This window comes from Henckelia pumila, chromosome 1 (genome assembly GCF_033568475.1).
Source record: "Henckelia pumila isolate YLH828 chromosome 1, ASM3356847v2, whole genome shotgun sequence".
Lineage (NCBI taxonomy): Eukaryota > Viridiplantae > Streptophyta > Magnoliopsida > Lamiales > Gesneriaceae > Henckelia > Henckelia pumila.
In genome coordinates, this window is record NC_133120.1 from 69005851 (window position 1) to 69077939 (window position 72089).

Below are 72089 nucleotides of genomic sequence, written 5' to 3' on the forward strand. Positions count from 1 at the left end.
TTATGTGACTGCATGGTTTATATGTCATTGATTTATGCTGCATTATTTTGCATACTGAGCTATCTCCTTCGAAATGTCTGTTAGTAGGGTTTTTCCCTATCCTGTTAGTGATTGGACTTCCATCGATTTGGGTCCGGCATATCCACTGGTATTATGGTATGGGAGCCACCTCCTGAAGCAACGGCACAGCGTGCTACATACCAGGGCCCGATCTGTCTCTGTTATCTGATCCTTGACCTCGAGTTTATAGGGAGTTCACTTTGCATGCATGTATACTCATACTCTTGTACTGAGCGTTTTATGCTCACGTCTCGTACTCTGTGTTTTTGGACACCCTATTCCATGGGACAGGTTTGCGATTGGATGAGGCGGGTGGATCAAAGAGAGGCTAGTCAGTGGTTGACCAGCTGGAGCTTCGTTTAGGTTTTATTTCTGTTGTTTTGAGGTTGATACAGCTATTCGATTTGGTTGTATATTATTTGGATAAATTACAGATTCCTTTACTTGGGATTGTATATCGTTTATGATTTCCGCAGTTTTATTCTGATATCTGTTTAATTAAGTTAATTGCATGCCTAAGTTTTGTTAGTAGGTGATCCGGGTAAGGGTCACTACATTTATGGTATCAGAGCATGCAAAAGTATTCTTGGGATTTAGTCTCATCATGAGGTATTTTTGTAGATGGCAAATCGTGATGACCAGAGTTCTCATGGCAGTATTGGTGGGCATTGGGGTGATGCCGACCGAGAGCATCGTCGAAAACGGCGTCATCGTCATCATGACGACGAGCGTTTCACTGTGCATCGATTCTTAGCTATGGGTCCTAAACCCTTAGTTGGAGGTGAGTCTCCGGAGGATGCGGAGAATTGGTTAGACCGCATGGAGACGACTTTTCAGACTTTCCAATGCACCGAGGAGCAGAAGATGGAGACCCTTGGCTATCTTCTGGATGGGCGAGCCCGTAGGTGGTGGAGGTTTACTTCTGCACCCTTTATTACGGCGAGAGGAGTGGCCACCTGGGCCGAGTTCCACACAGCTTTCCAAAAGCGGTATTTTCCTCCTGCACTCCGTCAGTCGAAGGCAGGCGAGCTACTGAGTCTGCGATAGGGAGCCATGTCTATCGATGAGTATCAGCAGAGGTTCTTTGATCTGCTATCCTATTACCCCGAGATTGCTGATAGCTCAGAGATGAAGTATAATCTGTTCCTTCAGGGCCTTAACCCTGAGATCCATGACCGTGTGGCGGTTGGCGACGACATGTCCTACGAGGGTTTGGTGAGCCGTTGTCACCAGGCGGAGGACAGCATTCGGCGGAACAGGTCTTTCCCTCAGTCGAGGCCTGCTAGTTCTTTGGGTCCCCGTGCCCAAACTTTTAAGAAGTCTGGATCTACTTCTTCCTCTGGTTCTGGAGGTGTTGTCCGTTTCGGTAAGAAGGACAAGTGTGATCACTGTGGGAAGAACCATCCATCTGACAAGTGCCGCAGAGCTTCTGGAGCTTGTTTCCGTTGTGGAGAGACTGGTCATATCCGGAGGGATTGTCCACTATCTGGGAGAGGAGGTTCTGGTTCTGGTTCAGGATCTGGTTCTCAGGCCACCGTTCAGCAGAGGTCGCAGGGACAGCCTGCTGGGAGTTCTCATTTGAGGCCACGAGCTTCTGACCAGGTGTTTTCCTTGAGGCATGATCAGGCTGTGGAGGAGAATGAGAAAGTCATCGCAGGTACATTTCTGCTTTATGGTATACCTGCTCTTGTACTTATTGACACTGGTGCATCTCATTTCTTCATTTCTGCACGTTTTGTTAAGAGGCATAAGTTACCATGCATTGCACTAGACGTAGTGATGTCTGTTTCTACTCCGACGGGCCAATATGCTTTGGCTAAGCGTCTAGTGATGAGTTGCCCTTTAGAGATCGAGGGTAAAATTTTGATTGCGAATCTCATAGTCCTGGCGATGGACGACTTTGATTGCATTCTGGGAATAGATATGTTGACTACCTATCGAGCTTCAGTGGACTGCTATCAGAGATTAGTACGCTTTCATCCGGAGGGGAGTGAGAGCTGGTTTTTCTATGGTGAGGGATCGCGACCCCCGATGCCTTTAGTATCAGCTTTGAGAGTCTGTCGAGCTATAGAGTCTGTCGAGGAAGGCTACCTTATCTATGCAGTTGATTTGTCCGCTGAGAATATTGGGATAGAGATCATTCCTGTTGTTAATGAATTTCCAGATGTATTTCCTGATGAGATTCCGGGTTTTCCTCCTGCTAGGGAAGTCGAGTTTGGCATAGAGTTGATGCCGGGTACTTCGCCTATTTCTCGAGCACCGTATCATCTGGCTCCGTCAGAGATGCGTGAGTTGAAGAATCAGCTACAGGATCTTTTGAACAAGGGGTACATTCGTCCTAGTGTATCTCCTTGGGGAGCTCCTGTTCTTTTTGTAAAGAAAAAGGATGGGTCGATGCAGTTGTGCATTGACTATCGGCAGCTGAATCGAGTCACTGTAAAGAATAAGTATCTGTTGCCTCGTATTGATGACTTGTTTGATCAGCTGCAGGGCACGTCAGTTTACTCCAAGATTGACTTGAGATCTGGGTATCATCAGTTGAGAGTCCGTGATCAGGACGTAGCCAAGACTGCATTCCGTACTCGCTATGGGCATTACGAGTTCCTAGTGATGCCATTTGGTTTGACTAATGCGCCGGCTATATTCATGGATTTGATGAACCGTGTCTTCAGGGAGTATTTGGACAAGTTTGTCGTGGTCTTCATTGACGACATCTTGGTGTATTCGCGTAATATGAAAGATCATGTTTCTCACTTGCGGTTGGTACTGCAGACTCTTCGGGATAAGCAGTTCTACGCCAAGCTGAGCAAGTGTGAGTTCTGGATGGATCGAGTGGTCTTTCTTGGCCATATCATATCCAGGGAATGGATTTCTGTTGATCCAAGCAAGATTGAAGCGGTACTTAATTGGTCGCGTCCAACGACAGTTGCTGAGATCCGTAGTTTTCTAGGTCTAGCAGGGTATTATCGTCGCTTCATTCTGAACTTCTCTCAACTAGCTCGACCTTTGATGCAGCTTACCCGCAAGGGTGTGGATTTCGAGTGGTCCTCCGAGTGTGAGGAGAATTTCTGCGAGCTTCGACGGCGGTTGACTTCTGCGCCGGTGTTGGCATTACTGTCAGGATCTGGAGGGTATGTGGTATACACAGATGCTTCTCTTCAGGGGTTAGGTTGTGTTCTGACTCAGAATGGGCATGTGATCGCATACGCTTCTAGACAGCTGAAGCTTCACGAGGACAACTATCAAGTCCATGATTTGGAATTGGCAGCCATTGTGTTCGCTTTGAAGATCTGGCGTCATTATCTGTATGGCGAAAAATTTGAGATTTTCACCGACCATAAGAGTCTCAAGTATTTGTTCACTCAAGCGGAGTTGAACATGAGGCAGAGACGTTGGATGGACTTGCTTAAGGACTATGATTGCGAGATAAAGTACCATCCGGGAGCTGCTAATCTCACCGCTGATGCCTTGAGTCGCAAGGTGTGATTATCCGCACTTCAGACTTGTTCGATGTCTAGTGCGATCAGTGACTGTTGTACTTCAGGATATACCTTCAAGCATAAGAAAGGTATGCAGAGCATCCAGATGTTTGCGATATTATCTGAGCCAGCTTTGTATTCGCGGATTCGAGATGCTCAGATGTCTGATTCGAAGACCCAGCGTTTAGCTCGTCTAGCTAACGAGGGTAACTCATCTGGATTTCATTATCAGTCAGATGGCTTTCTGTGTTTGTCTGGTAGGCTTGTGATTCCGCAGGATGAAGAGTTGCGAGAGAAGATTTTGTCTCAGGCACATCGCACTAAGTTGAGTATTCATCCTGGGAGCAACAAGATGTACAAGGATATACGTACTCGTTTCTGGTGGAAAGGAATGAAACGCAGTGTTTATCAATTTGTTTCAAGATTTTTGGTGTGTCAACAGGTCAAGGCAGAGCACCGACGACCTGGAGGATTGCTTCATAGTCTGCCTATTCCTGAATGGAAATGGGAGTTTATCACAATGGACTTTGTGATCCATTTGCCGGTATCCCCGAGGAACTGTGATGCTATCTGGGTTGTGGTGGATCGACTCACCAAGTCAGCGCATTTCATTGCCTATAGCCGGGAGTACAATGTGAATCATATGACACGGTTGTACATTCAGGAGATCGTTCGACTTGATGGAGTGCCTGTGAGCATTGTCAGCGATCGGGACCCCAGGTTTACTTCTAGATTCTGGGGGAGTGTTCAGCGTGTGATGGGTACTACTCTCAGTTTGAGTACTGCCTATCATCCGGAGACAGATGGTCAGTCAGAGCGCACTATCCGTACTTTGAAGGATATGCTTCGAGCGTGCGTTATGGATTTTGGTTCAGCCTGGAAGGATCATTTGCCATTGATCGAGTTCGCGTACAACAACAGCTATCATACTAGTATTGGGATGACACCTTTTGAGGCATTGTACGGGCGGCGTTGTACGGGCGACGTTGTCGTACTCCACTCTTCTGAGAAGAAGTGGGGGAGAGACAGGCTGAGGGACCGGAGTTTATCCAGCAGGCGATAGAAATTGTTGATCAGATCAAGAAACGGATTAAGATTGCACAGGATCGTCAGACCAGCTATGCTAATATCAAGCGTAGGCCTTTGCAGTTCGATGTCGGGGAGAAAGTATTTCTTAGAGTGTCACCTTTCCGCAAGATTCTGAGATTTGGCCTTAAGGGCAAGTTATCTCCCAGGTTTATTGGTCCGTTTGAGATCTTGGAGAGCATTGGCGATTTGGCTTATCGACTAGCTTTACCACCGCATCTATCCAGTATTCACGACGTGTTCCACGTATCTCTGTTGCGACGGTATGTGGCGGATGAATCTCATATTCTGTAGTGACCCTTACCCGGATCACCTACTAAACAGAACTTATGCATGCAATTTACTTAATTAAACAGATATCAGAATAAAACTGCAAAAACCAGAAATAATATACAATCCCAAGTAAAGAAATCTGTAATTTATCCAATAATATACAACCAAATCGAATAGCTGTATAAATCCAAACAACAGTAATAAAACCTAAGCGAAGCTCCAGCTGGCCAACCACTGACTAGCCCCTCCTGGATCCACCCTCCTCGTCCAATCGCAAACCTGCCCCATGGAATAGGGTGTCCAAAAAACACAGAGTACGAGACGTGAGCATAAAACGCTCAGTGCGAGAGTATGAGTATACATGCATGCAAAGTGAACTCCCTATAGACTCGAGGTCAAGGATCAGATAACAGAGACAGACCGGGCCCTGGTATGTAGCACGATGTGCCGTCGCTTCAGGAGGTGGCTCCCATACCGAGATAACCGTGGATACGCCGGATCCAAATCGATGGAAGTCCATCCACTGACAGGATAGGGTACAACCCTACTAACAGACATCTCGAAAGAGATACAGCAAGATGCAAATGAATGCAGCATAATATCATGGCATATAAATCATGCAGTCACATAATACATGCATACTCAGTCAGGATATCTCGAACAGTACTTTCGTACCTCAACACAGAGCAAGCTCTACCAACTCTAGGTCCACGCCTATAGTCTGCTCTACACTGCCAGATGATACTACTATCATTAAAGTGCTCTAAAAGCCTTAACTAAGCTATTGCATACTCCTAAATATTTATAGGAAGCAAAAGCTATACCTTCATCCGTCGTTAGCCCTTTGATGTCGATGCCTCCAGAACTTGGGCACAACTCCGCTACGACTACCGAACGCCTCGCCGACCTCCGGACCAAGCCTAAGAAGACTAGAACAGCTCCAAAAGGACTAGAAGGAAAAGGAGAACTCGGAATTGGCAAATGAAAGTGAAGTCTCGACCTTCTATTTATAGACAACGATCGGAACTTCCGATCCTTGATCGGAACGTCCGAACCTCGATCGGAACGTCCGATCCTGCCATCGGAGCTTCCGAAGATCCTGATCTGCCATGTGTCAAAATATCACTTGTTGACTTCGGATAGGGGTGATCGGAGCTTCCGGTCCTGATCGGAGCTTCCGATCTTGCCACACGTCATGCCTGACGTAATATCGATCGGAGCTTCCGATCCTGTTCGGAGCTTCCGATCCTGATCGGAGCTTCCGAACTCTACCCAAATAATTATGATTAATTCCTTAATTACTGATTTTTGGTTACGGGCTACTACATTCTCCCCCACTTAAGATATTTCGTCCTCGAAATCAGATCTTAAGTACCGAAAGCAAATACAGAAATCAGAAATATTCTTTATTCAAATCAAACGTTTACAGAGTTTGCAACTGAATACAACTTAAAGAATGAAATCAAAACAACTCAGGATGGTCTTTACGCATCCTGTACTCAAGCTCCCAAGTAGCTTCCTCGGTGCCTCGGCGCTGCCACTGAACTAAAACCAAAGGAATAACTTTGTTCCGTAAAACCTTATCCTTATAATCCAGGATACGAAGAAGTTTCTCAACATAAGTCAAATCCTTGTCTACCTGAACCTCAGACCGCTGCAGAATATGAGATTCATCCGCCACATACCGTCGCAACAGAGATACGTGGAACACGTCGTGAATACTGGATAGGTGCGGTGGCAAAGCTAGTCGATAAGCCAAATCGCCAATGCTCTCCAAGATCTCAAACGGACCGATAAATCTGGGAGACAACTTGCCCTTAAGGCCATATCTGAGAATCTTGCGGAAAGGTGACACTCTCAGAAACACTTTCTCCCCGACCTCGAACTGCAAGGGCCTACGCTTGATATTAGCATAACTGGCCTGACGATCCTGTGCAGTCTTAATCCATTTCTTGATCTGATCAACAATTTCTATCGCCTGCTGGATAAACTCCGGTCCTTCAGCCTGTCTCTCCCCCACTTCTTCCCAGAAGAGTGGAGTACGACAATGTCGCCCATACAACGCCTCAAAAGGTGCCATCCCAATACTAGTATGATAGCTGTTGTTGTAAGCGAACTCGATCAACGGCAAATAATCCTGCCAGGCTGAACCAAAATCCATGACGCACGCTCTAAGCATATCCTCTAACGTACGGATAGTGCGCTCTGACTGACCATCAGTCTCCGGATGATAGGCTGTACTCAAACTAAGAGTAGTACCCATCGCACGCTGAACACTTCCCAGAATCTAGAAGTAAACCTGGGGTCCCGATCACTGACAATGCTCACAGGCACTCCATGAAGTCGGACGATATCCTGAATGTACATCCGTGCCATGCGATCCACAGAGTACTCTCGGCTATAGGCAATGAAATGCGCTGACTTGGTGAGTCGGTCCACCACAACCCAGATAGCATCACAGTTCCTCGGGGATACCGGCAAATGGGTCACAAAGTCCATAGTGATAAACTCCCATTTCCATTCAGGAATAGGCAGACTGTGAAGCAATCCTCCTGGTCGTCGGTGCTCTGCCTTGAACTGTTAACACACCAAACATCTCGAAACAAACTGATAAACACTGCGTTTCATTCCCTTCCACCAGAAACGAGTACGTAGATCCTTGTACATCTTGTTGCTCCCAGGATGAATACTCAACTTAGTACGATGTGCCTGAGACAAAATCTCCTCTCGCAACTCTTCATCCTGCGGAATCACAAGCCTACCAGACAACACAGAAAGCCATCTGACTGATAATGAAATTCAGACGAGCTACCCTCGTTAGCTAGACGAGCTAAACGCTGGGTCTTCGAATCAGACATCTGAGCATCTCGGATCCGCGAATACAAGGCTGGCTCAGATAATATCGCAAACATCTGGATACTCTGCATACCTTTCTTATGCTTGAAGGTAAAACCTGAAGTACAACAGTCACTGATCGCACTAGACATCGAACAAGTCTGAAATGCGGATAGTCGCACCTTGCGACTCAAAGCATCAGCGGTGAGATTAGCAGCTCCCGGATGGTACTTAATCTCGCAATCATAGTCCTTAAGCAAGTCCATCCAACGTCTCTGCCTCATGTTCAACTCTGCCTGAGTGAACAAATACTTGAGACTCTTATGGTCGGTGAAGATCTCAAATTTCTTGCCATACAGATAATGACGCCAGATTTTCAAAGCGAACACAATGGCTGCTAACTCCAAATCATGGACTGGGTAGTTGTCCTCGTGAAGCTTCAGCTGTCTAGAAGCATATGCGATCACATGCCCATTCTGAGTCAGGATACAGCCTAACCCCTGAAGAGAAGCATCCGTGTAAACTACATACCCTCCAGATCCTGATGGTAATGCCAACACCGGCGCAGAAGTCAACCGCCGTCGAAGCTCACGGAAATTTTCCTCGCACTCGGAGGACCACTCGAAATCCACACCCTTGCGGGTAAGCTGTGTCAACGGTCGAGCTAACTGAGAGAAGTTCAGAATGAAGCGACGATAATACCCTGCTAGACCAAGAAAACTACGGATCTCAGCAACTGTCGTCGGACGCGACCAATTAAGTACCGCTTCAATCTTGCTTGGATCAACAGAAATCCCTTCCCTGGATATGATATGGCCAAGAAAGACCACTCTATCCATCCAGAACTCACACTTACTCAGCTTAGCGTACAACTGCTCATCTCGAAGAGTCTGCAGTACCAACCGCAAGTGAGAAACATGCTCTTCCGTATTACGCGAATAAACCAAGATGTCGTCAATGAAGACCACGACAAACTTGTCCAAATGCTCCCTGAATATAGCCGGCGCATTAGTCAAACCAAATGGCATCACTAGGAACTCGTAATGCCCATAGCGAGTACGGAATGCAGTCTTGGCTACGTCCTGATCACGGACTCTCAACTGATGATACCCAGATCTCAAGTCAATCTTGGAATAAACTGATGTGCCATGCAGCTGGTCAAACAAGTCATCAATACGAGGCAACGGATACTTGTTCTTCACAGTGACTCGATTCAGCTGCCGATAGTCAATGCACAGCCGCATCGACCAATCCTTCTTCTTCATGAAGAGAACAGGAGCTTCCCAAGGAGATACACTAGGACGAATGTACCCCTTGTCCAAAAGATCTTGTAGCTGGTTCTTCAACTCACGCATCTCTGACGGAGCCAGACGATATGGTGCTCTAGAAATAGGTGAAGTACCTGGCATCAACTCTATGCCAAACTCGACTTCCCTAGCAGGAGGAAAACCCGGAATCTCATCAGGAAACACATCTGGAAATTCATCCACAACAGGAATGCTCTCTATCCCAATATTCTCAGCGGACAAATCAACTGCATAGATAAGGTAGCCTTCCCCGCCAGACTCTAGAGCTCGACAGGCTCTCAAAGCTGATACCAAAGGCATCGGGGGTCGCGCTCCCTCACCATAGAAAAATCAACTCTCACTCCCTTCCGAATGAAAGCGTACTAATCTCTGATAGCAGTCCACTGAACCTCGATAGGTAGTCAACATATCTATTTCCAGAATGCAATCAAAGTCGTCCATCGCCAGGACCATGAGATTCGCTAACAGAATGTTCCCTTCGAACTCTAAAGGGCAACCCATCACTAGACGCTTAGCCAAAGCAGATTGGCCCATCGGAGTAGAAACAGACATCACTACGTCTAGTGCAATGCATGGTAACTTATGCCTCTTAACAAAACGTGCAGAAATGAAGGAATGAGATGCACCAGTAAGTACAAGAGCAGGTATACCATAAAGCAGAAATGTACCTGCGATGACTTTCTCATTCTCCTCCACAGCCTGATCATGTCTCAGGGCAAACACCTGGCCAGAAGCTCGTGGCCTCAAATGAGAACTCCTAGCAGACTGTCCCTGAGACCTCTGCTGTACGGTGGTCTGAGAACCCGATCCTGAACCAGAACCAGAACCAGAACCGCCTCCCCCAGACAGTGGACAATCCCTTCGGATATGACCAATTTCTCCACAACGAAAACAAGCTCCAGAAGCTCTACGGCACTTGTCGGATGGATGGTTCTTCCCACAGTGATCACACTTGTCCTTCTTACCGTAACGGACAACACCTTCAGAACCAGAGGAAGAAGAAGATCCCGACTTCTTGAAAGTTTGGGCACGGGGACCCAAAGAACTAGCAGGCCTCGACTGAGGGAAAGACCTGTTCCGCCGAATGCTGTCCTCCGCCTGGTGACAACGGCTCACCAAACCCTCGTAGGACATGTCGTCGCCAACCTCCACACGGTCATGGATCTCAGGGTTAAGGCCCTGAAGGAACAGATTATACTTCATCTCTGAGCTGTCAGCAATCTCGGGGCAATAGGATAGCAGATCAAAGAACCTCTGCTGATACTCATCGATAGACATGGCTCCCTGTCGCAGACTCAGTAGCTCGCCTGCCTTCGACTGTCAGAGGGCAGGAGGAAATACCGGTTTTGGAAAGCTGTGCGGAACTCGGCCCAGGTGGCCACTCCTCTCGCCGCAACAAAAGGTGCAGAAGTAAACCTCCACCACCTGCGCGCACGCCCATCCAGAAGATAGCCAAGGGTCTCCACCTTCTGCTCCTCGGTACATTGGAAAGTCTGAAAAGTCGTCTCCATGCGGTCTAACCAGTTCTCCGCATCTTTCGGAGACTCACCTCCAACTAAGGGCTTAGGACCCATAGCTAAGAATCGACGCACAGTGAAACGCTCGTCGTCATGATGACGATGACGCCGTTCTCGACGAGGCTCCCGTTCGGCATCACCCCAACGCCCACCAACACTGCCATGAGAACTCCGGTCGTCACGATTTGACATCTACAAAAATACCTCAAGATGAGACTAAATCCCAAGAATTCTTTTGCATGCTCTGATACCATAAATGTAGTGACCCATACCCGGATCACCTACTAAACAGAACATATGCATGCAATTTACTTAATTAAACAGATATCAGAATAAAACTGCGGAAACCAGAAATAATATACAATCCCAAGTAAAGAAATCTGTAATTTATCTAATAATATACAACCAAATCGAATAGCTGTATAAATCCAAACAACAGTAATAAAACCTAAGCGAAGCTCCAGCTGGCCAACCACTGACTAGCCCCTCCTGGATCCACCCTCCTCGTCCAATCGCAAATCTGCCCCATGGAATATGGTGTCCAGAAAACACAGAGTACGAGACGTGAGCATAAAACGCTCAGTGCGAGAGTATGAGTATACATGCATGCAAAGTGAACTCCCTATAGACTCGAGGTCAAGGATCAGATAACAGAGACAGACCGGGCCCTGGTATGTAGCACGCTGTGCCGTCGCTTCAGGAGGTGGCTCCCATACCGAGATAACCGTGGATACGCCGGACCCAAATCGATGGAAGTCCATCCACTAACAGGATAGGGTACAACCCTACTAACAGACATCTCGAAAGAGATACAGCAAGATGCAAATGAATGCAGCATAATATCATGACATATAAATCATGAAGTCACATAATACATGCATACTCAGTCAGGATATCTCGAACAGTACTTTCGTACCTCAACACAGAGCAAGCTCTACCAACTCTAGGTCCACGCCTATAGTCTGCTCTACACTGCCAGATGATACTACTATCATTAAAGTGCTCTAAAAGCCTTAACTAAGCTATTGCATACTCCTAAATATTTATAGGAAGCAAAAGCTATACCTTCATCCGTCGTTAGCCCTTTGATGTCGATGCCTCCAGAACTTGGGCACAACTCCGCTACGACTACCGAACGCCTCGCCGACCTCCGGACCAAGCCTAAGAAGACTAGAACAGCTCCAAAAGGACTAGAAGGAAAAGGAGAACTCGGAATTGGCAAATGAAAGTGAAGTCTCGGCCTTCTATTTATAGACAACGATCGGAACTTCCGATCCTTGATCGGAACGTCTGAACCTCGATCGGAACGTCCGATCCTGCCATCGGAGCTTCCGAAGATCCTGATCTGCCACGTGTCAAAATATCACTTGTTGACTTCGGATAGGGGTGATCGGAGCTTTCGGTCCTGATCGAAGCTTCCGATCTTGCCACACGTCATGCCTGACGTAATATCGATCGGAGCTTCCGATCCTGTTCGGAGCTTCCGATCCTGATCGGAGCTTCCGATCTCACCTTCGGAGCTTTCGAACTCTACCCAAATAATTATGATTAATTCCTTAATTACTGATTTTTGGTTACGGGCTACTACATATTCTGCAGCGGTCTGAGGTTCAGGTGAACAAGGATTTGACCTATGTTGAGAAACCTATTCGTATCCTGGATTATAAGGATAAGGTTTTACGGAACAAAGTCATTCCTTTGGTTTTAGTTCAGTGGCAGCGCCGAGGCACTGAGGAAGCTACTTGGGAGCTTGAGGACAGGATGCGTGAAGATCATCCTGAGTTATTTTGATTTCATTCTTAAGTTGTATTCAGTTGCAAACTCTGTAAACGTTTGATTTGAATAAAGAATGTTTCTGATTTCTGTATTGCATTCGGTACTTAAGATCTGATTTCGAGGACGAAATATCTTAAGTGGGGGAGAATGTAGTAGCCCGTAATCCAAAATCAGTAATTAAAGAATTAATCATAATTACTTGGGTAGAGTTCGGAAGCTCCGAAGGTGAGTTCGGAATCTCCGAACAGGATCGGAAGTTCCGAACAGGATCGGAAGCTCCGATGGTATTACGTCAGGCATGACGTGTGGAAAGATCGGAAGTTCCGATCAGGATCGGAAGCTCCGATCACCCCTATCCGAAGTCAACAAGTGATATTTTGACACGTGACAGATCAGGATCTTCGGAAGCTCCGATGTCAGGATCGGACGTTTCGATCGAGGTTCGGACGTTCCGATCGAGGATCGGAAGTTCCGATCGTTGTCTATAAATAGAGGGCCGAGACTTCATTTTCAATTGCCAATTCCGAGTATTTCCCTCTCCTTTCTAGTCTATTCGAGTTGTTCTAGCCTTTCTAGGCTTGACCCGGCGGTCGGCGAGGCGTTCGGAAGTCGTAGCAGAGTTGTGCCCAAGTTCTGGAGGCATCGACATCAAAGGGCTAACGACGGACGAAGGTATAGCTTTTGCTTCCTATAAATATTTAGGAGTATGCAATAGCTTAGTTAAGGCTTTTAGAGCACTTTAATGATAGTAGTATCATTTGGAAGTGTAGAGCAGACTATAGGCGTGGACCTAGAGTTGGTAGAGCTTACACTGTTTTGAGGTACGGAAGTACTGTTCGAGATATCCTGACTGAGTATGCATGTATTATGTGACTGCATGGTTTATATGTCATTGATTTATGCTGCATTCTTTTGCATACTGAGCTATCTCCTTTGAGATGTCTGTTAGTAGGGTTTTTTCCTATCCTGTTAGTGGTTGGACTTCCATCGATTTGGGTCCGGCGTATCCACGGTTATCTCGGTATGGGAGCCACCTCCTGAAGCGACGGCACAACGTGCTACATACCAGGGCCCGGTCTGTCTCTGTTATCTGATCCTTGACCTCGAGTTTATAGGGAGTTCACTTTGCATGCATGTATACTCATACTCTCGTACTGAGCATTTTATGCTCACGTCTCGTACTCTGTGTTTTTGGACACCCTATTCCATGGAGAAGGTTTGCGATTGGACGAGGCAGGTGGATCCAAGAGAGGCTAGTCAGTGGTTGACCAGCTGTAGCTTCGTTTAGGTTTTATTTCTGTTGTTTTGAGGTTGATACAGCTATTCGATTTGATTGTATATTATTTGGATAAATTACAGATTCCTTTACTTGGGATTGTATATCGTTTATGGTTTCCGCAGTTTTATTCTGATATCTGTTTAATTAAGTTAATTGCATGCCTAAGTTCTGTTAGTAGGTGATCCGGGTAAGGGTCACTACAACTAGTTCCATCGAACTTAGGTAGGCTAGGGATTTTGACTCCTTTAGGCAATGCTTCAGATAGAATGTCTCTAGTGAACAGCTCCGACGTGCAGGCAGAATTGCTGATGAATTTTCTCCGGTTACATTTGTGTGATACCCATACCCGCGGGTTGGATTAGTGGTTTTTTCCTCACTGGAGTGGTGGCGATCTATGTGGCTACTCATTTCGTCTTCCTTTTGAGTTGTATTTTTCTAAGTACCCTCAGGATTTTTGCCATTCGTTTTTGACTTATTTTTCTTTGGGTCTTTATTACTAGGGTCTTGAGATGAGGAGACTTTACTTTTAGCTATTTTTCCGGTGCTTTTGCATTTACGGGATTCCACGAACTGAGCAACCTCTTCTGTTGCTGCACGTGCGGCTGTGTTCTCCATTAATGCGGTCAAGGCTTTGTGGGTGAAAGTAAACCCCAGCGGTACGTCTCCATTGCGATTATTTCCTTGAGATATTTTTGAAGTAATATGCGCTCTCAATGACGTAGAGAACAAGTGTCCCACAGACGGAGCCAAGCTGATGCAACCAAAAAATGTTTCTATCCGATAGGTTGCTTCCGCAAGATCCGGAGTATCAACAGTCTCTTGTATGCTCTCAGTCGAGATCTTAAATGAGTTGTTCCTACATCCCAAAACAAAGCTAGAGGAGCCGGAAGGGTTTTCGGCGAAGAATAATAAGGTGACTTGAGCTATTTATAGATATTCGAAGAGTTTCACGGCTTGAGCCTCTTATGAGCTTTTGCAGATTCCAGGGCCTGCTTAAATAAATCTAAATAATAATTAGATAATCATGGGCCCGAAAAATATTTGGACTGAACCTTTATGATTGGGCTCAGGCCCAGTGGATTTTGTAGACGTAACCTATCAATGATCAAAATTGCAATTTAATCTAGTTTAAATTATTCGAAATCCATTTTCAAAGAAAGCAGAATTTAGGGAAAGAAGATATTTTGTATATTTTAAGATACACTCTATGACATAGACTAAACTACATCAGATGAAATTCACTCGGTGTAGTATGTCTCATTCATTGGGCAAATGTGTGGGCCTCATCATGTCCAATAAAGGATGACCAAGATTCACCCATGGAATTTCACCCTACCAACACCTTCTTGTACTAGCCTGTCACGCATGGCTTGCCTACTGTGGTTTATCGGGCTAACGTAGTTTGCAGGCTATTGCATTGGTCCGATAGTTTACCCAGTGCGCACTAAAAAGTAGCAGCTGCAGGTTTTCACGTCATAAAAAAAAAAGAAAAATTAAGGATATTCAGAGAGAAACCATGTTTATTTTAAAGCTGAAAAATTGCTTATTTATTTTAGCAAATGATAAAGAATGGAATCACAAACACTAATTGTGATTTGCTAGCAATTGTCCGCGATTTATAATTTTATACAATTTCTATTTGTATGATCGAGTAATTGTTGATACCACTACAAGTTTACAACAATCGAAAAATGGATGGATTTTGGACAATTTTATAGTTTTAAAAATTAAAATTACATCATCATCATAGATTATAACTTTCCATAGAATAACAATCACTCGATCATACAAATCTAGTATTATATATTATTATTTTTATAATAAAAAATATGAAAATCATAAATTCTAAATATTATCTCTTTTTTAATCTCCAAATACTGACCGACAAAAAAGGTGAAACAAAAATCATTTCATAAAACTACTTGTAAGAAACAGACAAAGTACATACTTTTTACGAATATTTAAAAACTTCTATTAATTAGCAAACACACACTAAAAAGTAAAATCTCAATTATTATTTGTTGTATTACCTTTTTCGCGTCAGCGGGAAAAGATTTTTTTTTTTTTTAAAAATAAATATTCTCGTGATTTCCCTATCCTCTTTATTCCTCCACACCCTCTCTTTGGTGTTTTGCGCAGATTTTGTGTTGTCATTGTTTGTGGCTATATCGTACTTCATTCTCATTTCTTGATCTGTTGTCGGGCTAATTGTATTAATCTTTCTTGTAAAAAGTTTAAAAATCATAAAACCCTATAAAAAATATTAATAGGCTAATGCATCCTTCTGTTTTTTAAAATATAGCACATTTCATCCCTATGTTATACAAATTCGGACACATTTATACCCTCTCATAGAGGTTTTTATGCTAATTTTTTTAAAATATAAAGTTTAACATGCTATTAATTTTACAAAGGGTGTTTTATGCCTTTTAGACTTTTCACATAGGATGTGAATGCAATTAGCTCTATGTTGTCTGTCGAATTTTTTTATGAATTTCTTCGGCGATGCTTGAAGTTTGAGTCTTTTGCTTTTTTTTCCAATTCGGTAAAGGCTCGATGCTAATTAATGTTCATTTTTCGCCAAGAATTAAGAATAATTATTTAACGTGCGAAATTAAAATAATTTAATTGTACGTGTTGTAAAAATATGTATCAACAATATCGAATTTATAGATAATATTAAAATACATATTTGAGTTGAATAAAAGTCGTGGGGAAATTTTTCATTTTGGGAGTTGCGTAAAACCTTTCTTTGGCATTAGAGGTGAAAGAATAAGCAAGTGCTTCAACTTCCTTCTGTATACAGTGGAGGAGCCGCATATATGGCGATTTGTATCCTCTGCTTTCCAAGGAAAACAATACTTCGTGCTGTGTTTCGTTGCAATCTTTATTTTTTTTAATTGAGATAAAATGTTCATGTAAACATCTCAATTAAAAAAAATAAAAATAATAAAGATTGTAGCAAAACAATGTAGTTTTGCTGCACAATACGGTGTGCTGTTTTTCTTGAACAGCAGAGGATCCAGGTCATATATAGGGCCACCCGGTGGCTCCATTGAAAAAAAAAAAATCTATTAGTTTTGGATTAATTTAATGTTAGCAGTAGTGGCTCAACTCAAAAAATTTAATGATTTTCAAAGTTTAAAATTTTAACTTACGTAGATTAATAATCTAGTTCTACCACTGTTTATACTAGAGTATTTGCACACCCGTTGTGTATGATGAAAAACTAGATTTATTTATTAAAATTAATTTTGAAAAAAAATCTAATAAATTTATGAGAACAAAAAATGAATGTTTTTTGGGTTAAATATTACCCATAAGTCTACGAGAAGTTGTTAATAGACCATAAATTATATATTTATATTAGTTATTTCCTACCGTTTTTTTTTCAAATAATTTGAAATTCAAATTAATGCCATATCAAGAGAACAAATTGGTTCTCTAAGGCCTTCTCACTTAATAAATACTAGCGACGGAGCACACGTGTTGCTTGTGTAAAATATTATATACAAATATAATGTATTGTATATTGAATAATTTGTTAATTTTAAAGTGCTTGTTTATTTTTATTTTTTTTTCAAATATATAAAAAAATAGTAATGAATGAAATTCACTTTTAATTGATGGAAATAGATATGATAAAAAATAGATGATGCGAGCAGTTTAGAGAGACAGTGTAGGGATACAAAAGGAAAAAAATTTGAAGAAAACGGACCATGACACCAAAAACAGTTAGAATAGGCTACGCACACTTAATAAAGTAGTAAAGATGTATAGATATGTGAATCAATGATAGGTATCTTGTGAGACGATTTAATGAATTTATATTCATAAGACAATTTGATCCAACTCTTATCTACATATATTTTTATGGATCAGATCAAATAAGAGACTCGCTCAGATAATTGACTCATGAAACCGTTTTATAGGAGTTTTTGTAAAAAAATCAAAAGCTTTTAATGTCTCCTCTCTACTTCAGAATCTATGAGAAGAGCCGCAACTAAATTTATTCATTTGTTTTTGTGTCTCTTCCCATGTCCCATATATATTAGGTTTATGCCCAATAAAAACTACAGCTTTTCCTTATGTTACACGAGAAATTACAAAAACTTTAATTATTTTGTACAAACAAAATAATATAGTTACACAAAAAAGTAAATAAAAAGCGGCTCATCAAATAGTATATAAAAGTACCAACAAAAAAAAAAAGGGGTCACTACAACGAAAAATTTAAATAATGGTATTATTATCTTATAATGGATTAAAGTTTTTGTTTGTTTTTCATGCACAACTCATTGTGAAAGATCATACAAAAGTCTTCAACAGATGTATGTATTTCTTGACCTAATCCACACATGAAAATAACAAAAGATTACAATAAAACTTTTACGCCTTCTTTTGGGAGAAAATCGATTTAGGACATACACTTGATTTGAGGAATTTTCATTTGACACGTGTACGTACCTTAGTTGACGTTTCTCTATTTCATTTAACCCAACGGAAAGATTGGGTTGGGAAAAAATTTGAAATCTTTTTGGAGTAAATGGACTAATTAATTTGTTTGGACTGAACCACGAACTACACCAAAAATATGAGAGTGATGCGATAATTTAGCCAAACACAGATATTGAAATAAATTGGAACGAATCATATTTAGCAATACGATAGTGGTAAGTGAATTTCTCTACCAAATTTGATGACTTATTGAGAGAAGAACAAAGTAAGATTATGCTATTGACGACGCTGTAACATATGTTGAGAATGTTTTTGTTGATCGTATATGAATACATTGCAAGTTAAAATATGATAAGAAAGTGTTTTGCTTGCGGAGATATTAACTCTTCCTAGAAGTAACCTGACTATTTGTAAATAATGTCAAACCAAGAACAATCAATATCGGCACCAAACCAATTCAAACTTTCCCTAAAACAAATTCATAGGATATATATTTGAATTATATATCTGAAATTCAATGGAAAAATAGAACCTCGACCGGCCATCACATATATATATTTTGAAGATGCCATCAAATCATATCATATATTATATTATATATTAGTAAATAAACATCTCATTCCGGCCATCATGTTATATTTACTACTAAATAAACATCTCATTTCCTCTATCTCATTTCTTTCTATCTGTAGACTGAACCGATCCCCTAAATCCCACACCTTTGTTGCCACCTTCATTACCCGATTTCGCCTCCATTCATCACCGGTTTGCGAAATTGGTTGAGGGCTTTGAAGCCCACTTCATAAGCTCCGTTTTGATACCAAAATCTTGAGGAATCGCGGCCGAAGCTTCAACCTGTCAACCCACTTTTTCAGCGTCGGAATCTTCCCGGTTCTTCATTTCACTGTCGCCGTCCCTCCCTGTCACCGGAAACCTCCATTGTCGGTCGTGGATAGCTCGATTTATGCTTGGACATAAATTTTTTTAAGTTTTGGGCTGTCCAGTCAAGTTCCGCCCCGCCCTCGTCATTTTTGACTGGTGTTCTTGAGCTTACTTCGATTTTAAGTTGTAATGCTGGATTATTCCAGCTTATTCTCGACCATTTGTAAACTGCCCGGAAGTAAGATTTTATTCTCTTTGATTTAGTTCGGTTTAAGTTCACTTATTAGTTTGTCATTGATTAGTCATTTGGTTACTATTATAGGTACCGAAGTTGATCGACATTGAGGTATATTTCACTGAACCTAGCAATTTTATCGAACTTGTAGTGCGATATGTTTTTAAAAATAACATTTTTTTTCCGATACACACTGTAATATTGTTGCATTGGAAATTTTATTGTGAATTAGAAATGGGAATTCATGAGATGTTTGAGCTAAAATTTTTATCATGTGATTTTAGTTGGAAATTATACGATATTATGATTATGATGGAATCTTGGAGATTGTAGTTCTACTTTTGAAAACTAGTTTCGACGGTTTGAGAATTTTGGATAGCTAGTTGATTAAATTCTAGTTTGGCGACATTTGAAAATAAAAATGATGATTTTGGGAATTTGTTAAGAAGCACTTACTTGGGCGACTTTAAAAGCCTAAATCGTTATTTCTAGAATGTTAGGATTAATGTCAAATTACTAGAAAGTAAGTAACTCAATTAATAAGTTAAATTAATTTGGGAAAAGTAGGAGTTTAGTGTTGAAAATAATTTTATGTCACGGCTTTGGATTACCGAGTAGATATTTAAGAGATTTTGTGGTATTGTAGGTGCTTCATTGAGGTACGTATTAATTGGTTTCACCACGACGTCTATAACGATGTGTAGAAGCCAAGTATTTTGTGATGAGTTGTGATGTTATGTGTACTGCGGATGATGTGTTGCATTAATGCATTTATTATGAACGTTATTTTGCAGAGTTGAGAATCATCCCTGTTTTCATTTATTTATAAAATAAAACAAATCCTTATTTTGTTTTAAATAAATTTTATTAGAAAATTTAACGGATATTTGTCAAACAAGCACATTAACTGGGTTGCATGGGATGTAGAGCCCTGACTTCCATTGATTGCTGTTGTTTTCCGTTATGTTTGTTACCCCGATCTGTTTAGATGGATACGAGTCGTAGGTGGAGCGAGTGACATAGGATTAACACACTCCATATGACATCATGAGGGCGAGCGGGTAGCTCTCGCAAACTCGATGCTACGTGTAGGGGCAAACAGATATGTGGATTCTGCACTCTTGGCAGCTGGCACTGGTGGTCACTGTGATTATATGTTATTCTTGGACTCCGTTTGGTATCCATTATTTCGTTGTTACCTTGCATTTATTGCATTGCATCTTACATGACTTCGTTCATGTCCCTTATATTCATCGTGATTTCATCAGGTTGTCGTACCGCGGTCCAACCTCTGGTTTCTTATGATGCCGTGGTTGTTGGTTCCATAGTAGGTTTTACAGGGAGATTTGACGCGTCTGGTCAAATACTATTATTATATTGTTGAGTGATTATATTTTTACTCCTTTGGATTTGAACTATTGTGTGATCGAGCCAGTGCGGCTCTGCGTGTGTTCAAGTTTAATCCTGGTCAGTACGGTTATGCACGCGAACTAGTTTTGTTGTTGGCTAGTGCGGCCTTTTCGTTATTGGATTGGCATATTGGATTTTATATTTTTGAGCATATTATTGTTTAGAGTTGTTAAATTTTTGGGATGTGTCCTACCTACGGGGAGGTTATTCTAGAATTCCTGTAGGCCCAGAAGGAAAATTTTTACTCATTTTCGTTGTGTACACTAATTAATTATTATTTTTCGATAATAAAATATTAATCAGGACTCTGGCCTTCATAGGTTTGCTTGTAGCTACTATTACTTTACTATTATCATCGGGATCTCAGGGGTTTGTGGATGTACACTTATGATTTTTCGTGAAAGATCTGATTAAACCAAAAAGTTTTGTGAAATTCCTTGATAATTTGGTGTTTCTGATCTACTTTTCTCAGTTTCTGACTGTAGCTCTAATTACTTTTTGTGGATAATATGTCGGATTAAATTATATCGGTTCTCGTGTTTATTATTGTATGTACCCTCTTGTTTATAGATTACCACAAAGGTAGTTTTTGTCTTCTTTGACAGAATCTGTGCCACATGATTCTAGGGTAAGAGCTGAATTATAGTTGATTGTAGTAATAAAAGTGAAAAATAGTTTTGAATATAGGAAAGTGGACGTTGGTGCTTGTTTGGGGAAATGGCGTCTGAGCTGGCGCAAAGCATGTTGTCAAGCAGGTCTTCATTTGGATCTAGTAATGGGTTTGAAATCCCTCCCAATCACTCCTTGGCCACCTCAAATGGAGAAGATTATGATTCAGATGGTTCCAACTTTGCCCCTCCGTAAGTTTTTCTCCTTTCCTTCTCTGATGCCTGTGGACTATTGATTGTGTTTTTCATGAAAGATGCTAGTTCCATTAAATCGAGTCAACTTTTTATTGAATTTTACCTCATTTGTCTTACAGCACGCCCAATACTCTTACATCAGTTATGTCTCCGGAACTTGCTGGTGCTATACCATTGATTGATAAATTCCAGGTGAAAATCAAAGTTCTTCCCATTTGACAATTTGTGATTGAGTATTGACAGAACTTTGTGAGTTTAGGTGTGACTTTGTTAATTGTTTCGAGAGACTATATTATGCAAGTTTATATCCAACACATTACTACTTTTTGTTGGTTAGAGTTTGTTCTAATCGATTTTCTTTTCTTTTTTTTTTTCTTTTTTCAGGTCGAAGGATTTCTGAGAGCAATGCAAAAGCAGATTCATTCGGCTGGAAAACGAAGTTTCTTCTCTAAAAAGGCGGTGGGATTGCAAGTTAGAGAGAAATTCACATTTGAGGATATGCTCTGTTTCCAAAAGGTAGTTTAATGTGTTTTTTGTTGGCTTTTTAATTCCTTTTTTAGTCTTGTGTATGCAAGGTGTGCTACCGTTTTTACAGGATCCTATTCCAACCTCACTGCTAAAAATGAATGGCGATCTTGTGAGCAGAGCGGTTAAGATGTTCCAGATTATACTGAAGTATATTGGAGTTGATTCCTCAGATCGAGTTACACCAACTAGCTTAGAGGATCGCGTCGAGCTCGTTTGCAAAATTTACAAGCAGGCTTTGAAGCGTTCTGAACTTCGAGATGAGCTCTTTACACAAATCTCAAAACAAACTAGAAATAATCCTGATAGGTAAGTAATAAATATTTAGATAGAGGTGAGGCTAAAAATTCGATGAAGTTTCTTTCTTCATGTGAAATTTTCTCAAATAATTATTTTTGTTGGGAATAGATTGAGTCAAATTGATCGAGTGCTTTAATTAGGGTCTGTGCATGTTTCACGCGTTCAATTGTTTCTCAATGATATAATGATTATGCTTCTATCATCTGTAGGAACTCTTTGATTAAGGCTTGGGAGCTAATGTATTTATGCTCAACTTGCATGCCTCCTAGCAAGGAAATTGGTGGATATTTGTCGGAGTATGTGCATACTATTGCACACAGTGTTAGTACTGATTCTGAGGTCCAATTCCTTGCAATGAATACATTAAATGCACTAAAACGGTCTGTCAAGGCTGGACCAAGGCATGTTATACCTGGACGTGAGGAGATTGAAGCTCTTTTGACCGGTAAAAAGCTTACAACCATAGTGTTTTTCTTGGATGAAACTTTTGAAGAGATTACATATGACATGTCCACAACTGTAGCTGATGCTGTTGAGGTACTGTTTCAGCTTCTCGTGTGTGTTTATGCATGCATACTAGATCAGATGAATCAAATGATTTTACAAAATGATTTTATATTATGTTTATCCCTTAATAGCGATTCCAAAAAGTTTTTAGTTGCGTTTTTTCATTAAATTATCTTTAAAGTTCTGTGTCTTCGGTGGTCAGGAAATTTATTTTTTCCACACAGTCTGAATTTCAAATAATGAGTACAATGATTGTCTCAGTTGGTGTCGCAATCTCTTAACATTTTTTCTGTGCTTTATTGATTGAAAACCTTATTATTGATTGCGTGCATTGGTTTATTCAAACTTCAGGAGCTTGCTGGGATAATCAAGTTATCAGCATATTCTAGCTTTAGTTTATTCGAGTGTCGTAAGGCCGTAATTGGTTCGAAATCTCCAGACCTCGGAAATGGTAATTAAATTAAAATGTCGCAACACTTTTTATAGTTACCTTGGCTGTGTTGCAATACTTGGTTATGATTTCTAATTACATGTAATTGTCAAGTAACTCTTTGCTCCCTTTCTCGCGCATTATTTTTGAAAATGTTCTTATTATATGCAGAAGAGTATATTGGTTTAGATGATAATAAATATATTGGAGATCTACTCTCTGATTTCAAATCTTCAAAGGACCGAAGTAAAGGAGAGATTTTGCATTGTAAACTAACATTCAAGAAGAAGCTATTTAGAGAGTCGGATGAAGCTGTTACCGATCCAATGTTTGTGCAGTTATCATACGTCCAAGTATGTCTTTTTGGCCTGGCCTTTTGTTTTAGTTTGTAATTATTTTTGTCTATCTCTATTCCCATCGATATGGTTCTGAAATTGTCTTTACGCTATTTTGACTCATTTTTTCTTGTTACAGCTGCAACATGATTATGTATTAGGAAATTATCCTGTTGGTAAAGATGATGCTGCACAGCTATCTGGTTTGCAGATTTTGGTTGAAATTGGATATGTTGTTTCTCCCGAAACATGCACGTTAGTCATCTTCCTTGTTTCTTTTTTGTGTCTATGTTTCTTCCAATCCGTCCATGACTTTTTGGTTCTTAATTATAAATGTAAGAGTTTCTAATTTGCTGTTACATGAGAATTTGTGCATACCATTTCATTTAGAAATAACTTGCTATTTTCTTCGTTCATTTATCTCTAGAGATTGGACATCGCTTCTGGAAAGATTCCTGCCCAGGCAAATTGCAATTACTCGAGCCAAAAGAGATTGGGAGCTAGATATTCTTTCTCGTTATCGTTCGATGGTGAGAACCATTTTTATGTTCCAATTTTCTAAATTTTTGAGGATCAAGTAAATTTGATCTATGGAAATGCTTTATTCCAAGTGTTCAAATAACTTAAGCACATTTATTTGCATAAAAAAACAGGTGAAAGTTTATGTTTTGGATATATTCTTCTACAATTATCCTTCTCTTGCATAGCTTTTGCCGTTGTTTTTAAACCAGTTCCTTTTTAATAATATTTCTATCACGCCTATAAATATTGTCGGAATCAAATGATATTCAATAATCAATATGCATTGTACTTCAACTTTCTTCGTTGTTTTTTATACTTCTATGAATTAGATATCTGTCAGTAACTTCTTTTGATAAATCTACGGATCTATGAACTAGTCCTTCAAATTATTGAATAAATTCTATTGCAGGAAAATTTGACAAAAGATGATGCTCGGCAACAATTTTTGCGGATCTTGAGAACACTTCCCTATGGGAACTCAGTTTTCTTTACTGTCCGTAAGATTGACGATCCCATTGGACTCTTGCCAGGAAAAATCATACTAGGCATTAACAAGCGTGGGGTATGAATAATATTTATTTTTCTGGGTTTGACATTTATAACTACCACAGCAGATGGTAGATGCCTAAGTATGATATCTTGTTTGTCCAGGTTCATTTTTTCCGTCCTGTTCCCAAGGAATATCTACATTCAGCTGAATTAAGGGACATAATGCAATTCGGCAGCAGTAATACTGCTGTATTTTTTAAGATGAGAGTTGCTGGTGTTTTGCATATATTTCAGTTTGAAACAAAACAGGTTACATAATTATTATTCACTCTTCGATCCTGCCATTGAATTTGTATTATCTTGTTTTATAAGAGTTTTTGACCTTGGATGATTTACCTTTCCACTAAACTCAGGGAGAGGAAATATGTGTTGCCCTTCAAACACATATAAATGATGTGATGCTACGGCGCTATTCCAAAGCACGTGCTGCTGCCAATGGTTCAGTTAATGACCTTCCTTCTGATCATGCTAAACCTCCTCCACCTATGGATGTCAATGAGAAGCGTGTATTGGAATTGTCAAAATTACTTGAAGAATCAGAGAATAAAGCCAATCAAGTTAGTAAATGCTTAGAGAAGGACCCACCTTTTTTTTTTTAATTTTTTTCTGATAATGATAATATATAACGGACGGACATTACTTAGACCTGTCATATAGAGTTTTATATTGGAAGAACACCATTATGCATGCTAGTTAATATGTGATGTAGATGGTGTTAGGCTAAGCTTATGAAAAATTGCTTATAATCTTCTAGAGCTTAACAACTGTTTTAGGAGTTTATAAGCTGTCAGAATTATTTTAAAAATAAATTGTTAAAATATTTTGATAAACTTGTTTTAAACAACTTAAAGCTGATATGTCTGGAATTGTAAGATTTTTTTATTGTCAAGATTACCAAGAAGAGAATAAAACTATGAAGCTAATCTAAATAGTTATACATATATGAAAATAGTTTTAGAATAAATCTATATTAAAAAAAAAATAGAACTATTTTATATTTTAATTTAGACAAATTTTATTATTTGGAAATTTTTTAAAAATTAATGTTTAATATTTAATGAGTGGAGGACATGTGGAGATTTATGAAAATATGCAAGGATATTTTGGAGATATAAAATGTTAAAATAAGTTCTTTTTTGAAAAAGTAAGGTTACCCGTATTTTTTTTAAAATAGCTTAGAAGCTAGGTAGCAGGCTGTTTGGAAGAATTTTTACCAAATAAATTTTAGCAGCTTATATCCTCCAACAACTATGGGTTGTTTTGTAGAGCTTATAAGCTCAGCTAAACACCATCTTAGTGGAGGCGAATAAATCAGTTTATTGCTCAGATTTCATTCTCAACTTTTTCGGACTTTTGTTTTATGTTTTGCAAGTTGCAAGAAGATCTACGTGGAAAGCAAATGCAAGAACTGAAAATGAAAGAAGAATTGGAGAATGTGAAAGGTAAGTTGAGGTCTGAGAAGCAATACTTGGAAGAAATCATCGGTGAACGTGATAAACTGCGGACATTGTGTGATGGAAAAGATTCAGTTCTTCAGGTGGTTATCTTCGCAAAGATAAATTCAATTCTGATTGATGTTTCCAGTTGTTTTTATTATTGATTTTCTACAGGCTACACTATTGGAGAAACAAAGCCTTGAAGTGAGGCTTACAAAGTTGAACAGCCGAGGGATGGAAAATAACATCAGAAAAGATTTGGTTGACGCAAATAATCAGGTATATAGATGTGAATTTATTAATCGTTGAACTGTTGTGTGTTTTTATTATATGGCTTTGTCCTTTACATGAGAAGGTTTATTTATATTTTAAACCTGAACAAATAGGTCTTGTGTAAGATTCAAGATGAATTGAAAGAACGCACTGCTGAGTTGCATGCAGTTGAAGAATCAAAAAGGAAACTTGTAAATGAGAAATTATCTATCGAAGAAAGGCTTTTAAGGCTTGACAGAAAAAATGCAGATGAGGTTCTTGTTAATTGTCTTTAGTTAGCCAATTCTATGATCTTTGCTATCTACTAAGCTTATTTATATGCGTCATTATTCAAATGCAGATTGCAATTATGAAGGAAAGCTTTGAACAGGAATGCAAGACCATGAAGCTTCGTGTTTCTGAACTTGAAAAGAAACTGGAAGAGGCCACACAAAGTTATATTGTTTCTCAATCAATCATTGCAACTAAGGATTCGGAATTGTCTTCACTGCACAATAATCTTAGGGAATTAGATGAGTTGAGAGAGATGAAAGAGGTGAAATCTTTATGCCATATTTTTATTTTCTAGTGCTTGTAACTTCTATATATCATCATTTGTGCTTCTAATCAATTGATAGTTACATGCCCAAAATATTAATTAATAGTTCCATATGTAGGATATTGACAGAAAGAACGAACAGGCTGCTGCAATTTTGAAGATGCAAGGAGCCCAATTAGCTGAAATGCAGGCACTTTACAAAGAAGAACAAATTATGAGAAAACGATATTTTAACATGATAGAAGGTTACATTTATGCTTCCCAGTTTAAATTTATTTATCATTTGAATATAGCATTCTTTGTTTATGAACTAACTATGCATAACTAGCCTATTTATAATTGAACGATCATGCTTTGTAATTCTAATACTTCTCAGACATGAAAGGCAAGATTCGAGTGTATTGTCGATTGCGTCCTCTTAGCGAAAAAGAAATCTCAGAGAAGGAAAGAAATGTCTTAGTGAGTGTTGATGAGTTTACCGTTGAACACTTGTGGAAAGATGACAAAGTGAAACAGCACATGTATGATCGTGTTTTTGATGGCCATGCAACTCAAGATGATGTTTTTGAGGATACCAAGGCAAGTTTAAAGATTCTGTATCTATATAGATATGTTGAATAATTGCCATTTTTTGGCACATATTCTCATTTACTTTTGAATCACTTTGGTCATGATCATTAAAAATTTCACTTGAGTGCAGTACCTGGTGCAATCTGCTGTTGATGGGTACAATGTGTGCATATTTGCTTACGGACAAACTGGATCTGGGAAGACATTTACAATTTATGGATCCGATAGCAATCATGGTCTCACTCCACGAGCTATATCTGAACTTTTTAAAGTCATGAAGCGGGACAATAACAAGTTTTCATTTACGTTGAAGGTAATTAATTTTGAATGCTATCTGGTCTTCCTGAAAATCATTTTTTTGTTATGAAATTTTTCGGCTCATTGCTGTCAATACCATTCCTTTCTACGCTGGTTTAGTTACAGATTTTGTTGATCTGCCATAATAAATAATTTTATGAATATATGCAGGCATATATGGTTGAACTTTATCAAGATACTTTGATAGATCTTCTGCAGCCGAAGAATGCGAAGCGCTTGAAATTGGACATCAAGAAAGACTCGAAGGTTATTGCCTTAAATTTTTTATCAAAGATATATAGTTTATCAGAATAAGTCTCCTCATTTTTTTGTTTGGCTCATATCGTATTAGTTTATGCCAATTTGTGTTTTGTCGCATAGTTTATATGCTTGACCGTTTTTGTCTTCGCAGGGAATGGTTGCTGTAGAAAATGTGACAGTTGTATCCATTTCAACATATAATGAATTAGGAAGTATTATTGAGAGAGGATCTGAACAACGTCATACGACTGAGACTCTTATGAATGAACAGAGTTCAAGGTCACATCTGGTACTTTCTGTTATTATTGAGAGTACTAATCTTCAAACTCAATCTGTTGCCAGAGGAAAGGTACGTATTCAAAAATATCTATTTAACATTCATATTTCATTTTCTTGGCTTATAAATGGATCATTCTTGCAGTTAAGCTTTGTGGATCTTGCTGGATCCGAAAGAGTGAAGAAGTCGGGCTCTTCTGGAAATCAGTTGAAGGAAGCTCAAAGCATTAATAAATCACTTTCCGCTCTGGGCGATGTCATTGGTGCTTTATCTTCCGGCAATCAACACATTCCCTACCGAAATCACAAGCTGACCATGTTGATGAGTGACTCCCTTGGTGGAAATGCTAAAACTTTGATGTTTGTCAACATATCTCCGGCTGAATCAAATTTGGATGAGACTTACAACTCTTTAATGTATGCTTAGACTTCCCTTGCACCTCAATAGTCTGCATACACTATTTTTATATTTGGTTTTGCTTGTTAGTTCTCTCATTTCATCTACTTAGAAAATTACATGTAGGATCAAATGCTTATGATCGTAATATTGAAAGCTACAGTTGTTAATACAATGGTAGGTGGTAAGTGCTATGTTTGATATCGCTGTTAAGATCACGTACATAGGAGTTGTAGGTTGCACCGATGACCGATGGTAGCAGTTATCCCTGCTATGTTATATAGCACTACGAACATGATGTGTCATTTGGGCTGTTACACAATATCAAAATATTGCTTTACATGGTTATAACTTGTCATAGTTTTTGGCATAATGAAAGACGTTCAGTCCATCGTCACTTGTCAATGACGTTTAGAAAATGGAATATTTTAAGCTCCAAAAAACACTTTTTGTCACTTTTCTTGAAAGTCTGTGTTTTACTATACTGTTGACAATCTCCACTCCATGAAATCAACAGGTATGCTTCCAGAGTGCGATCTATTGTTAACGATCCCAGTAAAAATGTTTCATCGAAGGAGGTGGCTCGTTTGAAGAAGTTAATAGCGTACTGGAAGGAACAGGCAGGACAAAGGGGGGGAGTTGATGAGGATCTGGAAGAGATACAAGAAGAACGAATTCAAAAAGAAAAGACCGATACTCGTCATTCAATGTGAGTTACCTTCTGGGCCGACACAATCTTCCTTATTTGATGTCATTGGCTATTCCGGTGTAGTGTAGAAAGACGGTCACCTGGCAAAGGAACGACTTGTTTGCATTGTTAGTTCACCAGAAACCTCGGAGATTTATGTTGTGGCAAGAGGACCTTGGATGGGAGGGAGTCTTGGTTTTGTACAGCAGCAATGTGTCTAAATATTCAAATCAAAATCAATACAAGTATTGGTTTTCTGATTTCCCCTTTCTTGGAATCAAAGTTGTAAATCCACTGAAATATTTATCTTCCAAAATTTTGTGGTCTGACTCTATACAATTCATCATACCTGCTTTATTTATCTAGAAATATGGTTAAGTTGAGCTAGTCAGCTGATGAACATTAAAATTATAGCAAATCTGACTACACTTATTGTCAACATATAAAAACTAATTTCTTATTTCCAATACCAAAATTCTGAACTTAATTTCATATACAATGGCACTGAGTGCAATGCACTGCAAACATCAAAGTTCTCGAAACCTTATGGACATTGCCTATTCAAATTCTCCAATCATTCCTTTATAATAAGAGTGATGTAAATTTGGCTCCCCACCAAGTAGATAAAGCCACCCATCTTGGCACGAGTCCCTTGGCCGTAGACTAGTTTGAGCAATACTAGCCCCAAATGCATAACCTTTCCAGTGCGGAAACACTCGAGGGCAATGAACCCATTCATGCCTAAAACTACCTCGGCCTGAACGTGCGAAGTCCTATGGTTTACTATAGCCCTGGCTAGGCCGAACTGGTGTAGATGAGCGTTGAAGTTCGAGTGCAGCAGGACGTTGCTGCTGGCTTTGTTATCACCATGAACGACCTTTTGTTCGAATTCATTCATGGTGAAGACAGTGTAGCGCGGAGGCAACACCAGAAATGACGTTGTATGGGAGGTTCCGTGGGAGAGGGTTTATGTTTGAAGGAGCAAATATGCGCTTCTCTAGGCAGCCGTTTTTGTCATTTATCCTGATTTGGATTCTCTATTGTGCCGAGTAGTGTTGTGCAATTTTCATCTGACATCTCGCGGAATCCGAAAGATTATTAGCTGATCATCTTGCATAGAAAAAACATGCACAGCACCATACCAGCTGGGGATCCAAATCCCACTTAGGCATCTCCAGTGGTTAAGAGTTCGGTGAGAGTTTTTTGTGTTTTTAGTTGTTTCACGTCAAAAGACATAAAAACCTATTATTTTCTCCACAATAAAAAAAAAACCTAAAAACAACTTTTCTGTGGTCCCTACACCATCAAATCACACATCATTTTTTTTTTTACTATTTTTCATTTAAAATCTTTATATGTACTATTCATTTAGTATTTTAATTAATAATGATCTTTAATTTAATTTATTTATATTTTTACTTTAATTTTTTTAATTATACATGAACTTAGATTTTACATGCTTTGACAGATATGATCTTGGTTCTGGGCGGCTGTACGTGCTTCAGGAGTAGTTTTGGTGTTTGGACATATCATAAATTAAATCATGTTTTGTCATATAAAAAAAAATAATCAAAACATTAAAATAAGTCCAAAATGTTAAAGTGCTTTTATTATTATTTAAAAAAATAGAAATAGTTCGACGTTTAGATAAATATTGAAAAATGCTTTGTTTTTATTTTTAAATAGAATTAGAGCATAAACAAAAAGACATATATTCTAGCTTCTAAAAAAACAATTTTTTTTAAATAAAATTTAAAACAGCTTTTATAACCAAACAATATATTTTTTTGCCGTTGTATTTTCCAACCAAAAACACTCTAAAAATAAAAAGATTAACCGATAACATTATAAAAAATAAATAAAAAATATACAAGTTACAAGACCAAAAATATGGTTCTCGTTTTTAATGTACATCAAATAGAATTTTTCGTGCCACATGAAATTGTCAATGCAATAGTACCAAATGAGCAATGTCCAATGACTTTAGTGGCTTTTGGAAACAAAAAAAATACAAGTTACACTAAAGTCCATAACATATCAATTTATCGGACTAAAATTTAATTTTTATTTTATTTTATACAATATCCCGCAAAAGAATTACTTTCAAGAATAAAACATAACTTGTATTGAAATCCTAAATCAAGCTTACCAATATTATATGGCACTTTACCACAATTAAGAACACCCTAAATTTTAAAAGTAAGTCATTAACGCTCTCTAATTTATTCATCGTATAGTCATGATTATTATTACTGATATATATAAATTACTGATATATATAACAGGAAAAATTATTATTACAAGACCAAAAATATGGTTATCGTTTTTAATTTACGTCCCATATAATTTTTCCTGTCACATGAAAAATGCAGCAATGCAATAGTACCAAATGAGCAATGTCCATTGACTTTAGTGGCTTTCGAAAAAAAACAAACAATTAAGTACACTATGATGAGCAAAATTTGACTGAAGTCCATAACATATCAATTTATTCGACTAAATTTTAAATTTTCCTTTTATTTTATACAACATCCCGCAAAAGAATTACATTCAAGAATAAAACATAACTTGTATTGAAATCCTAAACCATGCTTATAACCAATATAATATGACCGTTTACCACAATTAAGAACATCCTAAATTTTATAAGTCATTAACACTCTCTAATGTATTCATCATGTACGTACAGTCATAGATGCTTATTATTACTGATATATATAAATTACTACGTATTTATAGGCTACGGATGATCTCCTCGCCTCAATGCGACTTCACAGACCTGCTCTGCATTTTCACGAGTTGCACCCATGAGCAGTGCATCGTTAACACATGCTTCAAGGCTATCGGGTCGAGCTGCATCCACAACCTCAACCACCACCACCGAGGCTGCGAACATCACGATCATGGTCACGAATAGCATCGCCACAACCTTGCTTGATCCCATTTTTTCGTTAGTCTGAAAAGTAATTTTTTTGGAGATCAAATTGATATTGGTGTATGTTGAAATGTAGGTAACTAGTGAAACATATATAGAGAGAGTTTGTGTGGAGTGTGATTGTGGTAAGGAGGAAGTCAAGGGAATTTTCAAGTGATACCATTAGAATCCTATGGTGAAGAGAGGATTGCTCGCAAGTAAAAGTAAAAGGGAGAAAATGATATTGGACCTCTCTCTCTCTCTCTCTCTCTATTTTTTTTTTTTTTAATTTTTTTTAAGGTAAGGGAGGGGGTATTTTGTTACGACGGGGTCTTAAATCCGAAATTTGTTTGAAGGGGTATTTTGTTATGACTAGGTTTTGAATACTGGGTTATGAATTGGAGATCTTGTCTCAAACATAAGAAACATATTACCAAGGTCTCATCAGCGATCCAAACATATACTGAGAAAATTTCACATCATCTGAGAGATTGTGGCAAGAGGAGATATATCAGTCGAGAGAGTTTCTTCTGCAGATAACGTTGCTGATCCACTTACAAAGCCCTTTTCAGGACCATTTTTTGAGAAGCAAATAAATAAATATGAAGTTGTACATGTGATGAAAATCATGAAACACACATCTTAAATTAATATATATATATATATATATATATATATATATATATATATATATATATATATATATATAGAGTTTTGCTATCCTACCCACCTACCGTGCCCACATAATGTGCCCACCATGAGGTGACACTCAACTATTGGACGCACAATTCATCACATCTAATAGTTGAGTGTCACCTCATAGTGGGCACATTAGGTGAGCACGGTGAGTGGGCAGGATAACAAAATTGTATATATATATATATATATATATATATATATATATATATATATATATAGAGATCTTTTCTCCTGCCTAACTAACCCTCCCCACCACATTTCCGATTTAATGACATGTCATGCCACGTAATTTTTTTTTAAAAAAAATTAAACCCATATCTCATAACCCCATTCTTCTTTCTTCCCCGTAATTTATTTTCCCTCTTTCTTCTTTTTTTTTTCCAGGGCGCCCTAATTTCATAAACCCATTCTGTGCCACATCGTCGCCGCCAGCCACTTCCCACCACACCCCGCCGCAGTTACAAGCTTCGCCGCCGCCGCCGCCAACATCCGCTTCCCACCAGCCCCCGCCGCAGCTACAAGCCTCTCGGCCGCCGCGCTACGTGAGTTTTAGTCTTCCTTGAAACAACTACATCATATTATGTTCCTTAATTTTATCCTTTTTTCTGGGTATCTCGAAGATATCACACCATGGTCTTTGTAATTTTTGTGTTCGAAAGAGAATGGCGTCTGATAATGAATCACTAGACAATTCTATTTTCACTTGATTTTGAGTATGATATTTAACTTAATAATTTTCAAGGCTAAGTCTTAAATTTGCTCTATTATCTTGATAATGAGAGTGTTCAGGTTAGTTTATGATTTTCACTTGGTGTAGTCAAGTCTCGGATTTGAAGTAGGGTGACTTGTAATTTATAACAAATAAAATAAAAATATATATATTTAGCATTATATATATATTTTTAACTGCATTGCACAAACCAGATTTTAGAAGTATGCCTTGATCATTTCTTAAAAATAAGTGTTATGCACAAATTAAAGTGAACAATGGATCTTGATGATGTTAATTGTTTTTTGAATTATTGTAAAGGTACAGTGGGTGAATAAGGATGTGTATTGACCTACGTGTAGTGGTTCAACAGGTGGGGCTATCTTGTCATTTCATTATTTAACGAATGTTTATGATCGTTTGAAAAAATATAGTGAGATTAGGACGATGTGTTCGGTTTCTTCTGCAGGAGGATTGGTGTTCTGTAAATGCGGGAAAAGGGCGGCATTGAGGGTTTCTTGGACACCAGATAAACCAGGGCAAAGGTTTCATGACTGCCGGAATTGGAAGGTGATGTCTACCATTTCAATTCATCGGCTTTTCAGGTTTATTTTGAATTTGTTTTTATAGATTTGTTATAATGTGTTCATTTGAATAATTTGTTTGCTATGACAGAGTAATGGTTGTAATTATTTTGCGTGGGAAGATCCTCCGATGTGTCCTAGAACAATGACCATAATTTCTGACTTAAAATGGAAGCTGGCTGTGCTCGAAGTTTATAAGAAAGAAACTAAAAAGGAGAATCGAAATTTGAAGTTGATGCTTGCTAGATCAGGGCTAACTTTCATTCTGTTTTGCTTGGGTTATTGGATATTTTCTTAGATATTGTACTTGTGTTTTGTAAGAACTTAAAATCTGAGTGAGAATGTATTAGGTTATTGATTTCATATGAATGACTTCTATGAGTTATAACACTTGTATTGGTGTTTTGTTCATTTGTATATTACATATTGGGTCCATCTTTTCTGGTGGCAAAGACAAGAACAAAAAATAGTAATATTAATTAATGTATTAAGTAACATCTACTTGCTAGCTGCATAATTTTTTTCATGTACCATCTTTATTTTAAAGCAATTAATGGAAGTTTGGAGAAATGTGTAATGGGGACCTGTGGTGGTTTGCTTGCCATTATTCCATATATATTGCACGTGTAAAGAAGGGATGATATGAAATGCTAGATCTTAATTTCATTTTTTTGCATATATATCTTTTTTCCTTGTGATCTAGTTGGAGCATTCTTGCTTTTTTGCACCTGATCATTTTGTCAGCTATTTGTTCAACTGGATTACTCTTGTTCGAGCTAAATGATGAAATTATAAAATAAATTTTACTTAATAATATCATTAAATTCACTTAGACACTCATTTTATTTTTCAACAATATTTTATTGTTTATATTTTTGGCATTTTTATATAATCATTCTCATTGTATAAAAATTTAATAAAAATTAATTAAGAAATAGGTATTCCACGTTTGTAAAAATTAATTAAGATATAACTATATGGTTGCAAGTCTTGCTTGGTCATACACATGCTTGCATAACTTTGCCCCTCCATCCGAAACTTTCATTCTACTACCTATTTGATCAATATTTTCCCCTCGAGTAACCAAAAATTAAAGACCACGAAACAAAAACGAAAAAATCATAATCCAACAACAGTTAAAATAGATCGATTTATGATGTGTTTCTCAAACCGACGTGTCTTCTTGGAGACACATTGCTGCTATAGCTATCGCTTGGTTGAAGCTTTTCTTTGGAAATTCTCCTTGAAGTAGAGGATCAGCGAGTTCTGAGAATCTGTGTGGTTCTTTCAATATTGGTTTAGCCTAGTCACCAAAAAAAAAACAAAAAACTCACTACTCTTGAAATGCCACAAATCGAGCCACAACATAACAGATGTAAATGCCACCTACACAAATACATTCGAATTATTTTACGATTTCTTGCATTGGCCTACGAATATTTACAATGGAGCCAACGTCACGAACGTGCAACGATTTTACAGAACCTTTACCAACGACAATCTCAAGAAATATTATTTAGTTGCAACCAATTTTTATTTTAAATTCACATCAAAATGCTAACTGCTTTACTGTAAAAATAATTGATCGAACAGATCTTACCAAGTTCATATACCTCAACTTCAGCTGCAATGTGGGCAGAAACAGAGAATAAGCCATGCATTAGTTAATGAACTCACTTGGATTTTGCTCAACAACAATGGAGTTCAGAAATCACAAAAGAAGTACGGAAAAAGCAAAATATAATTCGTAATTAATAAATAATCAAAAGCACCAAAGTGTACGACTCACTAGTTAAAGAAAAAAATGAGAGACACTTTATGGATCCACATATTCTTCGTCTGTGCTCGTATCACTGTTGTATTGATTATCTATAGTTGACCTAGTAAAAAATAAATCAAAATTATTGCAAGAATTAATGACATTGATTGGTGTAAATGAAAAAAAAAATATTCTAGACATACCCGTCACGCAAATTCGGACAATTGCGTTTATCATGGGACACACCTCGAAGCCCACAACCATGGCATTGCCTAACTCTTGAGATTGATTTCTCCTTCGCAGATTTCAATATCTTACCACATCCTTTTGTTCTCACTTCAAAAGGATCCAAAATATCCAGGGGCCCATCAATAGTTCTCTTCCTCTGCCTTCCCATGCTCAGATTTCTACTGCTGTTAATTTCCCTAATTTTGTAGTAGAGAGAATCCAATTGTTCCTCCATGAGCTTTGTTCCCTCATCAGTCAAAGATGCCTCATCAACTATTAATGAACTCTTGAAGGATAATCTCGAGTGTCGTGAAATCAAAAGCTTCTCCGGATCATTGCTGATATTTTCTTCACCCATTGTATATGGTGCTCCAACCATTGCATGTTGTGTCCATCGATTGAGTATATATTTATCAGGCAATTGAAACACCTGGTTGAAACGAAAATAGGCTAACATATGCCTACACGGAGTTCCCTCAAAATCAAACTTCTTACAACTACATGATATGTAGTTCTTTTCTTTGTCATGTGTGAGCACCTTCGGTTTAGAGGAAGAAGAGCTTTGATAATGCATCACATTGTAAATCACTTTCTCATCTTCTTTTGAGACTTGTTGCACACAATAGCCATGACTCTCACTGATTTCACTTTCAAACTCAACCTATTTTTTTTTTGTATACACCTTAACCATCTGATGTTCCATTGGCAAATTTCCTTTGATCTTCGGACACTCATTTCTATCAACATGGTCGGAAACTAACTCATTGTGCCTTTGATGTTTGAGTGCTCTATTGAAACGGATTATAAAATCCACCAACGAGTTCTTCTTGGAGACATACCTCTTAAAAAATGAATGAGAACTTTCAGATCTTTGATTACTTGACATTCCAGCAACAAAAACATGATTAAGATATGCTGGCACCCACTTCTTTCTCAAATCATACATCAGTTGTAACCAATCATTTCCCTCCAGTTTAGCACATTTCATGGCCTCTTCCCAAGAACTCACAAATTCATCTGGTGTTGTTGAATTTTCGATGACATGCTTGATGCTTTGATAGTGGTCACGAAAAGTCATAGGGTCTAATTTCTCTGAGAACTTGTTCAGTATGTGCCACAAACAATATCGATGCATTGTTTGTGGGAAAACTTGTGCAATGGCTTTCGTCATAGCAGGATCCTGGTCAGTAATGATCACGTTTGGTGCACCTGTAGGCATGGCTTCTACAAACTTGTTAAGCAGCCAAATAAAAGACTCGGTTTTCTCATCACTTAGAAATCCACAACCAAAAACAATCGTTTGATGATGATGATTAACTCCTACAAGTGGTGCAAAAATCATCCCATATTTGTTGGTGTTATACGTCGTGTCAAACACAAATACATCACCAAATGCACTGTATGTCCTCCTTGATACAGCATCCGCCCAAAAACACCTATTTAATCTCTTTTCTGAATCTGTCTCATATATGAAGAAAAAAATCAGAATTCTTCTCTTTTTCGGATGCAAAGAACTCGATTAGTGTTTCTGCATCGATACCTTTTTGTTCATTTTTCAGATCTCTCTCAAAGTTTCTAATATCTGTTTCTGTGCAACCAATATGTTCAGACCCTCCATACTCAATCTCCAATAACCAAATTTGCTGACAAGTTGGCACATTGGCTTCTAAAAATTATTGAGTCAATGCTTTCTTTGCTGTCGAAACAGTGCGATGTGACCGTAGCAAATGCACCTTTGAAGGAGTCGATAGTGGATGATTATGACTCTCCTGAAAAGCACTGACAGCCCAGTTTGTTCCACTTTGTGCCTTCACAATTGAAATTTTTGATCGGCAACCAGTTCTCACTTGACCACGAGCTCTTTCTTTTCTTCGTTTCTCATCACTTGGTTGTTTCTTCTTCTCATCGGTATGCCCTTCTTTAGAGCATACAAATTGTTTCCAAACAACCTCATTTGTAATCTTATCTTTTTTGCTATTGTTGATTCTCGTGCTAAATCCAGCTTCTCGAGCATAATGGTTATAGAACAAAAAAGCCTCATCTACTGAGCCAAATTCCATCCCAATTTTGGGTTTTCTCTCATCTACAACTTCGGGCATGTATATCTGATCATCATCACTGTTTTCTTCCATACTTTATATAGATATCACTACGTAAAAAAAATCAATATAAAAATGAGAGGTTTCAAAACAGAATTGGTAAAAAAAATAAGCCACTTGCCTTAGAAAATGGTTAGGTAAGGTGACTTCAACAACCGTGTTATTTTAGTGGGTTCCAAATAATATCTGTATAAATTTTATGTTTGAAAACATATTGCTATTTGAATGAAACTGAAACTCACATCAAAATGTTTAAAAACATTTAGTTCCTTCATGACTGCTTTTATGAACAAGAACCAAAAAAATAATTACAAAGTGACACAAGATTCTAGTGGTTTTGAACTTTCAACCTTGGTGCTGATAACTTGAGGAATAACTTGTAATATACCAAAAAATTAATGATTTTACATTAAAATCTTCGTCAAAATTTTTACACTAAAAAATAATGATTTAGTGAGATCTATACAAAATTTTAATTGGTGGGGTCATTAAAACACAACCATTATTTCGGTAACAAACAAGAACTTGTTGTTTAAGTGGAAAAAGCCAAGAACAGTTGCAAGTTTGACTTGCAAACCTTAAATTTAGAATATTTTAAACAAAAATGCCCCCATATTCTTTCTGATTCTTTATATTCCAATATTATTCGAAGCAAGGGATACTCATTTTAATTCCTTCATGACTACATCATCGGCTTGTGACTGAAACTGAAACACGCACCAAGATGAAACCAGGACACTCATTTAATTCCTTCATGACTACATCATCGGCTTGTGACTGAAACTGAAACACGCACCAAGATGAAACCAGGACACTCATTTAATTCCTTCATGACTACATCATCGGCTTGTGAATTATTAAATCTCCAAAACAGAAACATTAATGTTCTAACAAAAACAAGAAAACATAAGGATTTATCTATAAGAAAAAAAAAATCAGAACCCTTACCTTTTGACCGAGTAATGACCAGATTTATCAAGACCTTAGATTTACGAAGCAGGACCCAAAATCTGCATTTTCAACTCAATTTTTAAGGCCAAAAAATTAGTAATTAAAAAAAAGAAAAAAAAATGACTACAAAATGAAATCAGGCAAGAATTTTTTTTTAAAACACATCATTAAAAACAAGAAAATGAGAAAAAACGAGACCTATGAAAGAGAGGCGCGACCAAAGGAATGGGGCGGAGGCTTACGGCGGAGGCTGGTGGGAACCGACTTTGAAAGAAAGAGGAAAGATTACAGATTACGGGGAAGAAGTGGCGTTCTGGACAAATTTTAATTTTTTTTAAAAAAAAAAAAATTACGTGGCATGACATGTCATTAAATCGGGAATGTGGTGGGGAGGGTTAGTTAGGCAGGAGAAAAGATCTCTCTCTCTCTCTCTCTCTCTATATATATATATATATATATATATATATATATATATATATATATATATATATAATAAAACGAGTTCTTAGTCGATTGGACCGTCCAAAAGAAGGATAAGGACCGCTCGAGTTAGAGACTAGAATTTGTGATGCTGTGTACCACTTTTAATTGGTATGGACATAGATATGTTCAATCATACAGATTGATGCTCATACGATGTCTTCACTTAACTACCCTCCCCTGGACTTCCCATGTGGTTATTATTCATTGAGAGGATAAGTTCGTGGTTATGGTTGCATACCATTAGTTCTTACGACCTAAGACAACACTGAGGTTGTACATGCTAGGATTGTGCTTTGACTCGTTTACCGACTTCGTGAGGGTCATCAGGTTGCAAGATTGGGTATAGTTATGACACATGTAAGAGCCAGTGCATTGTAGTCTGAAATTCACCGCTCACCTATGGGTGTATATATCCTATGTGATCTAATGAAATAATAGTGCATGGAATCTCTGGTCAGAGTATGAAATGTGCATTAGGGTATAGGGGTTCCATAGTTGCACATGCGATGCCATTATGTATTTTCAAAGATGCATCACATTGTTATCGAATTTAACATGCAACCCTCGATGAACCAATAGTTGTAGATTCGATCAGGATATACGAGATAAAGGGACTTTACTGTACAATAACCATAATCGATTGGTTCTTGGAGGAACTGTAAGTGATACCTAGGGAATCATGAGGTGATGCTACTAGACTCTCTTACCATGATTCGATGGATCAATTCAGAAATGAGTTCCAACATTCTTATGATCAAAGAGTTGATGCATAGAATGAGACAAATTAGGTTAAGCCTAAATAAGGGACGATGTCCTAAATATCAAAAGGTTGTGAACATACAGCTGTGTCTTTGAATCATTGAGAGTCACACAAGTACTGGTTTCCCTATTCTCCGTTGAGATAATAAATTCAAAGATTTGAATTTATATAAACAAGTTTGTGACTGCTTAAATAGTGAGGAGAATGCAACTTCCTAATTTGAGTAAAAGCATTCTAAAATCAGCAGCTCTCTTATTTAAACATCAGTGTTTTTGAAATTTAGAATGTGCATCAAAATAAAAAAACGAGTTAAGGTAATGAATTTAACTCGCCTTTTATTTTGATGCACATTCTACTAAATGATGTTGGATTATCGACCGGGATTATGATGAGAGCACTGTAATGGACGCATGATTCATGGGCTTGCAAGAGTACAAGCCCATCATGAAAAGTAATTAAAATCATAAATAGATTTAATTGACTTTTATTCTAGTTGGACTTGAATTAAAAGGTAACATTAAGAGTGTGAGTGTGTATATATGCATATATATATGTGTGTGATATATATTTGGTAATAATATAGAAGGTTGATATATTGTTATCATAATCTATAACTTATACACTAAGAAAAAAACAAATATATGTATACATATTTTTTAAATTGAGAAGATAATCATCACACAATTTCAAAAACTTATACTCTCCTCATAAAAAGAATTCGGCCACCCCTCTAATCAATAGAGGGTATTTGTGTGTGGTATACTTGTCCGTTTGAAATCTCAACAATAAATTTCTTTCGAGTTAGAAGAGGAGTAGACAATCCTGTCATAGAATTTATTGGAAGATTGAAGAAAGGATTTGAAAAAAAGATGTTTTTCAGTTGATCGTTCGTAGGAATATACAACAAGAGATATTTCTGCTAACCCGAAAATAGTTGGTTCCAGGTGATTATTTACCAAAGGTATAACCACTAAACATCCTAAGAATGTTCAATAAGTCATACGAGTGCCCAAGCATATTTGAATATTGAAATAAAATTTTTAAACTTCCACTGTGTTTTGGGCACGAGATAACGGTACTCCAACAGTGGTATCAGAACAAATTTTTCAATATTGTATGGTTGTTTTCATGTTGAGTTTTTTTTTTTAAAAATTTTTAACCGCATAAGAAAATTTTAGAAAATTGCAGCGCTGAAAAATATTATTTTTGTGAAACAAAAAATTTTTTTTTGGAGCTGGTCGAAAAGTTCGGGCAGCTCCCGATAGGGCATGGACTACACATAAAAACTTTTAAATATTTTTTTTTCAGGCAGGGCAGAGGCATGCTCTGCCCGAGACGGGCTGCCCAAAAAGTTTGGGCAGCTGGCGGCGCAAGCTAGGGTTGCCCGAAATTGTTTCGGGCAATCCCTAGATAATGGGCTAAAATTGTTTTAATTTGGGTCTGATGCAGTTTTATACTTTTTAAGTTAATTTGGGTTAAATTGGAATTTTATGAAAATTTGATTAACTTTGTCTTAAAATAAAGTTTTAATAAAATTATAAATATTTTCTTATAAAATAAATCAGTTTTTACACGAAATCAATTATCATTAAATTAATTAGAAATTAAATAAAGAAGTTTATTTTATTTATTTAATAATTGTTGCTGTTAGTGATAAAATGGAGAAATACTTTTTTCGATCCATTAACATGTTCATGTTTTGATTTTGGTCCATTAAATTTTCAAAATTTGGTTTTGGTATACTAACTTTTAATTTTTAGTGATTTTGGTCCAACTGCATACGTGTCAACTAGACATTAGCACACGTCACCCGAAAAATGCTGATGTGTGCCAATGTCTAGCTGACACGTGTGCAGTTGGACCAAAATCACTGAAAATTAAAAGTTAGTATACCAAAACCAAATTTTGGAAAATTAATTTACCAAAACCAAATTTTGGACAAGTTAATGGACCAAAAAAACATTTTTCCTGATAAAATTACAAGATACAAGTTTTGATGTATTTTAAAATATTTGATATTACATGCATGGAGGATGATCGAGAGTCATGACCAATATACTAGGTGTATGTTAAGATATTTTAATTTTATTGTTTGTTTTATTATAAATAAAAGTGGGCCTAGCTAGTTTTTATCTTGTTCCCACCCGATGAGATGTATTCGTTATGTATCATGATTATTCAAATGTAATTATTAGAATCAGGAGGAGATTAAGATTGGAATACAGAACCCCGATGCTCAATAAGAAGACATGTAAAACATTGGAAGTTTATATAATAAGTTACATTTTCACCCCTGAATTAACCTAGGTTTTGGAGTTGGATCCATGTCCGGCTCATATGGATCCGATAGTTTCGGCGATTGACCATCCTTGTTTATTTTTATTGTCATATTATGATATATGCGATATATATTACTATGCATGTATGTATGTTATTAGATAATATAGTTGCATGAATTTGGCAAACATACAAAATCATGGCACATAATTTTTAAAATGATGAGACAATTTAAAAAATTAAAATCTTTGATTTTGAATAAGATTCAAATTTTATAACAAACCACAAAAGTAAAATTAAAAGAGTTTAATTTATTTTTGCCTTCCATCGATGGTGGTTGCATGACGAACGCTACCCACAATCAGTGTCTAGCTCATATTATTATGGAGACCTGGATGCCGGTAAGCTGTGACTTCCACTAGCACATGTGATGTGAATTGAGTGGAGCTCCTATGATTTCGGCTCATATTATAAAAATAAATGACGTCATATTATTGGGCTCTTATTAAACGTGAGGCGAATAACGTGGGGGGTTTCATGGGGATGCAATTGGGCTCTTCCTTTTAGAAATTACGATTGACTGATTTTATTCGGGATCATGATTGTCGAATTGGACTCCACGTGCTCACTAAGGAAATGCGATTTCCCGTTTTCATTAGAGGGTGGTGAAAAAGTCAAAATAATGAGAGAAAAATTTTATAAAATTAAAGTCTGTATTTTATATCTTATAAACTATTTTTAAAATAATAGTAACTCTTATATGTTTTTTATTTTCAGCATGCTTACGATGTCGACCCTTAATTCACTTTATGTTATTATCGATCAAAATAAGCTAACTGGACTTAGTTATCACGACTGTCTGAGACATCTAAAGATTGTTCTGAACTCGGAGAGAATTTTCTATGTACTTGAAAAGACACCACCAAAGGAGGATATAAAGGACATTAGCACCGAGAAACTAGCCAAGATTGAGAAATGGTGGGACCATGATCATCAAGCTAAGATCTACTTGTTGGCTTCTATGTCGAACGAACTGCAGAGACGGATCGAAGAAGTTGTGAATGAATGCCGTTGACATTCACCTACATCAGAAAGAGTTATATGGTGTTCAAACTCACTCCGAGAGATATGCTACTATTAAGAAACTCACGACTGCACACTTGCGAGATGGGACCTCGGTCCATGAGCATGGTTTTAGGATGAATGGACTCATTGAGAAATTTGTGGGAATTGACATGGTTATACTTAGTGAGTTCTAGAATGAGATTCTTTTACTATCACTGCCTTCCTCATTTGATGGATTCGCGGTCAATTTTAATATGAACAAACTGGAGGCCACCCTTGAAGATTTGGTCAATGTGCTCTGTAGTAGCCAGATTCTAAATTAAATTAATTAATTACCTAAACATGTTTAGCTGGTCAAAAAATGATTAAGGGATCCTCATTTGAATTTATAGAGTTTATAATCGGATTCAGAACGATTAGAAATGGTCCAGAGAGCCCCGAGTGGATGGACAGTTCAGAAGATCCGAGGAGTAGCTTGGAAGCACCGAACTAGTTCAGATGACAATGTTGAAGTTCGAATGCACCGAGTAGTTCGAAAGTTCCGAACTGCAGATCAAAAGGTACTATATCATTTGGATAAGACAGTATGGGATTTCTAATTGGTGATTTGACTCGAGTGAGTTCGGAAGGTTCGAAATCTGCAGGAAAAGTGGGTTGTCCAATCACAGGACACACATTCGGTGGATAGAGTTTGGAAGCACCGAAGGCATGTTCGGAAGCTCCAAACGCATATCGGAAGCTCTTAGCCAGGGATTTGAAGTTCCGATCGATGCTTATAAATAGAGTGTCAAGGCAGCCATTTCAATTGCCAATTTCCCTCTTCCCTATCTTGTTCTAGTTTGGTTCTAAGGAATTCTAGGCGTCAGTTTAAGGTCTGGTCAATATCAAACCCTACCTAGGATCGTAGAGGAGTTGTGCTTAGAGTTTGGGGCCATCACCATCAAAGGGCTGACAACGGACACATGTATAATTATAGAATCTGATTCGCTTCTGGGAGTAACTATTAGTATAGTTAAGGCTTTTAGGACGCATAGAGAGATATGGTTATTAATTTCTTATAGGCCTGGACTTGAGTATCCGAGTTGCAAGGTTTCTTGAGTAGAGGTACAGACGTACTATCCGATATATCCTGATTGAGTATTCATGTTCTATGTTTGCATGTTTACACATGTTTTGTGTGCATATATTGTCACAATTATTATACTGCATACATTATCATGTTGAGCCTGTACCTTGATATAACCCGTAGTGGGGTCACCAAACCGCGAGTTCTTGAGAGGATGGCTGGACCCGTTGGTGCACGATCAGGTCATTGATATCCACAATTTTATTCTAGTGTGTGAGCCACCTCCTCATGCGATTGTCCGGTGTGCTACATACCATGACGCCACTTGATTGAGAAAAGAGTTTTACCGTGAAAGGTTATACCCATTCATTTGCATTATCATTTATAGCATGTGTATACTCATACTTCTGTGCTGGGCGTTTTTATCGCTCACATCCTTGGTTTTGTTTTTGAATCCCCATTCCACGGGACAGAGCTTAGGTTGAACGGACCCTGAGGTAGCGGTCGCTGAGGTTGCAACAGTTTTTGTGGGTTGTGTTCGCTTCCAATATCAGGTTTCTGTTGGGGGTATTTTAGTATTGTTTCGATGGGGTTGCATAAACTATGTTTCACCGTTAGTTTTAGGGCTGGTTGTATTCTGCCAGTTGTTTTGTTATAAGACTTATTTCTGTTGTTTTATCGATTATTGTGATTTATGACTTAACTGTATGCTTAATAATATTTAGTAGGTGATCCCGGAGCGAGTCACTATAATTATGTTATCAAAGCATGCATTAGATATTTGGATTTTAGGAAAACAGTCTCAGTGTTAATATATTTTACCTTTTGTAGATGCCAAATCTTGGAGAAGAGATTCACGGGAGCGTTGGTGGACGCTGGGGGTGATGAGGACGATCGGGTGTGTTGGAAAACGGTGTTCAGATCAACTCGAATTGATACCCGGTGCAGCGAAAGTTTAAAAATTTTTATTTTTCTTGATATGGAACAATTCCATATCATGGGTATCAAAACTTTCACGATTAAATTCACACAAGTAAAATAAATAACGACAATTAAATATTTTACCTTAAATCTCGAAACGAGATTATGGACTCCAACAGAATTTAATCTGCTCTTCTTGTATATCCCGGGAACCGATGGCGTCACGATCAATCACCGGAATAAGGTCCACGAATGGAAAAATGAAACCCTCTGATTGACTGCACTAGAAATCAATCAGAAGTTTGCGTAGAAAATAAACAGATATGATCTGTTAATTCAGAATTGTAATTTTTCGCAAAAATCACAAGACTGGATTTTCTCCGAAAGGGACAAGAAGATTTCGAAAATCCTCTTGAAATATTTTGTAGTGTTTTTGAAAATTTGATAATGAATTGCTTGCAATTTTCGAACCTACTACATATATTTATAGATAATTTCTAGACTAGGTTAAGTTATAATTGTGTTAGGACTCTAACTTCTTAAAGCCCACAATCCATAACTTAAGCCCAACAAGCCAAGCCCGTTGTTCTAAAAATTAATATAAAATTCATCGTGACTCCGATTGATAAACTGATTTCACCAATGTGCACAGAAACCATTTCTGCATCTTTTAGAGTCAAGATAATTTTTCTGAATCCGAATTTAGTGATTTCCAAAAATGTCCATCCCTATGTCATTTTAGGAAATCCCACTCCCTTTAGTTAAGAAGTCCAACTTCTCTTTCATTAAATTTAACTCTTTAAATTTAACTATCTCTACGGGGTTTTAGTAATCCATTACTTGTGTAACCATCAATGGTTCAGGAATACAGCTAGCTGTGGGCTCACAACTCCTTGTGACTCGGAACAACAATTTCCGACTTACCCATCGAATCATGGTAAGAGCGCCTAGCAACATCGCCCCATGATTCCCTAGGTATTACTGATAGTGCCTGCAAGAACCAGTAGATTTTGGTTAGCGTACAGTACGGTCCCTTCATCCATATATCCCGATCGAATCAACAACCATTGGTATATCGAGAGTCGTTCGAGATTCGATAACTATGCATTACATCTTGGAGATCAAATAGTGACATCGCATGTGTTACTAGGATAACCAATTAACCTAAAACACATCATGTACTCTGGCCAGAGATTCGTCACACTAATATCTCCTCAGATCGCATAGGATATCCACACTCGCAAGTATGTGGTGAATCCTTGACAACAAAGCATCGACTCCTATATGTGTCGTAACTGTACCCAATCCCGACACCTGATGACCCCAATAGAGTCGGTAAACGAGTCAAAGTACAGTACTATCATATAGAGTCTCAATGATGTTTCAAGTAATAAGGACTAATGGTGTACAACCAAAACCGCGGACTTTATCCACTCGATAAGTGATAACCACTTGAAAAGTCCGAATAGGGTAGTTCGATCATTCATCATATGAATATCCATTTGCATGCTTTGAACATCTCTATGTTCTATACCAATGAAACGTGGTACTCGGCATCGCAAATTCTAGTCTCAATCTCGAGCGATCCTTATCCTTATTTGCGGACGGCTCAATTGACTAGGAACAGTTTAGAATATACAGTGACTATAAGATGTGTTTCATGATAGCCATCCCCATGTGCTACCACATCTTACATACACTATAGTATATTCAATGTTTTTATCAAAACAACAATAGTATATCATAATATAACAATATGAAGAAAGATAAAGTCAATGCCATTATAAAAGTATAAATTATATTAAACAAAAGATTGTTTTACATAGAGTCATAAAAGCCCTTAGCCACAAGTTGGCTAACCGGGCACCCACTCTTTCAATCTCCCACTTGCCCTAAAGCCAACTAGTCATACTACGTAATCCCATTGCTTCGCGATGTTTTTCAAACAATGGTCCTGGCAAGGGCTTAGTAAGCGGATCAGCGATATTGTCTGTAGAGGCCACTCTCTCGACACTGATGTCTTCTCTTTCCACAATCTCCCGGATGATGTGGTATTTCCTCAGTACGTGTTTGGACTTCTGATGAGACCTTGGCTCCTTTGCCTGAGCAACGGCACCCGTGTTGTCACAGTACACCGGGACTGGACCAACAGCTTCAGGAATTACACCCAACTCTTGGATGAATTTCCTTATCCAAACCGCCTCTTTAGCAGCAGCCGATGCTGCAATGTATTCTGCCTCAGTGGTGGAATCCGCTGTGGTGTCTTGCTTGGAACTCTTCCAAGAGAAAGCACCGCCATTGAGCACGAATACAAATCCAGAGGTTGATTTCGAGTCATCCATGTCACATTGGAAGCTAGAGTCGGTGTAGCCTTCCAACTTCAATTCTCTTCCTCCATAAACCATGAACACATTATTAGTCCTTCGCAAGTACTTAAGAATATCCTTCACGGCTTTCCAATGCATTTGACCGGGATTGGCTTGATATCTGCTCATGACGCTCAGAGCATAGGCCACATCCGGTCTGGTAGATATCATCCCATACATGATACTACCAATGGCTGACGCATATGGTATGTGTGTCATCTTCTCTATCTCTTCGTCAGTCTTGTGACACATAGACTTGGATAAAGAAACTCCATGACACATAGGTAGATGTCCTCTCTTGGACCCATCCATTGAAAACCTTTTCAATATGGTTTCGATGTAGGTTGATTGAGTAAGTCCTATCATTCTCTTAGATCTATATCTATAGATCTGTATCCCAAGAATATAGGAGGCCTCACCCAAATCCTTCATCGATAATCTACTTGATAACCATATCTTTGTTGACTGCAACATCCCTACATCATTCCCCATGAGTAGAATGTCATCAACATAAAGTACTAAGAATGTTACCGCATCCTTAACTACTTTCTTGTACACGCATGGTTCCTTCGGGTTTTTGATGAAACCAAAATCCTTTATTGTTTCATCAAATTTCTGGTTCCAACTTCTTGATGCTTGTTTGAGACCATAGATTGATCTCTGAAGCTTGTGTACCTTATGCTCGCTTCCCATGGATGTGTATCCCTCAGGCTGCGTCATATAGATCTCTTCCTTAATGTTTCCATTAAGAAATGCAGTCTTTACATCCATTTGCCATATCTCATAGTCATACCATGCTGCTATGGCAATAAGGATTCTTATGGACTTGAACATTGCGACTGGTGAAAAGGTTTCATCATAGTCAACTCCTTGTCTTTGAGTATAACCTTTTGCCACCAATCGTGCCTTGTAGGTCAATAACTTTCCATCAGGCCCAAGCTTTCTCTTGTAGATCCATTTGCACCCAATTGGAACAATTCCATCGGGAGGATCTACTAAAGACCAAACTTGGTTAGAATGCATCGAATCTATTTCCGATTGCATAGCTTCAAGCCATAAATTTGAATCCGCATCAGAAATTGCTTCCTTGAAGTTTCTTGGATCACATCCAATGTCGGGTTCACTTTGATCCCCTTCAAGAAGAAGACCATATCTAATCGGAGGCCTAGAAGTCCTCTCGGATCTCCTAGTAGTAGGCGTGTCTTGTGATGATTCTTGAGGTGTAGGATCGCTATTTTGTATCTCGGGTTCTTCTCGAATTTCTTCGAGTTCCATCATCTTGCCTTTCTTATCCAATAAGAACTCCTTATCCAAGAAGGTGGCATTCCTTGAAACAAACACTTTTGTTTCATTAGGATGATAGAAATAATATCCAATTGAATTCTTCGGATACCCCACAAAATAACATAAGGAGGATCGACTATCCAACTTATCTCCCACTGTCTGCTTCACGTAAGCAGGACATCCCCAAATCCTCAAGTACGAATACTTAGGAGCTTTGCCATTTCATAACTCGTATGGTGTTTTATTTACTGCTTTAGTGTGGACGTTGTTTAACAACAATAGCGCCGTTTCAAGCGCGTAGCCCCAAAACGAAGGTGGGAGCTCAGTGAAGCTCATCATGGATCGAACCATGTCCAACAAAGTTCGATTGCGACGCTCCGAAACACCATTAAGCTGAGGTGTCATAGGAGGAGTCCACTGTGAGAGAATCCCATTCTCTTTTAGATAGTCCAAAAACTCGGTACTTAAGTATCTCCACCTCGATCCGATCGAAGTGCCTTAATACTTTTACCTAGTTTGTTTTCTACTTCAGCCTTGAATTCTTTGAACCTTTCAAATGCTTCAGACTTATATTTCATTAAATATAAATACCCATACCTAGAATGATCATCAGTAAAGGTAATGAAGTAGGTGTTGCCACATTTAGTACCAATCCTAAATGGACCGCAAACATCTGTATGGATCAAATCCAACAGATTTTGACTACGCTCAGGTTTCCCTTTGAAAGGAGATTTAGTCATTTTTCCCTTTAGGCAGGACTCACAAGTAGGTAGAGGGTTAATATCAGACATATCAAACATGCCCTCTCCCACTAGCTTGTTCATCCTCCTTGAGGAAATATGACCTAGCCTAGCATGCCAAAGGTTTGTCGGGTTTTGACTATCGTCCTTCCTTTTAATTGTTGTTACCGGTTTATCAACATAATTAATTGGAACGTCTTTTAATTTTAAGCTATATAGATCATTTTCAAGTTGTCCATTTCCAATCAAACATTCATTCTTGTAAATATTGCAAATCTCATTTACAAAATTGCAAGAAAAACCATCTCTATCAAGCATAGAAATAGATATAATGTTTTTGACCAAATCCGGAACATATAAAACATTTCTAAAAAATAACTTAAAATTGTTCTGCAAAACTAAATAAATGTCTCCTATAGCTTTGGCTTCGACTCTAGAACCATTCCCGAGCCTTAGCTGGGTCTCACCCATCCTTAGCTTACGACTTCTTGTCATTACCTGCAAATCATTGCAAATATGAGATCCACATCCGGTATTCAATACCCAAGAAGAAGTATTAAGCGAAACATTTATTTCAATGTAAAACATACCCTTTGCAGTTCGCAACTGTTCGAGGTATTCCTTGCAGTTACGTTTCCAATGACCGGGTTTCTTGCAGTAATGGCAAACGTTTTCATCTTTTATCTCAATTGAAGCCTTGACCTTTCCCTTCTTATTTGGTACAATCTTCTTGGGCGGGGCAGAACGTTTCTTACCCTTTCCACTTGGTCCTTTCTTAGAGTTAGAAGAGGAGCCAACCAAGAGTACCGGTTTATCCTTCTTTAGTGTGGCTTCATAAGTCACAAGAATATTGACCATCTCTTCAAGGGTGACCTCTATCTTGTTCATATTGAAGTTCATCACAAAGCCGTCAAACGACGAAGGAAGTGAAAGAAGCAACAAGTCCACATTGAGTTCATGCTCTAATGTCAGTTTGAGTTTTACCAACTTTTCAATGAGCCCAATCATGTGTACCCCATGCTCACGGACCGAAGTCCCATCTCGCATGCGGCATGTCATGAGCTCTTTGACAGTCGCAAATTTCTTGGCCCTTGACTGAGCTCCAAAAAGTTCCTTGAGTACACTGTGAATGTCAGCAGCATTCACCGCATCCTCAAATCGCCTCTGGAGTTCATCAGACATTGATGCTAGCATATAACTCTTTGCCTTGACATCATGGTCCCACCAATCGTCAAGCTTTTTCAACTCTTCCGGACTAGTGTTAGCCGGGGCTTCCTTCGGAGGACGCTTCTCTAACACGTAGAAAGCCTTCTCCGAATTTAGGATGATTTTTAACTTACGGAACCATTCCGTATAGTTAGCGCCAGTCAACTTGTTTTGATCGAGAATTGAGAGTAGTGGATTACGCGAATTCATAGTAATGAAATACTGAAAAGAAAACAGACAATAATCAGTGATTTGTTCAATTAATTTACTAAGACATAAAATATGGCGAATTTCATTTTATAAATTACACTCCCACTATTTTGACGATTTCACTATCCTCTAGTGAAAACGAGAAACATTTTCTTTAGTGGGAACATGGAGTCCAATTGACAAACTATAGTCCCGAATAATATCAGCCAACTATAATTTTCAAAAGGTAGAGCCCAATTGCTTCCAAAGCAACCTCCATGTTTTTACCTCATGTCCAATAAGGGCCCAATAATATGACGCCGTTTATTGTGACGTGTCAAGATGACCCATCAATATTAAGTTGTGATGGACGGTCGCCATTTGGATCCCCAATAATATGAGCCAATCCCATGGGAGTTCCACCCAACTTACAACATGTGTCGATCCAATGTACAGCTTTCCGACGAACCGGCCCCCCCAATAATATGAGCCGGACCATATCCGCGGGTAGCATCACATACATTGATCGTTGATGGAAGGTAGGAATATTTAAACAATATTTAAAATTCCCTTTTGTTTATCTTGATATCAATTTTAAATCATATTTAAAATGAGGGATTTTATTTTGAAAATTTGTCTCATCATTCAATTTATGTATGCTTGCGGGATTCATACAATTTATGTCTAAACATGCATACATCAATAATATCATATATTATTTAAGGATGATCGATCCCATTTACTAATCGACCCGTGGTTGCCAATCACGAGTTTAAGTCCAATCCTAGGTGATATGCAAGTATGCAATGCAATCCTATTACATTGAGCTTCCAATTTACATTTCTTCGTCTTCATTGTCTGCTGGGCCCACCATTTCTTCAAAACATTATCTCCCACTAAGTCTAATAAATTTACAATAAATTTCGATGACAAAAATGGGATACATTTTAGGGGTGGGAACGGGCCATAAATCAGGCCCACTTTTATTACATATGACAATCATATTGGGCTATAAACCAAGCCCATTAATAAACACCAACAACAATAGGACAAATGTAAATCACCTAACATACACCTAAAATATTGGTCATGGCAATCGATCATTCTTTTATCCAATAATTAATTCAATAATTAAAATAATTGGATAAACATGCAATGACATCATAATTAAAAGATAAAATCATATTTTATCTTATCCATCCATAAGATCATATCTTATCATCAATTGTACCAAAATAATTAATTTTATAAAATTTAATTTAACGGATAAAATTAATAAATTTTCCAAAAATTCAAATTTATCCAAAAATCAATTTTAAAAATTTTGGACTCGAACAATTCGATCCGATGCCTCGTGATCTAATCAAAAACACTTTTCGATCGGATCAAACACTCGAATTTCAAAAATTCAAATTTTTTTTTTAAAAATTAAAATTTTAATTTTCCGGGCTGCCCTTGGACAATCCCGGGCAGCCCGTCGCTGCCCATTGGGCAGCGACGATCGCTGCGCTGGGCAGCGACAATCGCTGCCCTGGGCAGCGATCCGATCGCTGCCAGTGTTTTGCCCGTCAAAAATTTAATTTTAAAAATTTGTTTTGTTTCAAAAACCGAGGCTTAAAAATTTTGTACAATCGATTAATTTAATCGTTTGATCTGAGCAACCTGTCTCTGATACCACTATTGGAAAACGGTGTTCAGATCAACTCGAATTGATACCCGGTGCAGCGGAAGTTTAAAAATTTTTATTTTTCTTGATATGGAACAATTCCATATCATGAGTATCAAAACTTTCACGATTAAATTCACACAAGTAAAATAAATAACGACAATTAAATATTTTACCTTAAATCTCGAAACGAGATTATGGACTTCAACAGAATTTAATCTGCTCTTCTTGTATATCCCGGAAACCGATGGCGTCACGATCAATCACCGGAATAAGGTCCACGAATGGAAAACAGAAACCCTCTGATTGACTGCACTAGAAATCAATCAGAAGTTTGCGTAGAGAATAAACAGATATGATCTGTTAATTCAAAATTGTAATTTTTCGCAAAAATCACAAGACTGGATTTTCTCCGAAAGGGACAAGAAGATTTCGAAAATCCTCTTGAAATATTTTGTAGTGTTTTCGAAAATTTGATAATGAATTGCTTGCAATTTTCGAACCTACTACATATATTTATAGATAATTTCTAGACTAAGTTAAGTTATAATTGTGTTAGGACTCTAACTCCTTAAAGCCCACAATCCATAATTTAAGCCCAACAAGCCAAGCCCGTTGTTCTAAAAATTAATATAAAATTCATCGTGACTCCGATTGATAAAATGATTTCACCAATGTGCACAGAAACCATTTCTGCATCTTTTAGAGTCAAGATAATTTTTCTGAATCCGAATTCAGTGATTTCCAAAAATGTCCATCCCTATGTCATTTTAGGAAATCCCACTCCCTTTAGTTAAGAAGTCCAACTTCTCTTTCATTAAATTTAACTCTTTAAATTTAACTATCTCTACGGGGTTTTAGTAATCCATTACTTGTGTAACCCTCAATGGTTCAGGAATACAGCTAGCTATGGGCTCACAACTCCTTGTGACTCGGAACAACAATTTCCGACTTACCCATCGAATCATGGTAAGAGCGCCTAGCAACATCGCCCCATGATTCCCTAGGTATTACTGATAGTGCCTGCAAGAACCAGTAGATTTTGGTTAGCGTACAGTACGGTCCCTTCATCCATATATCCCGCTCGAATCAACAACCATTGGTATATCGAGAGTCGTTCGAGATTCGATAACTATGCATTACATCTTGGAGATCAAATAGTGACATCGCATGTGTTACTAGGATAACCAATTAACCTAAAACACATCATGTACTCTGGCCAGAGATTCGTCACACTAATATCTCCTCAGATCGCATAGGATATCCACACTCGCAAGTATGTGGTGAATCCTTGACAACAAAGCATCAACTCCTATATGTGTCGTAACTGTACCCAATCCCGACACCTGATGACCCCAATAGAGTCGGTAAACGAGTCAAAGTACAGTACTAGCATATAGAGTCTCAATGATGTTTCAAGTAATAAGGACTAATGGTGTACAACCAAAACCGCGGACTTTATCCACTCGATAAGTGATAACCACTTGGAAAGTCCAAATAGGGTAGTTCGATCATTCATCATATGAATATCCATTTGCATGCTTTGAACATCTCTATGTTTCATACCAATGAAACGTGATACTCGGCATCGCAAATGCTAGTCTCAATCTCGAGCGATCCTTATCCTTATTTGCGGACGGCTCAATTGACTAGGAACAGTTTAGAATATACAGTGACTATAAGATGTGTTTCATGATAGCCATCCCCATGTGCTACCACATCTTACATACACTATAGTATATTCAAGGTCTTTATCAAAACAACAATAGTATATCATAATATAACAATATGAAGAAAGATAAAGTCAATGCCATTATAAAAGTATAAATTATATTAAACAAAAGATTGTTTTACATAGAGTCATAAAAGCCCTTAGCCACAAGTTGGCTAACCGGGCACCCACTCTTTCAGGGTGCACCATCTTTACCACCGTGATGGACGTTGCAGCTTCGACATGCACAAGTTTGTTCAGATGGGACATAAGCCACTGGTTGGAGGTGAGACTCCAGAGGATGCGGAGAACTGGTTAGAGCAGATGGAGAGTTGTTTTTGTGTATTTCACTGTACCGAGGAGTAGCCTATGGAAGCTATCAACTTCTTGTTGGAGGGATGCGCTCGCAAATGGTGGAATTTCACGTCTAAACCCATGTTGAACGAGCGTGGTGCAGCTACTTGGACATATTTCCGTGCCATATTTTTGAAGCTGTACTTTCCTCATGCACTTCGCTAGGCCAAAACCATTGAGCTCCTGAATCTGAAGCAGAGCAGTTTGACTGTTTGAGTATTAGTAGAAGTTCTTTGAGTTGTTGTAATTTTTCCTGCATATCTCTGCAAGTTCTTAGGCCTAGTATGATCACTTCCTCCAGGGCCTCAATCCGGAGATGTTCGACCAATTTTCTATCTACGATGATTCGACATCATATGAAGGGTTGGTGAACCGATATCAACAGGCAGAGAATAGTCTCCAGCACAACATGTCAATTCATTCTTCTCATCCAGCTAGTACTTTGGGACCCAGAAACCAATCTTTCAAGAAGACTTTTGCTTCTTCTTCTTCTTCTTCTTCTTCTTCTTCTTCTTCTTCTTCTTCTTCTTCTTCTTCTGTTTCTGGTGGTGTCTTCTATTTTGGGAAAAAGAAGGGACAGTGTGAGCATTATGGAGGCCGACATCCGTCCAACAAGTGTCATAAGGCGGTAGGAGCTTGCATCCATTGTGGCGAGCTTGGAAACATGAATAGGGATTGCCCATAGTTAGTGGGAAGATCAACGTTTGGTTCTGGTTCTCAGGCTTCAGTACCATAGATACCACAGAGACAGTCGGCGGGGAGCACTAATCTGAGACCTCGTGTTCCAGAACATGTGTTTTCACTGAGTCAGTATCAGGCTCAAGAGGAGAACAAGAGGTTCATTGCACGTACATTTATTTTATGTGGCATTCCTGCATTCATTCTCATTGATATTGGTGCATCGCATTCTTTTATTTCTGCCCGTCTTGTTAAACATCATAGATTGTCGTATGTATCTCTAGACGTAGTACTCTATGTCTTTACCCTAATAGGCACTTGAGCTTTAGCCAAGCTTTTAGTCATGGGTTTCTCTTTAGCATTCAGGATTTTTGAGTTAGCAGCAAATCTTATGATCTTAGTGATGAAGGATTTCTATTGTATTTTGGGCATTGATCTTTTGAATTCGTACCGAGCTACTGTGAACTGTTACTAGAAGATTTTTCAGTTTCTTCTGGTTGAGTGCGATAGTTTGTTTTTCTACGGTGAGGGAGCGCGACCTCCTATGCCTTTGGTATCAGCTCTGAGAGCTTGTCGAGATTTGGAGGCGAGCGGGTAAGGCTACCTTATCTAAGCGATTGACACGTCCACAAGGAGTAGGGCTCTTGAGGGGTTTCCAGTTGTTTGTGCGTAACCAGATGTTTTCCCTGATGGGATCCTAGATTTTTCTCCAGTCAGAGAGTTTGAGTTTGGAATTGAGCTTGTGTCAGGGACAACTCCTATTTCTCATGCACTTTATCGTTTAGCGTCGTCGGAGATGAAAGAGTTGCAACAATAGTTTCAATACTTGTTAAATAAATTATACATTTGTCCGAGTGTTTTGCCTTGGGGAGAAACAATGTTATTAGTCAAGAAGACAAATGGTTCCATGCGTCTTTGTACTGATTACTGACAGTTGAACCAAGTGACAAGAATAAGTATCCTTTACCGTGCATTGATGACCTATTCGACCAGTTCCAATGTATTCCAAGATTTACTTTAGGTCAGGAAATCATCAGTCGTAAATCTGAGAAGGGAATTTTGAAGACTACATTTCGTACGAGGTATGGTCACTATGAGTTCCTAGTGATGCCTTTTGGATTGATGAACGCACCTGTGATTTCATGGATTTGATCAACAGGATTTTTTGGGATTATTTGAATAAGTTCTTCGTGGTGTTTATCGAAGGTATTTTGATCTATTCGCATAGTATTGATGAGCATGTACAACACTTGAGGGTTGTACCATAGATTTTTTGAGAGATGCAGTTGTATGCCAAGTTTAGTAAGTGAGAGTTTTGGATCGATCGAGTAGTGTTTCTTGGTCATGTCATTTCTCAGGATGGTGTTTTAGTGGATCCGAGTAAGATAAAGGCTATTTTGAACTGTTCATGCCCAAAAAAAGCCTTAGAGATTCGTAATTTCTTGGGCTTAGCAGGGTACTGTCAGCGGTTCATCAAAAATTTCTCATAGATTGCTAGACCGTTGATGCAGTTAACGAGGAAATATGTTCCTTTTGTCAGGTAGACCGAGTGTGAGCGGAGCTTCAATGAGTTAAGGAGACGTTTGACTACCACGACTATACATGCTTTTCCATCTAGTTCTGGAGCTTATGTGGTTTCTACAAACACATCTCATCAAATTTTGGGTTGTGTGCTGACACAAAATAGACATGTGATTGCCTATACTTCCAAAAAGTTGAAAACCCATGAGGAGAATTATCCATTGCATGACTTAGAGCTTGCAGCGATTGTCTTTGCACTCAAGATCTGGAGACATAAGTACTTGTTCACTCAGGCTAAGTTGAACATGAGGCAGCGATGTTGGATGAATCTTCTCAAGGATTATGATTGTGAGATCAAGTATCATCCAGGTTCTGTGAATCTAACGACAGACGCGCTTACCTATAAGGTTTATGTCGGTGCTCTTCGCACCAATGCTGTGTCCAGTGTAGTTCAAGAGTGGTGTTCTTTGGGTTTTAGTTTTCGCCACAACAAAGAACAACAAGAGATCCGAGTTCTTTCAATGTTAGCTGAGCCATAATTGTTTGCCCGTATTCGGCAAGCGCAAATTTCAGATTGAAAGACGTAAAAGTTAGCTATGCTTGCTCAGGGAGACAACACCTCTAGTTTTCACTTTCAGTCAGATGAGTTGTTGTGTTTTTCTGGAAGAGTAGTTGTGCCCGATGTTCGACTTTGCGGGAGCAGATTTTATCTTAGGCCCATCTTAGTAGATTTACCGTACACCTAGGTAGTAAAAAGATGTACAAGGATCTATGTACGAGATTTTGGTAGAAAGGAATTAAGCGCAATTTGTATCAATTTGTATTCAGATGCATTGTTTGTCAACAAGTTAAGGCTAAGCATCGTCGACCTGGTGGTTTTCTTCAAATTTTGGAGATTCTGGAGTAGAAGTGGGAGCATATGACTATGGATTTTGTCACCCACTTGTCGATGTCCTCTAGGCACTGTGATGTCATTTTGGTTATTGTGGACCAGTTGTCGAAGTCTGCACATTATTTTCATTATAGTCGAGAATTTAATTTTGATCGAATGGCCCGATTGTATATTCAGGAGAACATATGACTGCATGGGGTATCGTTGAGTATTGTCAGTGACAGAGACCCAAGGTTTACCTCACGGTTTTGGGTTAGCTTTCAGCGAAACTTGGGCACTACCTTGAGTTTGAGTACAACATATCATCCATAGACTGACGGTCATTCAGAGAGGACTATTCGAACATTAGAGGATATGCTGAGGGTTTTAGTGAAGGATTTTGGTTTTCCTGGCAGGATCAATTGCCGATGATAGAGTTCGCTTATAATAATATCTATCATCATAGTATTGGCATGACACCGTTTGAGGCTCTCTATGGTCGCAATTGTCGGACAACCTTATTTTGGGATGATATATGGGAACGATGTGTGGAGAGACCAGAGTTGATTCAAAAGATTGTTGATAAAGTCGAACTGATCAAGAAGAGAGTCAGGGCTGCACAGGACAGATATGCTAGTTATGCAAACACCAAGCGTATTCCTCCAAAATTTGAGCCAGGAGAGCAAGTGTTATTGCGAGTTTCATCTTTCCTGGAAGGTGATGAGGTTTGGACTGAAAATAAAGTTAGCACCAAGATTCATTGGTCCGTTTGAGATCCTGGAGAAAGTTGGATCCATGACTTACCGTTTGGCATTACCACGGTATCTCTCCAGCATTCATAATGTATTTCACGTATCTCTACTCCGTCAGTATGTGGCAGATGAGTCATATATACTGCATCCGACGGAAGTTTAGTTGGAGCCCGAATTGTCATACTTGGAGAGATCGCTCAGGAATTGACAGAAAAGACAAGGTGCTTCGAAACAAGCGCATTCTCCTAGTCATGGTTCAGGGGCAGTGTCGAGAAACTGAGGAGGTGACTTGGGAGTTAGAGAATCGTATGCGTTTGAGCATCCTAAGTTGTTTTGATTTTATTTTTTTAGCAGTTCAATTGTACTTGTAACAACAGTATTGAAAAATTTTATTTCATTGATGTTTCGTTGTGTTCACCCTAGTATGAATTTTGAGGACGAAATCTCTAATTGGGGAGAATGTAGTAGCATGATTTCAAATTAAGTTAATTGTAGTGACCTGCTCCGACATCACCTACTAAAAGTGTAACACCCGGTATTTTTAAATACGTAAATCCGCCTGCATAATTAGGATATTTAATTATTTAAATTTATGAATTATGGGTTAAATAATTATGTGAATTATTTATGCATGATTTAATTTATTTTTTAAGCATTTAACCCATGATTTTTATGATTTTTAGTATTTTTATTATTATTTGATCGCGTAGACGGGACCGTGGACGGACGAGATGACAACTTTCCACCCAAATTATTTTATGAGCCTTTTTAGAGCCTTAAAATATTATTTCGAGTCTTATTATCTCAAAATTTTAAATATTTGATTTTATTTAATTTTAGGGGTCATTTTTATCCAAAATTAGTCAAGATAATGACTTTTAATCACTTTTAAAAATTCCCTTAATTTTAATTTCGGGATTTTCAATAATGTTTCAGATTTTTTTAAAGATTTCTTTTAGAGTTTTAGTTAAGTTATATTTTATATATATTATATCCTTAATTATATATTTAATTACCCTATTTTCTAATAAACTAAAACCTAAACCTATCCCTACCTCCCACGTTTTTCTTCCACTCAGCCGACACCCACCTCCATCTTCTTCTCCATCGAGCCGTCACCAAAGAAGACCCCATAGCCAAGGATCTTGAAGCTCCAAAAGTCCCGTATTTTCGTCCCGTCGTCCCGGAACCGTCCCACGCTCGTGTTTCCTCGTCATCTACGGTGAAAGGCATGTTTCTATTCACTTTTCAAACCTATATCAGTGTATGTATGTGTGTGGGTGTGTAGTACCGAGACTCATCAGTTTTTTTTTTACAGCAAATTTTCAAATCCTTTCTCTATGCACTCGGTTTTGGCATTTTGATGGTTCATGCTCACGTTTTTCTTCCATTGGTGGGTCTAGCCGCTGGCCAAGGGTCTATAGGGGGTTGTGGGCTGGCCTGGGTTCGAATGGCTCGAGTGGTTCGAGCCAAACGAACCCAGGAGAGGCGTAGGGACAGACGGCTGCCATGGCCGAGCAGGTAAGGGTTTCGAGTTAATGGGCTTCGGGTTCCTGGTTCCTGGCTGCATGGGGGCTGGGGCCTGGTCAGGTTAGGTCCGCCCGGACGTGGGCTACGTCCGGGCGGCGGCGCTCCGGCCAGGGGCGGCCGGAGCCGGCCGGCAGCAGGCCAAGAAGGCCTGCTGCTCTCGGCCGAGACGTAACGAGAAAGGTAAGGAAGGTTTTCGGGTTCTAGGGTTTGACTTGGATCCGGGTCGGGTCAGGTGGTCCGGGTCGGGTCTAAAATAAGATGGGTTAAGTTAAGTGGGTCCGGGTCCGGGTTATTTTAATTGGGCTCGGGTATGTTTATTTTTAAGTCTTTAAGTTAATTAGGAATTAAGTGGACTAATTAAATTCCCAAAAATTTAATTAGTACCATTTAATTTATTTGGGTTCCATTAATTTATTTTGGGTTATTTTATTTATTTTTGGGCTTTGGTTGATTTATGGGCCAAGTCTTAAGTTAATGGGCTTGCATGTCTAGGGCCAGCAGCTGTATCAATCCATGAGAAAATTGCATGTGTCCTGATTATATATTTAATTATTTTTATGCATTTAAGTTATTTTAATATTTATATGTTAGTAAGAAAATTAAATTAAATATATATGAAGGACACAATTTATTTAAGTACATGCATTCATGAAATCAATTTTTATGCTATGATTTAATTTCTATGGTTGAGCAAATAAAATATTTTAGGTGGAAATTGAAGTAGTGTGGCCATTTATGGGCAGTTTTCTGCCATTTATGTATGGGCAGTTTCTGCCATTTATGTATGGGTGGTTCGCCACCAGCCTCGTACGATGGTTTCTTAGACTGATCAGTCGCACTATAAGTATGGGTCACACTTACGGATAGGACCATTCGATGTTAAGAAAATAAGTGCTCAACAACTCAAGTATGTATGATATTAAGTATGTTATGTATAATTCAGTGATTATTTAAGCAACATTTATGTTATTATTTTTAAGGCATGCTCATGCACTTATAGTATATGTATTATGTATGAAAGTGTATTAAATTATCTTAAACCCTTGTTAGTATGCATGTTGGGCCTTTAGGCTCACTATACTGATATGGTGCAGGTGAGTATGTAGAGGAGCAGGTTACCCCTACCGGTGGTGAGGACGTATGAGCAGTGCTGCAGTAGCCCCGTGACCGTGACAGCTTCTGAGTCACCATGCTTGAGTCTTATGATACATTTTATTATTTTTATAAGGGTTGAGTTTTTTGGAATATTTTATTAAATAATTTAGTGCATGCACACTTTTTATTTATTTTAATTATGCAGTATATTTTTAAATTATAGGGTTGACTCAGATATTTATTTAATTCATAGAATGCATTTTATTTAAGTATTTAAATTGTTTATTTATTTAGTCATGAATTTATTTTAAGATTTTATTCTGTGCATATATGTATGGGCATATATGTACATATTTTATTTAGTAGTATAAAAAAAAAAATTTTCCGCATATTTATTTATTATAGAGTTAGGGTCGTTACAAAAAGAGTCTTAAGCATGCAAATAAACTTAAGCAATATTAATCAAAGATAACTACGGAAAACTTAAAAAAAAAATACAAACCCATCAGTATACAACCGGTAAGCAACTGGAACCCAAAATAATATACAACCCAACCAAAGTTCCAATGTACAAGAGGATCAATCCTAACTAACTCTGCTGACATTAACTGAGACCAAAAACCCTGGTAGCGAACTACACACTGGTCCCAACTTAACCTGCAACTACCCCGCCGAATGGGGTGTCCAGAGAAAAATACTCGAACATGAGCTAACAACGCTCAGTACAAAAGTATGAGTGGTGCCATGATATGTAGCACACTGGGCCGTCGCATCAGGAAATGACTCCCATAATATAAATTGTAATGGACCGGTGCGTCCCTCTGCTTCTGGCCCATCTGGCCTTCTGCTCTGGGGGCCCGCGACCATACCCACGGTGTGCGTCCCTCTGCTTCTGGCCCATCTGGCCTTCTGCTCTGGGGGCCCGCGACCATACTCATGATCTTCTCTCCACCTGGAAATAAGAGTTTTTGCCCTCCCCAGGATTCGAACTTGGACCACCAGGCATATATCCAAATTCAACTCAATCTTGGTACCACTAAGCTGATCAGCTTAGTGGTACCAAAATTGAGTTGAATTTGGATATATGCCTGGTGGTCCAAGTTCGAATCCTGGGGAGGGCAAAACTCTCCTTTCCAGGTGGAGAGAAGACCATGAGTATGGGTCTGGGCCCCCAGAGCAGAAGATCAGATGGGCCAGAAGCAGAGGGACGCACCCAGTCCATTACAGAAATAATACGTGGATATAGGTACTCAGATCCAAATCCATGGAATCCACCATCCACTCAATAAGTCGGGGCTGAGCGACTCCACTACAGGTAATATCAAGGTCTAGACTCAACATGATAATACATGCAACATAATAATCGGGACATAATATATGCATGTAATCAATGCCATATAAACCATGTAAACATAGAAATACTCGGATAGTATGTCTGTACATCTAAATAAGCGACTCAAGCAGCCTAGCTACTTGGGTACTTAAGTCCAAGCCTATAAGCAGATAATCATCATATCACTTACTGTTTATAAAAAGCTTTAACTAGAATAATAGATACTCATAGAAGCTAATCATATTCTAGCGATATACCTGCTTTTGTCGTCAGTCCTTTGATGGCAATGACCTCAAAACCTAGGCACAACTCCGCTACGATCCCAGTAGCGCTTTCCTATCGACTGACCTCCAAAATGACGACTAGAACTAGGGGTGGAATATGGTCGGAACCCATCCCATAACCCTCCTACCCAATTCCCGTCCTTTTTCTTCCGATCCCATACCCGATACATTTCGGGACCCGAATATTCGGGATCCCAATTGTTCGGGTTCCCGTCGGGTAGGTAGAGGAAATCCCAAATTTTTTTTTTATTTTCAATATTTCGTTCTAATAACAAAAAAAATGTGATTATTTTATAAACATTACTTTTTATAAATTTATATTTCTTTATAAAAAAATAAATATTCAACTTATCGCACTCAATCAATAATCGAATGTGACGCTATTATGGAACTTCCTAAAGAAGTGATACTTCACACTGCACGTGAACAAGGACATGCTACAATAGCATGATAATCATCTTCAGGTTCATTGTGGCAAAGAGGGAAATTCAAAAGAAGATCAACTCGTCGTGATTGTAGAGCTTTCATTGTTGGAAGACAAGAAGAAAATACTCTCCAAAGAAAGTTACGCACTTTTGCAGGCAGTCTCAATTTCTTCCAAATAAGAGTCCAATTAATGCTACTGTTAGAAGATGATGAACGAAGAGATTGAAACAGAGATTTATATCCATTCTTGATCGAGTAGATAACATTCTTGGCATCCATCCCCATACATTCATCCTGATGAAGAGAATTACTCAAAGGTATTTAAAGAATTAAGTGTTGATCTCTTTCAACAAAGAGGGACTTTATAAGATTAACATCCCAACTGTCAGTAGAAGGTTTGATCAATGCATTAACTTTGACTTGTGATAACTATGAGATCTTATTTGTGGATACAAAAGGATTGGTAATATCAGGAATCCATGGATCATTCCAAAAAACACAAAAAATGTCATTTTGTTATAATATTATTCGATCATTTCAACAACAAACAATTTTGTGAATTAAATCAACAATTAATTGTTATATGAGTGAAAATACAATAATATTTAGCTCAATCTATTAATAAAATTATTAATAAAATATATTATAATATTATTTTGAGACGGGTCGAGAATTCCATCGGGATAATGTTTTATTCCCGATCCCTCTTTCGATATTAATAGGGACAAGAAAATGTTAGAGTAGGTGCCCATAAGGCCAACTGTTGGCAGGACATTATTGACTCTATGTACAAACAATCTTTATTTAATACAGTTTATCTTTTGTATATGGAAATCTTTATCTCTATACCCATGCAAACTGCATTGATAAAGACCTTGAATATACTATAGTGCATGAAAGATGAGATATCATTGGATGATAGTCATGAAACACATCTTTATTCCACTGTATATTCTAAACGTAGTTCATAGTCGATTAAGCCGCCCAAAAGAAGGATAATGGTCGCTTGAGATCGAGACTATCATCTCTGATGTGGAGTACCATATTTCATTGGTAATGGACATAGGATGTCTGAAGCATACAGGTGGTAACACATAGGATGTGATCATTGAACAACCCTCGTAGGACTTTCCAAGTGGTTATTAGTTTTCGAGTGGATGGAGTCCTGATTATGGTTGTACACCATTAGTCCTTATGAACCGGGACAACACTAGGCTCTGTGTACTAATACTGCACTTTGATCAGTTTACTGGCTCCAGGAGAGAAACACAGTGGCATGGTTGGGTGTAGCTATGACATACATGGAAGTCAGTGGTTGTAGTCGGAGATTCACCGCACATTTATGAAATGTGAATATCCTATATAATATGAGGAAATGATAGTGTATTCAGTCTCTGGCCAGAGCATGATATATGTTTTAGGGAAATGGTTTCTTTAGTAGCATATACGATATCACTATGCATTATCCAAGAAGATATAATATAGTTATCGAATCAAAAGCAACTCTCGATATACCAATGGTTGTTGATTCGATCAGGATATATGAGATGAAGGGACTGTACTGTAAGTTAACCATAATCGACTGGTTCTTGCAGGCACTATCAGTGATACCTAGGGAATCATGGGGCGGTGCTACTTGACGCTCTTACCATGATTCGATGGGTCAAATCAGAAATGATTTCTGACATTTTATGATCAAAGAGTTGATATATAAAATGGGGCTAATAAGGGTGAGCCCACATAAAGGAAAAATGTCCTGAATCACAAAGAGTTGTGAACCCACGGCTAGCTGTATCCATGAACCATTGAGGGTCACACAAGTACTGGTTTTCCTGTTTCCGTTGAGATAATAAATTCAAAGAGTTGAATTTATGATAAACAATTTTGACTGGATCGATAGATAAGCTTATAAATGGTTTATAAGAGCTTATTTAAATTTTGAGAGTAAAATTAATTAAAAGAGTTTAATTAATTTTTTCGAGTTGGACTTGGATTTAAAGGACCAATAATATATATATAAATGTATATATATATATACGATATATATATGGATATATAATATATATTTATATTGGTGGGACCTTTGTTTATAATATATAAATATATATATATATATATATAATTGTTATATATATATATATTATATTATTTATAAAAACAATTATTGGGTGTCGGCCAAGTTGGCCGACACTCAATTAATATTGCATTAGATGCAATATGAAATTATTGCATGAGATGCAATAAAAGAAAAAGGCAGAGCTTCAGATGCTCTTGAACGAGAAGAAAATTTTTTCTCTGCTCGAAGCTGTCTTCCTTTCAGTTTTCTTCTTTGTTAATTTTTCAACGAAAAATTTCTTCTTCTTTTAAGTGCAATTTAGAAGAGGAACAGGGAATTCGGTCGTGGACCTGATTTGAAGATCGGAGAAAGGAGATAATCCAGTTGATCATTCGTAGGGATTTACAACAAGAGCAATTTTCGAAATTGTTTCGAAATAGTTGGAGCTATCGTCAATCTTTTAAAATTGATAGGTATAATTTCATATACTCCCTATGAATGTTAATTTTAAACCATACGAATGTCCAAGATTATTTTGAATGTCAAAATAAAATTTTTAAACTTTCGCTGCGTTTTGGGCACGAGAGATCCGGTATCCCAACAGTGGTATCAGAGCCGGGTTCTCTGTATCGTATGGTTTATTTCATGTTGAGTATTTTTAATTTCTAACCGCATAAGAATATTCACAAAATTGCATCGCATCAATATTATTATTTTTTCAGATTATATATATATATATGCGATATATGCGATATATATATATAGAGTTTTGCTATTCTGCCCATCCACCGTGCCCACCTAATGTGCCCACCTTGAGGTGGCACTCAACTATTGAACGCACAATTCATCACATCCAATAGTTGAGTGTCACCTCATGGTGGGCACATTAGGTGGGCACGGTGAGTGGGCAGGATAGCAAAATTGTATATATATATATATATATATATATATATATATATATATATATCCATTATATATATAATATATATAGCATATAAGTGTGTCGGCCCCACTTAATATTATTATAATATATATAACCAATATATATATATATATATAACCATTATATATATATCGTTTATATATATATATATATATATATATATATATATATATTTATTGAGTTTTGCTATCCTGCCCACCCACTGTGCCCACATAATGTGCCCACCATGAGGTGACACTCAACTATTGGACGCACAATTCATCACATCCAATAGTTGAGTGTCATCTCATGGTGGGCACATTAGGTGGGCACGGTGAGTGGGCAGGATAGCAAAATTGTATATATATTATAATAATATATAATTTGTAGTTCACAAATTTATTTTTAAAGGATTCGTGAACTGCAATTTGCAATTATGAATTGCTGGGCGTCCGAAGTGTTCGGGCAACATATGAGCATAGAGGCGGGTTGTTTGAAAAAGTTTTGGGCAGCCTAACTTTTGAAGTTTTTGAAAAGGTTTCGAGATTGATGCAATTTTTTATTTTTCTTATAAAATAAATAATTAAAATATGATTTTAATTATTTATAGTAAAAGATTTTTACAAAAAAATCAATTATTATTGAATTAATTAGAAATTAAATAAAAGAATTTATTTAATTTGTTAATTCGTTTAATAATTGTGGCGGTTAGTGATAAAATTACAAGATACATGAAATTGATGGATTATATAATATTTGATATTATTATTCCGTGGATGATCGAGAGCCATGACCAATGTGCTAGGTGAATGTTAGGATTTATTTATTCGGTTTTGTAATAATGAATTATCATTGCATAATTAGCTTGTTCTATAGCTCAATCCCCACCCCTTGTGATGTATCCTTTTATGTGTCATGGAATTTTAATGTACGACATTAGAATTAGTGGGAGCTCGAAGACGATGTAGATGATAATCAAAACTGAAGACCGAAGATGTGTAAAATAAATGATGCAATGTAATAGGATTGCATTGCATACCTGCATTACCTAGGGTACGACCTAGATCCTTGTCTCGGTAAAACAAGGATCGACATAGCTCTCGGTGATCGATCATCCTAAATATTTATGATATATATGCAATATATGTAATAAATCAGTATGTGTGTTATACGATAACAAAATTGCATGAATCCGGCAAACATACTACAAACATGACACGATTTTGAAATGTTCAAAAGATGAGATAAATTTCAAAATTAAAATCCCTTATTTTGAATATGATTCAAATTTTATATCAAGACCATTAAAGGGAAAAATTAAATTGTTTAATGATTTCTGCCTTCCATCAACAGTGGTTGCATGATGAACGCTACCCATGGTCAGGTCTGACTCATATTATTGGGGAGGCCTGGACATCGGAAAGCTGTGACTTCCACTGACATATGTGATGTGAGTTAGGTGGAACTCCCATGACTTCGGCTCATATTATTGGGAGATCTTATGGGACCGTCCACTGTAACTCGACGTTGATGGGTCGGTTTGACATGAAATTTATATGAGGCGTCATATTATTGGGCTCATATATAATCATGAGCGAATAATATGAAGGTTACATTGGATATAATGGCAACTACCTTTGGAAATTGAGATCGGCTGATATTATTCAGGGATCAAAATTAGCCAGTTGGACTTCATGTTCTCACTGAGGAAATATGATTTCTCGTTTTCATTAAATGGTGGTGAAAATGTCAAAACAGTGGGAGGGTAATTCATAAAATAAAAGTTTATACTTTATGTCTTATTAAATTGATTAAATAATCAGTAACATTTTATCTGTTTCAAATTTCAGTAAAAATTTCGAATATGGCTCATCGCAATCCACTATCTGTTATCCTCGATAACAACAAACTTAATGGACCTAATTACTTTGATTGGCTAAGAAACCTAAAAATCGTACTCGCGTCGGAGAAGTTAACATATGTACTAAAAAAGGAACCTCCAAAAGAGGCGGCTAAGGACATCAACCCTGATAAGCTGAAGAAGCTTGAGACGTGGTGGGACCATGATCTTAAAGGCAAGTGCTATATGTTGGCTTCAATGTCAAATGAATTACAAAGACGATTTGAGGATGCTGTGAATGCTGCTGACATTCACTTACACCTACAAGAATTGTATGGTACACAGACAAGAGCTGAAAGGTTCAAAACCGTGAAGGCACTCATGACTGCACGTATGCGAGAAGGGACTTCGGTTCATGAGCATGGTGTCCGCATGATTGGGTACGTTGAGCGGTTGGTGAGCCTGGAGATGGTACTACCCCATGAGCTTTTAGTCGACATCATACTACTGTCTTTGCCAGATTCATTTGATGGGTTTGTAATAAACTTCAATATGAATAAGATTGAGACCACGCTTGAAGAGTTGGTCAATATGCTGACTACATTTGAAACAACCATGAAAAAGGAGAAACCGGTTCTCCTAGTTGGCTCTTCGTCTCGTGCGAAGAAATGGCCAAAGGGCAAAGGCAAGAAACGTTCTGCCCCAACCCGAAAAAACAAACCCAACAAGAAGTGTCTGTTGAACGCTTCCAAATCCGACAAGAAAGACAATGTATGCTATACCTGCAAACAGCCAGGGCATTTGATGCGAAACGGTAAGGATAATCTAGCTCAGAAATGATCTGAAAAGGGTATATTCTACATTGAAGTAAACGTTTCAATTAATTCTTCTTCTTGAGTATTAGATACCGGATGTGGTTCTCATCTATGCAATGATTTGCAGGTGATGACAAGAAGCAAGAGGCTCCGAGAAAGTGAGACTTTCTTGAGATTGGGCAATGGAGCAAGAGTTGCTACAAAAGCCATTGGAGATGTTTATTTATTGTTAAATAATAATTTCAAGTTGTATTTGAAAGATGTTTTATTTGTCCCTGATCTTGTAAAGAACATCATTTCCATTCCTATGCTTGATAGAGATGGATTCACTTGTATTTTTGCAAAAATGTTTTGTAAAATATACAAGAATGAATGTTTGGTTGCAAATGGGAAATTGGAAAACGATCTATACAACTTAGAAATTAAAGAAATCCCATTGAACAATATTCAAACAACAAAAAGAAAGGTTGATATTCTCAACCCCGCACACTTATGGCATGCTAGACTTGGACATATATCCCAAGGAAGGATGAATAGGCTAGTGGGAGCGGGCATGTTTGACATGACCGATATAAGCTCTTTACAAATCTGTGAATCTTGTCTTAAAGGAAAAATGACCAAGTTACAATTTGATGGTAAAGTCGAACGTGCTCATGACCTATTGGATTTGATCCATACGGATGTGTGTGGTCCACTTAGTATTGGTACTAAGTATGGACATACTTACTTCATTACCTTTACCGATGATTATTCAAGGTACGGGTATGTGTTCTTGATGAAACACAAATCTGAATCTTTTGAAAGGTTCAAAGAATTCAGAAATGAAGTTGAAAAGCAACTTGGTAAAAATATTAAAACTCTTCGATCTGATCGAGGTGGAGAATATTTAAGTACCGAGTTTCAAGACTATCTAAAAGAGAACGGAATTCTCTCTCAGTTAACTCCTCCTGGCACACCACAATTAAATGGTGTTGCAGAACATCGAAATAGGACATTGATGGATATGATCCGATCAATGATGAGTTTCACTGAATTACCTTCTTCATTTTGGGGCTATGCGCTTGAAACAACAATGTTGTTGTTGAACAATGTTCATATTAAAGCAGTGAACAAAACACCATATGAGATATGAAAATAAAAGGTTCCTAAATATTCTTACATGAGAATATGGGGATGTCCTGCTTATGTAAAGCAGGAAGTGGAAAATAAATTGGATAGTCGATCCATTTTATGCTACTTCATAGGGTATCCAAAGAATTCCATTGGATACTATTTCTATTATTCTAAAGAAACAAAGATGTTTGTTTCTAGGAATGCCACCTTCCTCGAGAAGGAGTTTCTATTGGATAAAAAAGGCAGTGTAATAGATCTTGAAGAGGTTCGAGTACAACCTATAGAAGATCCTATAGCCCACAGAAGATCCGAAAGGACTTCAAAACCAGTTATGAGATATGGTCTGCTTCTTGAAGGTGATCAGGTTCGACCTGAAGTTGGATGTGATCCAAGAACTTTCAAGGAAGCTATTTCTGATGTCGATGCATCCCAATGGATTGAAGCTATGCAATCAGAGTTTGACTCGATGCATTCCAACCAAGTATGGACTTTGGTAGATCCTCCTGATGGAATCATTCCTATAGGTTGTAAATAGATTTACAAAAAGAAACTTGGGGTGGATGGGAAGGTATTGACCTTCAAAGCTCGATTGGTGGCAAAAGGTTATAGTCAAAGGCCAGGAATTGACTATGAAGAAACTTTTTCACCAGTAGCTATGTTCAAATCCATTAGGATACTGCTAGCCATAGCAGCATGGTATGACTATGAAATATGGCAAATGGATGTAAAAACAGCTTTTCTTAATGGCAACATTAAAGAAGAGATTTATATGTCTCAACCAGAGGGGTTTACATCCATGGAAAGTGAGCATAAGGTATGCAAACTTCAGAGATCTATTTATGGTCTCAAACAGGTATCAAGAAGTTGGAACTTCAGATTTGATGACACTATCAAAGAGTTTGGTTTTGTTAAAAATCCTGAAGAACCATGTGTGTATAAAAAGGTTCGTAGGGATGTAGTAACATTCCTAATACTTTATGTTGATGACATTCTACTCATTGGGAATGATGTAGGAATGTTGCAATCAACTAAAGTTTGGTTGTCCAGTAAATTCTTAATGAAAGATATGAGTGAAGCATCCTATATTTTAGGCATAAAGATCTATGGAGATAGATCAAAGAGGATGTTGGGTTTGACCCAAGCCACCTATATAGATACCATACTGAGGAGGTTCTCTATGGAAGAGTCCAAGAGAGGACATCTACCCATGTGTCATGGAGTTTTTCTATCTAAGTCAATGTGCCCTAAAAATGACGAGGAGATAGAGATGATGACACGCGTACCATACGCATCAGCCTATGGTAGTGTCATGTATGGTATGATTTCAACAAGGCCTGATGTTGTATTTGCTCTGAGTGTCATGAGTAGATATTAGGAAAAGCCCGGTACAATGCATTGGAAAGCTGTGAAAGATATTCTAAAATACTTGCGAAGAACTAAGGATATGTTCATAGTATA

General features: G+C 38.0%; 2 protein-coding genes across 5 annotated transcripts; one reads left to right on the forward strand and one right to left on the reverse strand.

The window, feature by feature from the left end:
- Window positions 1-18644: 18644 nt before the first annotated feature.
- LOC140874813 (kinesin-like protein KIN-14I) lies at window positions 18645-29747 on the forward strand. Of its 4 annotated transcripts, none has more exons than XM_073278252.1 (26): window positions 18645-19190; window positions 19275-19298; window positions 20176-20364; window positions 21273-21457; window positions 21580-21652; window positions 21845-21976; window positions 22056-22294; window positions 22495-22822; window positions 23144-23243; window positions 23394-23575; window positions 23697-23812; window positions 23985-24087; window positions 24489-24641; window positions 24731-24877; window positions 24982-25185; window positions 26001-26165; window positions 26239-26343; window positions 26451-26591; window positions 26678-26872; window positions 26994-27120; window positions 27252-27454; window positions 27576-27758; window positions 27914-28009; window positions 28155-28352; window positions 28425-28696; window positions 29194-29747. In XM_073278252.1, the coding sequence occupies exons 4-26, from the start codon at window positions 21315-21317 to the stop codon at window positions 29387-29389; spliced, it is 3801 nt and encodes a 1266-aa protein (XP_073134353.1). In that variant the 5' UTR covers window positions 18645-19190; window positions 19275-19298; window positions 20176-20364; window positions 21273-21314; the 3' UTR covers window positions 29390-29747. The 4 variants fall into 4 exon arrangements, with proteins under 4 accessions (XP_073134353.1, XP_073134363.1, XP_073134346.1 ...); XM_073278262.1 differs by having other exon boundaries at window positions 21285-21457; XM_073278245.1 differs by lacking the exon at window positions 20176-20364 and having other exon boundaries at window positions 18646-19190.
- A 7171-nt stretch (window positions 29748-36918) lies between these two features.
- Window positions 36919-38389, reverse strand: LOC140864370 (protein FAR1-RELATED SEQUENCE 5-like). The gene is made up of 3 exons (XM_073268520.1): window positions 37991-38389; window positions 37798-37900; window positions 36919-37715 (listed from the first exon to the last, which is right to left on the reverse strand). Exons 1-3 carry the CDS (start codon window positions 38387-38389, stop codon window positions 36919-36921), a joined length of 1299 nt encoding a protein of 432 aa, XP_073124621.1.
- Between the last annotated feature and the right edge of the window lie 33700 nt (window positions 38390-72089).

Coding starts and splice junctions, on each gene's coding strand:
- LOC140874813 (XM_073278252.1), top strand. CDS start 21,315: ATGGCGTCTGAGCTGGCGCAAAGCATGTTGTCAAGCAGGTCTTCATTT. Junction 22,823..23,143: donor CTGTAGCTGATGCTGTTGAG/GTACTGTTTCAG, acceptor TTCAAACTTCAG/GAGCTTGCTGGGATAATCAA. Junction 23,576..23,696: donor TGCAGTTATCATACGTCCAA/GTATGTCTTTTT, acceptor TTCTTGTTACAG/CTGCAACATGATTATGTATT.
- LOC140864370 (XM_073268520.1), bottom strand. CDS start 38,389: ATGGAAGAAAACAGTGATGATGATCAGATATACATGCCCGAAGTTGTA. Junction 37,901..37,990: donor CACTATCGACTCCTTCAAAG/GTGCATTTGCTA, acceptor CCAACTTGTCAG/CAAATTTGGTTATTGGAGAT. Junction 37,716..37,797: donor TCTGAAAAATGAACAAAAAG/GTATCGATGCAG, acceptor TATATGAGACAG/ATTCAGAAAAGAGATTAAAT.